This window comes from Coffea arabica, chromosome 7e, assembly GCF_036785885.1.
Source record: "Coffea arabica cultivar ET-39 chromosome 7e, Coffea Arabica ET-39 HiFi, whole genome shotgun sequence".
Lineage (NCBI taxonomy): Eukaryota > Viridiplantae > Streptophyta > Magnoliopsida > Gentianales > Rubiaceae > Coffea > Coffea arabica.
Window position 1 is genome coordinate 40260433 of NC_092323.1, and position 72089 is coordinate 40332521.

The following is a 72089-nucleotide window of genomic DNA, read 5'->3' on the forward strand; positions in this document are numbered from 1 at the left end:
TAACCCATACTTCCCAGGCAAAATGTTTCGAAGTTAGACTAATTTAGAAGCTTTTTTTTTTTTAATGGCGTGATGGTATCTGCTTATAAGAAATACAAAAAATAAAATTTAGTTTAGAAACCCTGCCTAGGAACTTGATGATAAGTATAAACTTTTCTCACTTCTTCAAACTAGAGACATCCTGCAATGTAGCAAATCCTTTTTTGGGGATGGTATTGGTATACTTTTTTATTTCATGATGTAAGCTTCTCAAGAATGGTCCAGTAGTGTTTATATCAATCCTCGTACAAAATAATGGAGATGGCTGGGGGAACTTGCACTAGCTAGTATAGGAAGCCAGTAGCAGTAGTGAGTGGAAGTCCTTTCTACATCCCGCAGATGCGCTCCTGATTGGATGTAACAGGTAACAGTTCTACAACATTCTTTGATCATGTGGGCTGGAATGCCTGGTGTCATCAATATAACTCAAAATTGAAAATTGAAGATTTATATTTGATGCTTGTATGCCTAAAAAATTTTCTTAAATCCTCTTCATTCCTAAATTCCAGCTCAGGTATCCTGCTCCTCGTGCTCCAGAATTGGCTAAGAGAGTGAAGGAACTGCTCAAAGACTGGTTTTAATCAAGAATATGAGAATAAGTGAAATTTAGACCATGGAGCATGGACTCCCCTCATGCTTATGTACCCAGAGACTGAGACACACGCCCAATCAAGCGGGGATAAGACTTACCCACTTATGACAGGGGAAGTGCATTGGCACCTCTGAAGGATGGGGGTTACCTCATAGTTTGTTCTGGATCTGCCACTCACAACTTAAGGTCTCTCCATGAATCTAGTTCTGTTGATTCTTGGGCTTTCCAATTTGACCAATGGCTCAAAGTAGCTTTCTCAGTGGAAGGAAAAGTATCTAAGTTACAAACTTACATTTTAAAACATGTCCGTTCACAGCTCTTCAGATAAAGTAACAAATAAGTTGGTTAGAAATTTATGTTCTTGGAATTATGCTAGGCATTTTGTGTTTGACTGTTTTTCTTGCTTCTTTTGGTTGCTTGAAACATGGTTAACAATTCATGGCTAGGTCTCTCATTGACTGGAGATGTGTACACTATTGGAATTCTGGTTGGTAGTTCTCATCATTATGAAAACTAGGTATAGATGCTCTATTCATTATGAAAGTAGACATTTTATGTCATATACAATTGAAACATAGTTTTACTCCATGAAGCTGCTTTCATGTTGTGGTGTAGAGTTTCTAGTTAATCTGAGGCTGTATACATTACACTTCTGAGGTCTCTCTGTCTTTTGATGTGTACTGGGAGAATTGGAAGCTTGTTTTCGCTATGTGATAACTAATACAGTTGCTTTTTCATCATGGGATTTTTTTCTTCCCAGTTTGACATGTGATTTTCTTGCAGACTAACTCATGATGACATTTCTAAGCAACATAACAGTAGCTATTACTCCTTTTAGGTGTGATGATATTAAGCACTGTGAACAGAAGGCCTGAACACTTATACCCATCACATTTAGCAAGGGGGTCTGTACTGTAGGTGAAAATCAAAAGCAGAACTTATACCTGATGGCTGGAGTCCTAGCTTTCTTGCAACCGACTAAGAAGTATGCTTAAACACTTCATACAAATCAAATTTTGCTTTCTTTTTTAATCCATATTTGAACAAATCAAATTTGCAGTCCACCTTTCGGTTCCCCAATATGTACAAAAACAAAGAACTTTCCTGCAACAAGAAATGCTGAAAGTACAATTACTTAATGATAAAGACCAAATACCCAAATGCTGAAAGTACTAAAATTCAGATGAAATTCCCACAGTTCTTGAACCATCTTAAAGACCTTTGGTGGCACCATAAACAGCTCCCATTAATCCAGAATTTTCTTGTTTACAAGTTTCCCCTTTGTAATAATATTCTTAGGCTTCCAAAGACGGCAACGCTTATCCAACCAGCATATAGCTGCTTCATCAGTCTCGGAAAGACCAGACAGTGTTTCAAGCTTCATTTCCTCCCTTTCAGGAGTAAACTCGCCAAGCTTCACCAGAATCCTTACAGGTTTATTCATTAACTTCCTTGTGATTTCCAAGGCCTCAGGGGGCATTGTAGCTAAGAATACACCAACCTGAATCTTGGGTGCCAAAAGCTGGAAAATATCATAAATCTGAAACAAAGAAACTAATGCCATCAGACAAATATAAGACAACAGAAATGAAAGCTTTTCACAATAAAGCAGGACATTGGTCCTCAATTATTATGTACGCATAACTTTGGCACGGGGTAAAAAGTAAGTAAAAGAGGTAAATTTTCCAATATAGATACAAGATAATAAATGTTTCAAAAGGACAAGTATGAACACGTCAAGTTTGCAGCAAAAGCAAACAAACTGCACCACTTTAAAATGAGAGAACCTTATTCTTGAAACCTCTGGAAATCATTTCATCAGCTTGATTCAGCACAACCGTTTTGACATAATCAGGCCTGAGTGACTGTCTCCTCAATAAGTTAAATACGCAGTCAGGAGTGCCAACAATAACGAGAACCCCATGGGAAAAATTGCCTTGATCCTCAGGAACACCGGCACATCCCTCGCAAGCATGAACCTTCACGCCAAGATAGTTACCTAGAGAATGCATAACCTTCTCAGTTTTCCTGGCAAGCTCAGGGCTGGGGACAAGAACAAGTGCCTGACAGTCAACCGCATTGTAGTCTAGCTGCTGGAGGATTCCTAAGCATACAGTTGCTGTCTTTCCAGATCCAGATTGTGCCTGCTGAATGACATCTAGTCCCTTGCAGAAGGGAACAAGTCCCCTTTGTTGAACAGGAGATGGCTTTTCAACACCTTTGGATTAGAAATCCCGCATTTTCAGTCAACATTTTGAGGAAAACTTTCAAATTAGCCAAAATAAAGAGCTCACACCTTGTAGGCTAAATAAAAGACATATATGCACACGATACCAAAAGCTGTTCACCATATCTCACTTAAGGTCAGCTTAGAATGGACAAAGTTGGAATATACATCTTAGCGCCCTAAGACATATTTGAGCACTGGAAAGCAGTGTGTAAACTTGTTGTAATGAATAAAAGGAAACAAGCATTGGCTTCAAACAGAAAAGAAAACACAGAAAGCGACTTGAGCTATCACCTAGTGTTCTTTGGAAATCAAGTAAACCCGTAGAGTAAATCATTGCACTAAGGGAGTTATTTAGAAGCTAACAGGACCAACAGAAGAATACAACTTTGACCAGAACCACTATATCCAGATATTAATAGTATTAATCAGGTATGTGGCTGATTAAATTCTAAACTATATTTATATCGGTTTAAAACTTTCTAAAGAACCTTATTGCTTTGTCTAGAGATTTCCGAGTTAACTTACGATATATTTATCAAGGCAGAACAAGGTACAGATCCAACCAAACCGCTCTAGAACTGACTATCCAGGTCAAACATAGACATGATTGATAGGCCAAACAGCAGGTCAGAACAACTACTTACCATAAGCATAAATGCCCCTGAGAAGGTTCTCTTGCAAACCCATGGACTCAAAACTGTCATAGACCTCATCATTCGAAGTTAAAAAATCCTCTCCATCAGCATTAGGCCTGTGCAGATGGAACAAAAAATCAACCACCACCACTAGACATCATTATTATGACACAGTTATTGGATAACTGAGGCTCAAATACCAAAAATTTGGTGGGATGCAGGACTGGAAAGTTGTGTATCATCCTAGAACATCCAAAAATAAAAACTAGGCAGGAACTCAAAATTTTTTATTTTGTTCTTGTTTGTAAAAGAGGAGAGGAATGCAGGAAATAACTTACAACTCAGTCATTTTGGCATCACATTCACGTGCATCAAGTTGGGATCCCACTGGTGCAATGCCAGCCATGCCTGCATAATTAACAAGATAAATACCACCACTTTAGTATGCAGCAATGGCATGAACTTTCTAATACTGTGAGAAATGCAATTCAACAAACAGCAAACAACATATCTAGTCCTTCATAGAAGAGCATCTGGCAACAAAACCACAAAAGAAAATGTGCAGGAAAAAATTCATATCTGCATCTATAAACATAAATCTAAACCAATGATCAATAATCATAGAAGAGGTAAAAATGAGTAACAGGCAAGAAATGAGATAATGTAGTTACTGTCGAATTAAGCACAAGTCCAGAATCTAGAATGATGTACACAACTCTGTAGACCTAACCACTGTAACCTGAATTTTTCACTGATGAACTCTTTCGCTTCAAGGGCTCGGTTATTTTAGCATTCCAAAGATTTGAACTTGCACTCCAATCTAAATGTAATATGATCTTTGATACTTTCTGCCAATGCAAATAATCTTGCTGACCGCACTTTTTTCCAGTCGTATCATAGAAATGAATTTCTGTCTTCTTCAAATAATGTTGCCAAAAGCTTAAAGTATGAGTCCAATTGCTGAACACCCGATTTCTTTGGTCGGTTATGAACTTCTTATAAAAGAAAATTTTGACGGGAAGATAGGCCAAAGGAGTCAACCAATGCAGGACAAAATGCTTAGGATGACAAGCCCAAAACAAACCATCAAGAAAAGTTAAATAACGTGGTAAATCTGCTCGAGATTCTGTCAAGTCCAAATGTTCAATATCAACAGGGTGAGCATCAAAAGTTGGAATGCCCTCGAAGCTAGCATGTTCAGAAAGAGGACTTGCACAACAAATGCGAAGTGAAATCTTTGATGGGTTGAGGTTTGATAGCAACTCATTTAATTTCATAAACCATGAGACATCAATAGACGACCAATAGCATGGTATAATACACAAATCAGACACACATTGCCGTGGGGGAGCCCCTTTAAAAGACACCTTTTGCATGGTTTCTGCTGAAACACTAATTTTCATGTCAATGATATTTGGGGCATCTAATTCGACCAATGACTCTGCAGTGAACGAAAACCGTATGTGCTTTAGTGAGTGGCTTCTTAAATTGATATTCTGGAAGCCATGGCAGTGATTGAGTCCCAAAATCTCAAGCCTTGGAAATATGCTCGTCCAGTCATTGAAGAATGTATTTGTAATATATGTGTTGAAAAGCATCAGTTCTCTCAAATTTTGAGATGCAGGCAGTTGAAGAACACTCCCTGTTCGACCAAAATATGATATACGCAGACTTTCAAGGCTTGGTGCATCAACAGCAAAAATTAGGCTCTTCCTTATTTCATGACGCATATCTAGTTCCTTGAGCCTTGGAAGATTGACCACCTTGATTCTGGTGAAACCCTCACATAATTTAACATCCAGATTATGAATTAATGGGCAAGCAGAGAGGAATAATTGAAACTTCTCGTCTTCAATGTAGACACAAGCAAGACTCAAGGACTTGATATTATTAAACACGAGAAATTTGCCTCCATTAAACAACTGGTTACAAGCAGGAAACCGGCAGCGCTTAATCTCTAAATCTGTCAACGATTGAGCCCGAAGAATGCTTATGGGTAGGACGTAGTAATATTCAGCGGAATCTTTTATACAATGGTATCTATGGATGAGAAGTTTGAGTTGTTTCACACCTTTTTCCATGGCTATTTCGAGCAATTTGTCTAGGGTGGCAGCAGAATCTTCATCACCTATATGGTATATGTCGAGTGTAAGTTCCTGTATATGTTCTCCTTTGTAATTTAGCAAAGTTCTCTTTACATGATCCTGGAATTTTAATCTACCCTGTCTGCAGTATTTCTCGCACTCCTCATCGCCCCTTCCAAGTGCTTGTTGAAACAGACATCTTAATGGCTGATCGGAAAACGTCGGAGCAGGGTACGTCTGCCATGCGTGGAGCCAGTCTTTCGATAGAACACAAACTCGGGCTTGGTCGGTGGCACCGAGAAAACGTAATATACGATGGATGATGCCTTCAGGCAAGTATCTTGATTGTTCCATGGTGTCTTAGACAACGAATTGAACCCACACAAGAACAGAAAATTGAGAAAAGATGACAAATAGAAGATGAATGCCGCAACTTGTACATACGCCAAATTATTTAGAGGCAGAAGTACTTCCAAAGCCCAACTTGTACTAGGATTCTGAATAGACTATGATTCCATACACCCAACTACCGAAACTAAATATTCAATCTCAAAACAGTAACCAACAAAATAAAATGATGGCAGCATATCTAAATCAGAACTGGACCTAATCATGAACTTGGGGGAAGAAGAAGCCTTAAAATAAAAATGGAATAGGTTAGGGTTGAGATGTTGCACTATGTACTTAAATTTCTGAATTAAAATTGCGTAATCAAATTTTCAGCATTTTCTTTTTTGGGCTATCTTTATCCTTTATGGCACAATTGCATAATTAAGTTTAGAATGTATTTTAGTTAAATGAATGTATTTTAGTTTAGAATGGCAGAATTACATGCTCAAGTGCTCAACTTTAAACTATTCAAAAAGTTGGAAATATTAATAACTAAAGAAAATTAGTAACCTATCAATACCATGAAAATGGCATTAAAACATCTGAGTGAGATGTAATAGGACCAAGTCACAATTGTATGTTTACAATTATGTTATTGATTATATTATTAAATATAAAGAGAATTAGATTATAACTAAATTATTATATTGTGTGCATATATATATGTACATCTATAAATTTATATATATATATATATATATATATATATATATATATATATTGCCACTCTTAGACAGAAGGAAGTATAAGTAAGAGGTACCGAGCCATTTACATTATGACAAAATAATTAAAAAGATAAGGCAAAATAAAACATAAGGTAATTGAGCAACCCCTCCTATTCTTGACCCAGGATCGTAAACAATTCAAACCATTAAGAAATAGTTCCAAAATTAGGGGTTAATTTGAATTAAAATTTAACAAACTTGAGCTTGAACTAAAATAAGAAATCAAATTTAGTTTAAGTTATCAATTCAAGTTCAAACTACAGTTCCAAAATTAGGGGATAATTTGAATTCAAAAGTTAACAAACTCGAGCTCAAACTAAAATAAGAAATCAAATTTAGTTTAAGTTATCAAATCAAGTTTGAACTAAGGGGTTAGCTTGAATTCAAAATTAACAAACTTCAGCTTGAACTAACATAAGAAATATGTATATATATATATATATATATATATATGAAAATAGCTATCTTAATCATAGTGTTTCTCACTCCTATGTGACATGTCTAATTGAAAAGAATTAACAGGTTATGGGTCATTCGGGTTTTATTCATACTGAATCCTATTTGGTTTATATCATGTGATTAAAAATTATCTCTAATTTTAAAATAACTTTAGAAAGCAACTAATTTTATCTTAATGTGCTTTCTATCAATATATTACAATGATTATATTATATGTTTAGAAATTATTTTTAATTTTAAAATAAATTTAAAAAATAACTAATCTTATCTTAATGATTCTTGCTTTCTACCAAATTATTACTTAGAAGTATAGTAAAACCTTTTTAAATCACAATCATTGAAATCTTACATATCCCATAAATTACTTCATTTCACAACCATATCATTTATTAGTATTCAAATTATTCATCATTTCTTCTCTTCATTTTAAATTAACTTAGTGTAAAAAAGAGAATTAACTGTTATATCAGTAGATTTACCAATTTTATTGAAAATTTAATATTTATGATGAATTGATGGATGTTTTTCTACTTAATTAAATATGAATAAATAGTCTAGGTTTATGATAATTATAAAAATTTAGATTACCTAAAAGAATATTTATAAAAAAAATATCTACCAAGTTTTTGGTATGTGGTACATTATTTGATAGATACTATCATATTATAGTGAAAGTACGTGAACAAATTTTTAAAAATTAGTATATAGTTGAACATTTAAAATACATTAATTTTTTAAAATTAATATAAATGACCATGTAGAACTATTGTTAATTTTTATATTTGAATTATTCATATATGTATAAATTCAGAATAAATAAAAAAAAAGACCTTGCTAAGGTACGGGCAAAATCCTAGCTAAATTTAGTTTAAGTAATCAAATCAAGGTCGAACTAATTTCCTTGACTTAATAAAGCTAGAATAGATTCATATATTTTTAATATGTACATATATATATATAAACCTTAGAGGAAGAGGAGGAGGAATGCCAATCCCAGTTTTTTAAATTAAAATAAAATAAAATACAATGAGGACAGGGGTACGAACCTTCTCTAGTGAAAGAAAAATTACAAAACTAAGAGTGCGTTTGATAAAACTGAAATTTGAAATTTGAATCTATTAAATTATTGAATTGATAAAGATTAAATCAAATACATTTGAGTGTATATCACATTTAGTGATAAGTGAATAGCTTATCACTTATTTTTGTGAACAAATTTTTTCTAGAAAATTTAGTAGCACTTAATTAATGCAGATGTTAAATTTTTTTGTTATCAAACACGTCTAAATATATTAAGACCTAAATATATTAAGTTTAAGTACTAATTGTGTTATCAAACAGGGCGCAAGTATTATTAATTACTTACTCTGTCCCATTAAAAGTGCCACACTTTCCATTTGGGATGTCCCAAGATGTTTGTCATCTTACTAATGTCAAAGTTACTTTTGATCTCTTTTTTCAATATTATCCCCCACCTTTATCTACATTTCATACTAAATTCAAATTTGAATTTTTGGGGTAATTTTGGAAATAAATCAACTAAAATCACTACCAATCTACTATTTTTAAAAGGTTGGAACCATGAAATGAGACAAACATATTGAGAGGGAGGAATTATTTATCACAAACCATATTTTATAAGACAATGTATGTTGCATTCACTAGAATGCATCACAAATTTGTATTATTAAAACACATACAGCAAATTTATATTTGCATTCTAATATTATTAAGTAAATAATGCATATTCTTTTGTGACATATTATTTTTTATGAAAATTAAAATTTACCCTTGATAATCAATAAACGGGTAAGTGGCCTGTGAAAAACCTAAAAGAAACTATTATGTCAAATTGCAAATCGTACATTTTTTTTGAGATTATTTAATGGTTGGTGAGGACCATCAAATTAGTATACATCACTAGCGAATAGGCTTCTCTACATTAGCCAGTAGCACTAGGGTTTATTAGAAATATAATTTAATATAATTTAACAATTTATTCACTACTTATAATGGAAGTTAGACAATTAAGGAAGCTCAAATGACTAAAAAATGATAAGAAGAAATAATCTTGTTACTTCTTGGGCAGCATCTAATTCTTGGATATTTATTTTGTGAATCAGCAATGAAAGAGATTTATAGTTCAAATGAGGCTGTGGAGTGGTATAAACTGGTGTGGGGTGCAGGTACAGTTCTTAAATTTGCTAATCTATTATGGTTATTGATTAATCATAAACTGATGACTAAGGTCCAACTCAGGGAGTGGGGTCTCCATCACATTGATCCAGCTATCTTTTGAAATCAAGAAAATAAACTATGGCTCATCTATTCACCTAGCGCTAACAATCAATATACTGTGGCAAATATGGAAAGCTAGGAATGAGAGACTGAGAGAGACTTCAATAAAAAAGAAAAGAACTGGCTGAAAACCATTCACAAAGCAAGTAGTGAGTGGCTAGCATATGATGATGTACAAACGAAAGGAAAAAACAAGAGTACAAGTGGTTGTCATTTTCAAGTGGCTTCCTTTGATGTGTTTCCCGTCGGCTTCCCCTTTCCCTAGACTAAACTAAAGTAGGTTATACAAATATTATCGTTGAGACAAAAAAAAAAAAAAAAAGGCAAGGCAGGAGCATGAGTAGTCAAAAACAACAAATACCTATTTAATGGTCAGAGTAGTAGTGGCACAAAAAACACACACACACCAATTGGGTGTAGGAATTGCAGTGTCTGATGATGGAAACCAATCACTAGAGGAATGGGCTGAGGTTGAAAGAATCTCGAGCAATAAACAGTAGGATGAATCTGAAGTAGTTAGACTGGCACAGACCAAGGCTTTGGAGAAGAGCTGGACAAGGATAAAGATTGCTGTCAAAGGAAAACAACTGATCTCTCTAATCCAAAGAGGTGCTGGCAAAAACATGAAGCTCTTGCTAAATTGTTTCATATGTGCTCTTTTTATCTAGATAATACTGAAATATGGATGTATGTACAAATCCTATTCATGATGCTTTAAGCATATTTTGTGACAAGGAGAGCATGATTCCAATCTCCTAGTGTGAAAAAGCACTTGGGGTAAAAAGATGGGTCTTTGTCCATATATTGTAAAGTTACAGTTGATTAGTAAAAACTATTAATGTTTCAGGAAAAAAAAAGTATATTAATAAAAGACTAATGAGTATTTTTGGATATATATATATATATATATATATATAGTATATTTTAAAATACTATAGTATTTTTTTTTATGTGATGTATATGAAATAGAAAAGTGGTTGAAAAATGTGTTGATCATGAAAACAAATAAATTTTGGCAAATAAAGCACTATTCAAACAAACCATCTTTGCTCAAAAAAATAATGAAGAAATAATTTATAGAACACAAGTATAAAATTGATTGGGAAGTAATCATCTAGATTAGTAAGAATTAGGGTTAATGTCATTTTACCCCCTAACATTTGATGTTACTATAAATTCCTCTTTCAGCATTATTTTTTAGTCACTTTATCCCCAAAATCAACCGTCAAATTTAATGGAGTTTATTTATTTAAGTGAAAAAACATGTTTAGACCTTATGATTTCTATCACTTTAACCCCATAAATTATAGAATTATTTTCAATTTACCCTAAAATTATTTTCTAACTGTCAAACTTAATGGAGTTTATTAATTTTAGTGAAAAGATATGTTTAGACCTTAAGATTTCTATCACTTTAACCCCATAAACTATAGCATTATTATCAATTTACACTAAAATTATTTTTTTCGACCTTTTACCCTACCATTAAACCAATTTAGCATATTGAAAATTTTTACATAAAAGTATCCTTTCTTGTACAATAAAAAAAAGTCAGAGTAGTTCTTCTCCTTTGTAATACCAAGGAAAAAAGTCAAAGTATTATGATCTTTTTTCTTGTCACTCTTATTAATATTAAAAAAAGAAAGATAGGGAAGAGAGAGAGAGAGAGAGAGAGAGAGAGAGAGAGAGAGAGAGCACTCAATTCTTTGAAAAAAATGGAAAGAATTCAATGGTTTCATTATTTTAAAATCACTATTTACTTTTTCATTTACCACTCATTTCCAATTCTAAAGTAATATGATAATATGAAAATTTTCCTTATATTTATTTTCTTTGCGAAATTGAGTTTGCTGTCTCGTTCTTTCCCATCTCTTTTTTTCCTTTAGTATTATTAAGTGCAAAAAAAGAAAGTTGAGAAAAATTTCTTTTATTTTTATGTTTTTAATACTCTTAGAGTGAAAAAAAGAGAGAGTAACCATTCCAAGTTTTTTATTTTTGTATTTCTATATAAGAGAAGAATAATTTTATTAAAAAATTTTCAACATGTGAGTTGAGTTAACAGCAGAATGAAATGCCTTGAAAATGCAGTTAAGGTGTAAACTGGCATAACGCTATAAGTTAAGGGGTAAAGTGATCCTAATAATATAGTAATGCTATAAAAAAAATGGGTACTTCTATCTAAAATTTGTGAATATGCTGAGTGGACTTAACGCTAGAAGTAAAGTGACTAAAAGGTAAACTGATAGTTTATGTGACATCCAATAATTTGGATTTTAATTAAGTTACACTATATTCCAGTTTAAATTTGACTTTGCACTGGTTCATTACTAATTCAAGTGAGTTCTGCCATGATTGACCATTTATATGTAGGTAGATTTTTAGAGCCTTCCCTTATTTCTCTTCATGCTCAATTGGACCCCCTACGATCAATTTGTTCAATTGACAAGGGTTCAAGATAACATTTCTTTCATTTTATTGGGCCTAAATACATAGTTTGAAACTTTGAGAGCTATAATTTAATTTAGGCCAAACTAAAAGTTGATGTTCAAAGTTCTCTAGGAGTCATTAGCAAATTTTCACTTTACGTGTATGAGGGGTGTCAACCAATCGAGCTACTCGCGAATAGTTCGCGAGCAGTTCGTTCAAATGCTCGATTCGAGTTCGATTAAATCGAGCTCGAGTCGAGCTCGAACTATTCGAATATTCCAACGAATCGAATTCGAGCCTAAAAATGTTATGCTCGATAAGCTCACGAGCTTTTCGAGCTTAAGGTATATTTAAATATATATAATTTTTATATTTATAAAATTACTTATATATATATAGTTGTAAGCTTAATTACATGTTTTATCTATTAAAATTCAAAATATAATAGGGGTATTCTTGTCTTTCCAGATAATTCTTAAAACAAAAAAAGAAATTCACAATTTAGATTCTAATTAGGTCAAGCACTTCCAATCTTGTCCGCCACTCCGCCGTCTTCTTTCTTTCAAGTTCAACTAATCGAGAGCTTTGCCTAACCAAACTTGTATCAAGACGGTGTCATCTAATGTGAAGTCTGCTGGTGTATCCGTTCGCTGAATCTATCGCCGGTGATTCGTCAGACGATCTCCACAAAGACCAGGTATGGATATTTTTTCTACTGGTGTATCCGTCGCTGGATCTAACACTGGCCCAATTGTTCTAACGTCAATCGCTCCAACCTCCAAGCTTCCGAGATTCCATTCTTGAAAATTGATGAATGAGAAAGGTCAAGGTCATAAGATGGAGTAAATTTTACCATTTCAACGGGTACTAAACTAAATGTGTCTTCTATTTTTTCTTTCCTCCTCCTTTGCTTATATGACAGAAAGGAGACAGAGAATGGTCCACTGGCCCGAGTCATCTCTTTTCTAACAAGCACTAGATTCAGATCTGGATCCAATTTTACCGAGATCATCTGTCCTTGCACCCTTGCTCATGTGAGTTTTGCTCCTTTTGCACTGAGGAGCTGTGTACAATTCCTACAAGGAGCAAGAAACCCGCCCCTGTAAAAATCTCGGATTGGTATTAGATTTTCTTGTGTTGTTTGGTTTCCATTGGATCTCAAAAATGGGATCCCATGAAGGTAACATTATCAATGGGAATGGAGTATTTGGAAGGGATATGGAAATGTCGGAGCTGCCTTTGGGCACTAAGAATAAGTACAAAAGAATGGATTCTCAATTGACTGATGGTGGTGATGATGATTTACATCATCAGGTGGAATTGGAGAATAGGAGAAAGACTACAAGGAAGTTTGTTTTTGTTTGTGCCGTTTTTGCATCTCTCAACAATGTCCTCCTTGGATATGGCAAGATTTCTGTTTTTTCCCGTTCATGTGTTTACTTTGTTCAATGATATGCCTTAGCACAATGTTTAATGGTTCGAGCCCGAACTCGAGCTCAAAGATCTCGAGCTCGAGCTCAAACGCAATTCGAGTAATTTCGAACACGAGCTCGAAACTCACGAATTTCTTACGAATCGAAACTCACGAATTTCTTACGAATCGAATTGGAGCATTAAAATTAAGATTCGTCGATCTAGAGCTCGATCTCGAGCCTTAAGCACTTTGTCGAACTCGAACTCGATCAAACTAGTATTCGAGCTCGATTCGATTCGTTGACACCCTGTGTATCTTCAAGCTGAGGAAGCCAGCATGTTCTTCCTCCAAATGACACCTCTTGCTACTTCGTCAACATCGCTCCTCTGCATTTCTTTCAAAAAATTTTTTTTGGAACAAGAAAAGAAAGACACAAGGATTTTGAGAGATAAAGAAGAAGAGGCCGCAGTGGTGCCTTGAAAGTGTATAGCCAATTCTCCATTCTTGAAAGTGCGGAATTTTATAATGTTTGGAATGGTAATTGAATTACATAAAGTTACTTGGACAAATAAACGATTGTCATTTGTTATACCTGAAATTTGATTGAAATAACAAAACAGTGGTTTTTCATTGAATATTGAAGTGTTTTTGCGGGAATTAAATGCGGAAGAACACCTAGTATAGGTGTTAATTTATGTATCTTGAGTGGGGCATTAATTTACATTACAAACTCTGTTTTATGTACATCTTTACATGAGGACTTTGGAATCATCTTGACTTGTGAACGGATCCTGGAGGTTCTGGACCTTGGAAGGATCTTTACGCTTCGATAGATTAATTCATTATGATGCTCAGGTCACCCAGTCGGCCTTAGAAATGCAAAGCTCAGAGTGGAAAATCTCCAGGAAGTGAAAATGGTCACTCATGAATTCTGCTTTGACATGTATGACAGTGTGGTAAATTAGAGACCAGTTCCGGGTGACTAATTCTGAGAAGTTTTTTCTACTAATCTGCTAGATAAAAAATTATATGTGAGTTCTTGATAAAAGTTATGGGAATTTTAAGTGAAACAGCTTTTTGAAATTCGTGAAAAAACTTTCGAATTCGGAACCGGTAACCACAGAGGTTGCAGTCAGCTTTGAGCAGTCTAAGAAAATAGATCGTAACATGGTGTAGAAATGCTGGAATCATTTGCCATTTATCTTCAATGCAACTAGAGTTATTGAGCTTTCTGCCAGTATAAATATTCCACACTAGTTCTATGTAGGGGCTCTAAATTTAGCCAAAGATTCAGCTCTGCGTTGAGAGCTTTGGGCCTAATGATGCAATGTTTTCTCACCCATATTTGACTAGGTATTGATAGAAATGTAGGAATGATTTCTTCCTGATATGTTTAGTATTGAGACTAGTTTTAACGTGTATGAGTTCATATTTATACCAGTTCTCTAACTTAAGTTGTCATGGTTAGACAAGATGATACTGATCAGCTTAACAGGGTTTGGACAGAAAGTTGTTTTGGATTTAGGTGCAATTTTCAGTAACTTATGTTTTGAATCACACCATAATCACTTCAAGAGAATTCTCGTACTCTGAATCTAGCTTCTGAATCTTCAAGAATCATGGTTACGAGAATTTTATGTCTCAACATATTGTGGTTTTAGCATGATTGCCCAACCTAAAAATTTGCAGGACAGTTTGTAGGTGTACTATAAACTCATGGTGGATTTTAGGTACCCTAGGATGATAACCTCATAATGTTTCCTCCACAAGATTTTTAGTATATTGAACCACATTTCCAACAGCATCAATTTCATAATTGATTATGCATCATTACAGTTTTTGCAGGGAACCAATAGCTGTAGGCTTTTCCTGTCAGAATTGCATGGTTGAAATAAAGACACTGTAACTTGACTGGAGAAACTCAAAATTAAGTGCCGTTTGTTATGTATGAAAATAGATTCATAGACATTTAACTTGTAAATTATTCCAGTTCCATTTATACTCAAATCACTTGATCCCAAAGATGACATAAAATCTGTCCTGAAAGAGAACGTTTATAGTGATCTTGTAAATTTGTTGGGAATTTTGAATAGGTAATGATTTGAATCTCCAAATGAATCCTTCCTTAGATATTTAGCACGTTAATTTTGATTTCACTTTCTCTATTGATCTGTCTTATATGTGTTATAGATCTCAAGTTATGGTTTCATGTAAGTCTACCTTTGTTGACTCTCTGAAACGTGTGATAGATCTGGAATTTCATAGTGATGGTTATGATGACACTATGAATTTATGATCAATTCTTGTAGACTCAGACCATGAATTCAGGAATATTTCCTTCATGTGAGTACTAATGTTCTAAATGGAATTTTTAATGAAATAAAGTTCTTAATTGTTTGATATATACATTTCAAGATATGATTACTTTGGTTAACAATACTAGTGCTGCAATTTTGCACTGGCACTTGAAAGGATTCATTAACTTTGAGGTCAATTTTAGGCAGACTGAGGTTCAATTCTAATGCCATGAACCTCATTAGAATACAATGAGTGTGTTTGCATAGGAGATTATGGATAAACTTTTGAGAAAAAAAAAAAAAATCCTGCCACATTTTTTGATGTGATGTATGCCAAATAAAAAAGTAATTAAAAGTGTATTGACAATACAAGGAAATCAATGTACGTAAATAAAGTGTAAATAATGTGCAATCCAAATGAAATACTTTTCTATCTAGTTTCTAACCATATTAAGCATATAACCCTGGGACTTGAATGTATCAACGTATGCTCAATGCAATTAGAACTACCGAACACTAAGCTTTACCCCTGAATTTTTGCCAGTTCGATAATAACTTTCAATGAGTTTACTAGAATGCTGGCATTCTAGTTTTGACTTGTCATTAACAAATATTAGTAATTTGATCTTTTATTTTCTAATTTTTTTTCTTCATTCTCAATGCATAATTTATTGAGGTGAAAGCTATGTGGATTATTGCCAATACTGAATTTGGTAGCACAATGTGTTGCTCATTTGGTTGTCTTAATTCACTTTTAAACTTATATATAAATGCTATTGGAGTCCGAGTTTACTTTACTACACGGGCCAATATTGCTCGAGATATTCATATTATTGAACTTGACATCATCATATTATGTTACTGTTGAAGTGTTGACAGTAATTGACATGTATTGAAAATTATTTGTGCGTGCTTGTAAACTCGGTTGTATATTTTATCACATTGGAGAGAACTGGGCTGTACCATGTGTAGATTGGATATATCGACCCGTAACAGAGTTGATCAAGATGGTCTCGCCACTGTGATTTCGCTATCCACTTATTAGTTGGGATGGCCAGTGAGTTGTGGGTGAGTGACGTGTGGCCACTTGGAGTTTGGATATGCAAATGACAAAGGTTTGGAGTCAGAGATTGTTATATTTGTAGGAGTTAGAACTGCATGTACTATTAACTACTGTGCAGGATTAAGTGCTATGTTCCAAAAACGACTAGAGCCACCTCTAGAGCTCATAAAAGTCATGAATATATACCTGAAATTAAATATTGAACAGGGCAACCTTTAAAACCCGTGTTAATACCTGTATTTTTCTCTCACGTGTTAAATTCTTTGTTTGACTCCTTTATGCAATTGTGATGATTTGGTGAAATTAACCGTGCATCAACTCAATAAACATTGTTGAACTTTCTGACCTTGATATAAGCTATTGAAAAGTGCATATGCAAATAAATTTTAGAGATTCAATTGTTTTGCAACCTAGAACCTCATTGGGCATAAGTTCATGTTATTTGTTTCCAATTTGTTTTTCCTTAGGTGAGAGAGAATGAAAGTCGGAGGAGTAGATGGCAAAGAAGGGCGCGGAAGTATTTATAATTTGGAAGACTAGGGGGAGGCCCGTGCTAAACGTGGGAATTTTAACTTGTGTTATGAAATATTTATTCAGATAAATTTATTAAAAAACATAGTAAAATTAGAACTGAATGGTAATAGGTTTAATTGAATCGGTCGAAGTGTATGGAATTATAAGTAAATTGGTCAAATCAACAAACTTATAATGGAAAACCAATTTATAAGCAAAAGAAATAGGATTATCGTAGATAATCACACCATACTATTATAAATAATAATCATAACAAAGACTTCATTGCCTTTATTACTATACCATTATAACACAATCATGGCCATATCCAATCAACAATTAACATGTAAACTATAAGGTCAGATTTAGATCCTACCTTGATCATGAAATTGTAGTCAAAAGATAATTTTTGCTCATAATTTGACCACCTACCGCCACAAACATCAAATTTTGGAAATATAGTTAGAAAATGTAGGAAAGTTCCTATTAATATTCATGGGTATTGATAAGTATGCATCATGTATTCCATAATGAAATTTTCATATTCATATAATACTAAAAAAAAATATTGCAGTAGAAAACTCACAGTTTCGATTGTATCAGCTAAACATCTAAAATTGCAGAAAGAGAGAAAGTAAATGAACATAAATGTCCAAACACCCACTACAAAATATGGAGCACAAGCACTTGAAGCAACATTTTTCAATATAAAAAGCCTATATTATTGTCAGGAAGTTGACGAGTACTGAATTATATTTGTAACGGATTGAAAATATGAACTAGAACCAATCATCTTCATTATTAGGAGCTTCCCAAACCAATCATCTTCAGCATTAACACCCTCTCTTATTATACCTATAAAAACTGCCCAACAATTATAGAAGAAGATGAAGAGCACTATAATTACTTATGAGTGATTTAAACTGCACTTCAAAACTTGATAATCATGTGGAAAACAAACCAATTGCATATGATTGGACACAATACTCAAACCGTATTGAATTAGATATTACAATGTTGTACATTTGGTTTAATCACTTGTATTTGATTTTTTTCTGCCTAAATTATCCCAAAAGATGACGGATGAAAATTTTTCAACAGTCACCTATAAACTCCTTTTTACATATGTATAGGATTCTAATTTGCTATATTAGAAGTTTTGAACGAAGTGTTAAATTGTAGTGTGTAATTCAATGTTTTGTTTTGACTACCAATTAAGGGGATAAAGTGAGAAAAATAAATTCATTAGGGATAAATTGTAAAACATACCAAACTTTAGAGGAAATTGTTGTAATTAACACTTAATTTAAAGTTAGAGAACTTTTAGCACGTTTTCAAAGCCAAAAGGTTCAAATGGTGGAAGGTTACTTGTGTAATGAAATGTGGCAATTTTCAAACCTTTTGTGTGATCACTCAATTACACTTTCACATTACCAATTAACTTTCACTTCAATTGTCTAAATACATATTGTCTGCATAATTGTCCATAAGCATTGTGACCACTAAAGTAATTAAAATTCTATTAAAAAAACTATTAAAAGATCAATAATGTTTACGTTTGTTTTTGTGTATGAAAATGAAAGTTTTACACTGAATTCTTCCATATAAAAAATTGTTCCTAAATTGCAATAATTGAATGTGAATTGCCCACAGCCCAAGCCCGGACATCATCAGATAAGAGTCTGCAACAGGTTATCAAGATTAAGGACTTAATTGTAAAATGTGGAAATTGTTAGACTTTGAGACAATTAGTGGAAAATAGCAACTTTCGGTTAGTTAGAAATTGGAACTGATTCTGAACTTTATTCCTATACGAACATCCAATTTGTAACAGAATAGGCGGTTGACGAATTACATAACTTCATTTTCTTTTCTCTCAATTTAATTTTCTTTCCAGATAGTTCTTGCTCTTCGAGGCCTCAACTCTTAATCAAGAAACCAGGTCCGGGTCCTTCTTTTTCCTCAAAATTTCCTACTTAGAACCCTAATTTCTCTCTTTTTCCTAAAAAGGAACTGTATAGGAAATAGATTGTCAGGAGGAAAAGGAACTGTATATGTAGCGTAGAAAATTCTCCGCGGCGGCGATTCGCTGCCTTTTGATGAACTCACGTCGCAATTCATGTCCGAAGTCCAGCCTTCTAACATCGTCGACTACTGTGGCAGCATCTCAACTAGGTTTTTCTTTGTTTCTAATCTCTCTCTCAATTAGGTTTATTCTTTTTATCTTTTTCTTGTTCGATAAGAGCCTGTAAAATCTGGTAAATGGCCCGTCCTTCCGTGTTATTGATTAGGTTTTCTGTAAGCAAATTAAGAGTGGCAGTGTAATAAGCTTTGTAGTTGGGATAAAGGAATTCAGTTTTAATGATTTTAATGAAGAGTTAGTCCGTAAGGATTTATTTAGAAAATTTTGTACTATTTTTTTTATTACCTCTTTGTATGCTCAGATGTCTTGTGGATTAGTAGAAAATTTCAGTTCTTTAGTATTTCTGTGTTTGATTGGCGCTGTCGATGCTCAAATATCTGGCGGATTGTGGATTGATTGACATTTGATTGCTAATTAGGATCTTATTCAGTAAGTAAATGGATGATTACATCTGGACTCGTTTTCTTTGGGTAGATTGTTGGAGTTCTGTTTGATCTTCTTCGCATGTTATTGTTTTCAGTTACGATTTATGTGAGGATGGATATTTTGTGAAATTAGGAGTTGACATTCTGATGAAAACTATTGTCTTGGAATGCATTCGTTTATACCATCTAGAAAGCTCATCGCTAATTTGCGTTTAATTCATGCAACATAGACAGTCAGGAGTCCGTTAGTGGAAGTTGTTGCCATCATGAAGGTAATCAAGTAATTGGTGATTGGATAAGCAGTTCAAAGTTTGGGGCAATGGAAGTTGACTTTGAGAATAAATTCAGTGGAATAGATAAAATGTCTTCTAACTCTTTGTTTGTTTACGTATGCCATGGTTGATGATTTTATAATTTAGCAATATATTTACTCTCAGTACTCTTTTTGGCTTGTGAATAAAAACGAAAATAAGAAGGTTAAATTTTTTTTCTCCTAGCATTTTTTATTCTCTTAATATTTGGAATTCTAATCATCAATGATTGCATGTTCTGTTATTGCAGAATATAGACCTTAGTCCAACAGAGCATCTGGTTGGATTTGCAATTCTCCACCAGGCATATTCTTCCCAGCAGACTAGTTTGCACCCACACATTTCTCTGCTTGTGGAAGTAAGTATGCACATGTCTTCTCCTCATTGTATTTTTTATTCTCAGGGATTTGTTTATGCTCTTTTAATGGCCAATTTTTAATAATCATGCGCTGTGTAAGATGGTTCAGCTGTGCAGTGTGCACATCAAATGCATTTTTTACTTTTTTATTCAGCGGTTGTAGAAAAGCTGACAGTAGTATTTTCAATTAACGTTTTTATGGAGTGCTAAGAGTCATTGGACTGTCTGTCGTATGAAACACTGATAGTCTGGTGAATTTACATAATCACATGAACCTGATGTGGATGCCTATTCATTACTGTGGGAAAGACTGCTTTTGAAAGCCTATATTTGCTTCTAGAATAAGAAATTGTTGACAAATTAATAGTAACAAATCCTCTCATATAGGCTATGTGATGTTGGCCTTTGTGAATTTCTGAGGCTTAAAATGACTTTTGTCATGTCGGCTTGTGATATCTCATCTTGCATAATCACATGAACCTGATGTGGATGCCTATTCATTACTGTGGGAAAGACTGCTTTTCAAAGCCTATTTTTGCTTCTAGAATAAGAAATTGTTGACAAATTAATAGTAACAAATCCTCTCATATAGGCTATGTGATGTTGGCCTTTGTGAATTTCTGAGGCTTAAAATGACTTTTACATGTCGGCTTGTGATATCACATCTTGCATTATCACATATGATTTATATACTAAGTTTAGTATAAAATGGATGTGTAGTTGCTGGACTAGTATCTGGCTCCCCCTTTCCACGTACACTGAAAGAAAAGCAAACAGAGAAGAGACAATAAATTGGAAATTTGCCTTAAGGGAGATGTTTATATTTTCTGATATGACATTTTTGTTATCCATTTAATGCTGCAGATTTGACTGTTGCAATAACTTTACTGTCTTGCTATGGAATGTTATTGGTGATGGTTGACTTTCATATTTCCTCCTGCTATTGTGGGTTTGTAGGCAGCATCCAATGAAGAAGCTGAAAAATTTGAAAGAGGTTTTATTCTTCAGTTGTTAGGCTACACCAGCTCTACAAATACATCAGAGGTATTGCTTAATGATCCAATTTGCGTGTCTAGCTTTATGGGGTTGAGAAGCTCTAATGATTCTGTCTTTGTCAGCTTCTAATCATTATTGCTCAAGTTGATCTAGGAAGGCATGTGCTAGTGGCTTTTCTGTCTTCTAATGCTTCTAATTCTAGGTTATTTTGGAAATTTTGGACTATGAATTGTCTGTTCCAGCGACATTTAGTGTGTATTTTTCATTTAAATCTAGGGTGTTGGCAAAAGTATATTTTAGGAAAATCTGCCTAAAACTTGTAGCATATTTGTTATTGTTGGACAGTCAGAAGCATAAGGTATTGATTAAGTACGTTGACCAGAAGCAGTTGAAGTACATTAAGAAAAAAAAAAGAACACATTACTGGCTGGTTTTTACGCGTACACTTTTTAGATGAGGCAGTTATTGAATTCTTACATTCCTGGATCTTGTGTCCTGCAAAATTTGCAGGATGATTTTGCAGGAAAAAAGTTTGTTGCACAGAATATTCTCAATAAATACTCATTGACTGCCTGTTTTCTCTAAAGTTTTTCTTGTTAAACAAACTTGCACAAGAAAGTGATTTCTCTTTACTTTCCTTCATTTTAGCTTCCCATAAATAGAGCCTTTAAGGAACTTTTTTGGACTCAGGATGATGATTTCAACAAACAAGTAGCACAGTGGATGTGTTTAGCGTGGATGATGATTTAGAATTGTTCATGTTTTTAGAGGGAATAAATAAGTGATACTCTGAACAATGACTCTCTCTCTCTCTCTCTCTCTCTCTCTCTTGCTGTTACCCACATAAGATAAAATTGGGAAGTGTTCCAATTGTATTTCTTCTCTCTTTTCTTGTTTTAGCTTATATTTTTTGTAATCTCTGGCGTTGTCCACGCCAACTTACAAGCTCATGTGATAAGAGACTAAAAGTCTTTGGCTACCCCTGTAGTGACAAATGGTTTATCGGCTGCACATATTTCAAGCACATCATATCAATTTTGTAGTTGTTCCTCCTACAAATGCTTTTTATTAAGTGATGCAAAGCAGAAAATTCCTCCTTTATGTTGAGAGAAATATCCCTTACAGTTTCTTTTGTTTTTTCCCTGCTTTTTTCTTTTTTCTTGGACAAATATTTCGTTCCTCTATTTGGATAATTGAAGATCTGTGCGTTGACTGTGCAACTGGAGCTAATCCATCTATAGAAATTTCATGATCCTCTAGTTATCCATGGAGTGTTTATTTTTTATTCTAGGCTCAAAATAATTTTTCTGTTGGCTTTTCTTGATGCAGTTCCTGAAATTGTCTGCTGCGGACTACATAAGAAACTTTGATCCTTCATTGCACGTGAGTCATGTATTTTATCATAACATCAGACTTTACATTTTCTCAACTAATATGTCCTGATATGAATTTGTCAGACTTTTCCTCCTAGAGAGCAGCTGCAGCAGCAGTATTGTAGTGAAGCTGGCCTAGTCATTTGAACCTACTAAAGTTTCAACTGTTGAGGATTTGATTGCTAAAGGTTTGAAGGGGCCTCTTGAACCTGTTGAAGAAGAGGTGTTTATACTGTCATATCAATTTATGTGGTGTTTAAAATTGAAACCTATTATATGCTGTGGAAAGTGATTGCTAAAATTTCATATCCAAACTGTTATCCAGCAAATCTTATTGGGGTTGACAGCAAAAGAGCTAAAAGACAAGCTGCCAAAAGGAGATCTGCCAGTATGTTGTTTTATGGGCCTATTAATGTCTTCTATGTTTTTTTTTTTTGATACCTAAGAGCTTTTGTATTTGGTCATCAGGAACTGGCGAAGAATAATCCTGACCTTGCTCTTCAAGTTCTCTTTAAGTTTCAAGATTTAGATGAAATTTCAGAGTATGTTCATGGTTTGTTTGAACTTTTAGAAAATTATTATTTTATAAGAATGGTAATGATGAATTTATTTTGGAATGCAGCTATTATGATGTTCTTTATGGTATGGATGTGAACTCTAACTTGATAGAAATGGTTAACAAGCTTCCTAAAGATGTTAAACCTACTAAACTTGGATTATTAAAGCCGTGGATAGAACGTGGTTCAACTTTCTGGAAAGGCAATAGAACGTGGTTCAACTTTCTGGAAAGGCATCAAGGTCCTTACTCAACTATCTACTGTATTTACACAATTTCCTCTATCCCTTTTATGTGTATAATTAACTCTTCACATCGTGTTTCTTATATAATCTGTTGCAGGATGGTGATCCTGAAACAGCATTTGACCTTCTCTTTCAGCTTGCAGAATTCCCTGGCATGGGAGAGTATGGTCTAAATTCATCTGATCATATGAAAATTAGAACCTGAAGTTATCTATGCTAATGTGACAAAATTGTCTAAATGTAGGGAATTGACCAGGCTTGTTAATTCAGATTTGATTGATAAACGTTTGAAAGGTTTTAAACCCCCACCTGAATTCATTCGGAATTTCATAAAAAGCTGTTTGCCATCCACAGCTGAACCCACGGTGATCATTTGCTTATTTACTGTGTCTATTTTTGTAAGCTCTTTTCCCTTCCTTTGAGAGTTGGTGAACTAGATAATGATTGAATTTATCTTTTTCAGGATACGTCTCATCAAGCAAGATTGGTACTGTACTTCTTGAATAAACTGATCGACAAAGACATTATCAAGGGTAACTATCCTTGCTTAAAGTTTTAACGTGTGAATCTTACTTATCCTAGAGCTAGGAGTTTGCAATTGAGATTCTAATTGAGTTCCATTGATTTGGTCCACTTATTTGTTTCCTGATTGGACTGATTATTTTGTGGTAGTAGTTGTGTTGGGAGTTGTGGGCTGCTCTAATTGAGTTAATTTTTGCATTTGTTCTTGGTGGTTGTTTTCTGAAGGTGATTATTTTACTGTTAGGTTGGGCTGCGTTTTTTATAGCTTCTGGCTTTTATTTTTTGGTATCCAAAGTAGCTCAGAATTGATTAATCATTTTCTTTTTTTTTTTAAAGTCTGAGATTTGGTGGTTCCCTGACTATTTGGGTTGGTTTTTGTCTTTTAATTTGTTATTTTGTTGTTGCATGTCTTGTTTGTAGATGGTTTCATATGTAAAACTTGCAGTTTTGGGTTTTATCTGATTAGAGCCCTTTGTTTTTCTGTGCTTGATTAAGAAGTCTAGGTTGAAGTATGTATTGTCTTTGTTAAATTTCATCAAGTAGAGTGTTGAGAAGGATGAATCTTGGTGCAATTGTTTTTTCTTCGGGCAGAGGTTTTATACATCAGAAGAGGGTTTGTTCAAATTAGAAATAAAGTTCTCAGGGTGTGGTTGAATTCAAAGCCATAATTTACAGATAGATAGTATGTGCAAGTCTTATGTGTTTCTAATATGCATAATTCTTCGGTCTTTGTGATCTTCATTGGTATTCTCAGGGTGTGGTTTTTGGGTGGGTTCTTAGAGAGTTAGTTATTTTGGACTGCCTGGAGATGACATAGGATTAGTTATTATTCAGTTGCCATTCTAACTTTTGCCCAACATGGGGAACTTGAATTTAATTGCTTGGACTCCTTGATCCTTTTGACATTTGTGGGTTTGCATTCCTGATTTGTTCATCTGATTGTCGAGATGGTTTGTAGAACATTTCTCTTTTCAAATAACAGTGCTGGATTTTGTGAAGTTAGATTAAGTTGCTTTAAAACCACTATTATCCATAACATGGAAAAGCATAGAGACCTTTGGGACTAGATGAGTGACACAATTTTGGATTGATAGACTATGCTTAAATCGTACAAATCAATCTACAAGCCTCATGTTTAATTAATCATATGAATTATTTTGTAATTCTCATTGTCTTTGAGCCGAAAACTTTCCAGTATTGCATGTTATCATTCTAGAGGCTAGAATATGTTAGTGACTTTAAGTGCGTATGGTGGTCTTCATTTTGTCTCTGTTAATTTATTGCAATGATGCTGTGCTTTTCCGTTTTGAATTTATTCAGTTATTTATTCAGTTGGAGGAAATATTTCCTTTCCTTTTTTCCTCCCTTAATTTATTTAGTAAGCTGACATATGCCTCCTTAATGTATTCAGGTGGAGAAAGCAATTTCTTCTTTTATTAATTTATGTCATTGTTTTTCAGGTTCTGTTTATCCAAGTCCAAGATAAGGATAGCGTTGAAAATCTGTGAATCAGTGGTCAATTTATGAAGAAATTCATCTTTTTTTCCTTCCCCTTCCCCTTCCCCTTCCCTTCCGTTTAAATACATTATTTACTTCTTACCTTTCTGTCTATATATTTTTCTGAATTAGTGTCGGAGGTAAGCGTTTCAATATCTTCAGATGAAGAAAAGAAGAAAACGAGATTCTATCACGACGTGCTTGGGAGAAAGTAATTAAATGCATTGGTTGTGTGCATATGGGCGGTCTTCATTTTTGTTTTTTTTGTTCCCCTTAGTTTATTGCAAAGGTGCTTAGCTTTTCATTCTTAATTTATTCAATTGGAGGTAATAGTTCCATTAATTAATTATTTCTTCCCTTAATTTATTTATATGAAACTCACATATGCCTCCTTAATTTATTCAGATGAAGTTCACATGTCTCCTTAATTTATTCAGGTGAGGGAGCTTCTTCCAAGCTTCTTTCATGAGGGTAATGGCTGGGTTTATTTGATCTAAAAAACCTGTAAATCAATGGTCCATTTATGAAGAATTTATCTTTTTCCTCTACCCTTTCCCTTTATATGTCTTACCTCTCTCTGTCTTTTATTTTTATTTTGAATTGGTATCAGGAGGTAAGCTTGTTCCTCTCCCTCATCCTTAGCATTGTTTAGCTAAATTTGATGTTTGGTTTAATTTTTTCTATGGAACCAGAGCCTCATGTTAGGGACTTCTCAACGCTCATTGAAAAAAAAAAAAATCATTTTGTTGTTTGAACTGGTAGAGTGGGCCAAAAGGTTCTGGCCGAAGATGGACATTTGACTAGAGTCGTTGAAACTGTTGTTTTCGACTGGTCGGACGTGGACATTTGACATGTACTTTTTGACCATATACATTCATCAGCATTCCTTCATAGAGTTTAGCTTAGCATGTTGTTAGCAAGTGTTCAAAACTGTGACGTATGATGAGGAGAGACGAGTAACTGTGACGTATTTTGCGATGCTTGCATTTTGATGAATTTGTTGTTTTTACATGACTTCTGATATTTTCTCGAGAAAATGTCAGTAAAAGGTTCCCAAATATTATGATTTGATTAACAAATTGGTAATATCTTGGATTCAATCATTACCAAGGGCACCATTCCCCCTTTTTCGTAGGATAATATTTTTTTCTGATTCCTTTTGGTCTTTTTAGTTTTTGACTGGTATAATAAATTCAGTCTACAAATGGTTGATCTATTGCCTTGTTTGACCGTAACATTGTCTCTTTGTTAATTCCAGAAGCAGAGGGAAAAATTATACATATATAGGAGAGAGCTATTGTACCAAATTCATCAAAATTATACATAATTTCAGAACCTTTTGGCTCACTCTACTAGTTCAAACAACAAGAGGGTTTTTCTTTTTTCAACGAACGTTGAGAAGTCCCTGACATGAGGCCTCGGTTCCATAGAAAAAAATAAACCAAATATCAAATTTAGCTAAACAATGCTAAGGATGAGGGAAAGGAACAAGCTTATCTCCTGATATCAATTCAGAATAAAGATAAAAGACAGAGAGAGGTAAGACATATAAAGGGGAAGGGTAGAGGAAAAAGATAAATTTTTGATAAATGGACCATTGATTTACAGGTTTTTTGGACCAAATAAACCTAGTCACTACCCTCATGAAAGAAATTTGGAAAAAGCTCCCTCCACTTGAATAAATTAAGGAGGCATATGTGAGCTTCATCTAAATAAATTAAGGGAGGAAATAATTAATTAATGGAACTATTACCTCCAAGTGAATAAATTAAGAATGAAAAGCTAAGCATCTTTGCAATAAACTAGGGGGAAAAAATAAAATAAAATGAAGACCACCCATATGCACACAATCAATGCATTTAATTATTTTTCCCAAGCATGTCGTGATAGAATCTCGTTCTCTTCTTTTCTTCGTCTGAAGATATTGAAAAACTTGCCTCTGACACCAACTCAGAAAAATATATAGACAGAAAGGTAAGAAGTAAATAATGTATTTATAGGGAAGGGAAGGAAAAGGTGGAAGAGGAAGGGAAAAAAGATGAATTTCTCTATAAATGGACCATTGATTCACAGATTTTCAACGTTATCCTTATCTTGGATTTGGATAAATAGAACTCTTGATAATGTCTTTGTCGATCAGCTTATTCAAGAAGTACAGTACCAATCTTGCTTGATGAGATGTATCCGTGAGTTCAGCTGTGGATGACAAACAACTTTTTATGAAATTTCAAATGAATTCAGGTGGGGGTTTAAAACCTTGCAAACGCTTATCAAACAAATCTGAATTAACAAGTCTGATCAATTCCTCTCCCATGCCAGTGAATTTTGCAAGTTGAAAGAGAAGGTCAAATGCTGTTTCAGGATCATTATAATGAAGCCTGCGTGTGAATCATTATAATAAATAACTTGGATAAAAAAAAAGTCTGCAAATTGATACTTGAAATTACATATGATTTTGGGTTTAAATTTCCCCCCTTCTTCCCAACTTCTTAATTTCTGCCCCCCTCATGCTAGGGTGGGGGACAAAAATAAAACTGGAAACTATATCTACTAGTCTCATGCTAGGACAAAAACCACCTTGAAACTACAGTTTCAAAAACTTTTTCAGTATATTTAAGTAGGTAAATTATTACTAAATAATTTTATTTTATGGCTTCCATTAATTCCATCTTTACACTTTATGGACGAAAAATCACCAAGATCAAAACAGTAATGCAATTTTCTTTGTTGACGTTGAGACCATTATTAGAACTAATTTCATTTCAGGTCTTCTAGCTTCTAGCTAATTCTCCATGTATGTCGTCAATTTTAACTTGGATGCATTGCATGCTAAACTTTTTACATCTTCCTTTTTTTTTTATTTGTTATCGTGGGGGAGGTCCAACTAGACTAAAAAATATTAGAGGGAGTGATTTCCACCTCTAAATCAAAAGGATACACTGTTGCACACCCTTCGATTTTTATATCTTTCTCATTTTGATCGAATTGTTAACAATATTAGGAAATTAAGGGAATGTTTAGCACGTGCATAGCACATCCCTAATAGATAGCAAGTCAAATTTTATTGTGGACCACTTGCCTATTACTCGTTTCCTTTGGCTATTCATTTTTAGATTTTGAGATTAAGACCCTAACTCTTGGTTTGTCGATAGTGTAAGCTTCAATATATTAGTTGATCTTTCTTTGAATCTGCAATTCAAGAGCAAAAAAAAAAAAAAAAATTCCTTCAATGTATTAGTCAATCTTTCTTTAAATTTGCAATTCAGGAGCTAAAAAAGAAAGAAAAATTTCCCCTTCAAAAGTTATGGTCAACCACAGGCTAAATCCTAAGAATATAAAAGGACGAGTAGGTCTTATGAACAGTACTGTGGTCCCCTATCAGCATCTTTGCTATGTGGATATTTATGAAATTTCAACTAAGCAAAAAGGGGGCAATTGTGGAGGTCGGAGGTCAAGGGTTCGATCTTTGTCTTCCACCAGTCACTATTTATGGCTTTCCCCTCTCCCTTCCCCTAGATTAGATTAGAATAGGTTATACAAATAGTTATCGTTACTGGCAAAAAAAAGGGGGTGGGGCAATCATGGGATTTTCGATCAATTGTGCCTTTATCATCTTACAAACTCTCTCTCACGGTGACAAATGTCGCAATTGCAAGCCATTGATTGAATCCCCCTTTCTCTTAGGGTCGTCTTTTGCCACAAGCTAAATGTATACATCAAGTCAAAGATGATTCAGAAGAAAAATTTTGCACGCATGCTATATCGACATGGCCACAGTTTCAAAACCATTGGCTCTAGTTTAAAAGTTGAGGGTTTTAATTCTTCTGAAAGGTGGAACTAGTACTAACCCTTATAATGACGATTATGGTTACGGTTCTTGAAACCTCCAGTTTGGGTCTAGTTATGGTTTTGATTTCTTTTGATTACGGTTCATTCTTTTAATTATGCTTAAATACTTGTTATTATGAAGTTGGTTCTAAGTAAATATGACAATGAATATTTTAAAAAAAAATATGAATTTTATTATATTATCATGTGACCAGGAAAAAGAAAATATGCATATTTTATGAAAAGAAATACCTTTTATATTGAATGTTTTAAATAAAATTTAAAAAAATACATAGTTCTCTCATTGTTGAAATAGAGAAAAGGAAAAAAATCTTAATTAATTAATCATCATCATAATGGCTAGTTGATAGGTATGGGGTGTGCATATAAAAATAATCTCGATCTCAAGTTTTAAATTTGTAATTTTCTAAATATCCACATGCAACTGCAAGTATACATGTCATGTTCGAATATAGAGTATTAAGGGTTGATCCCATAGGAAAGAGTAATCCATTATCGATGTTATTTGAACTTCTTTATTATTTAGACGCTTACTAATGCGAGAAAGTAAATGTAAACTACAAACATACAATAAAAAGGAAGTAAATCAATAATATAAAGCTCCTAAGGAATGGAATTTCTAACCACTCTTTGCTAGCAATATTACTTGGGTAATTGAACACTAGTACCTTGATTAGTTATGGTTTAATTTTCTTATGAATGTAAAATCTACTCTCGTAATGAATCAACTATACTTATAACAAATTCATTTCTAGTCTCATGGTTATGAAATTAGCTACAAGTTCATGACTTCTATGAAATTATTATAAAACAAGCCACAAAGTTGCATTTTCTACTCTCGTGAGTGTACTCCTTAAGTTTAGCACTTATTTGAACTAATATTGAATTACAACTTTCATTGATAATCCAATATTTTTAAATAATCACAACTAATAGCCAGTTAATCATAATTGTAAGAACAAAAGTGTTAAATAATTAACTCAAAGCAATAGCATCAACTTCCCAAGCAAATCTCACAAACAAATCATAGAAAGTTCATCCAATCCAAGGCATGAAACTTTAGTTAAACATAAAGCAAATGAAAATACAATCCAATCTTGTATTAAAACTACCAAAGGAATCAAATAAAAGAGTTAAAGTGTTAGAAAAGATCAAACCCTTGTCACAAGAGCTCAACTTTTCCATCTTCATTTCCCTTTGCTCCCTTGTTGAGCTAAGAAGCCTAAGGATTTCTAGATTTAGATCTACATTTTGATGGTGTTTTTCTTCCCCTTTTTTCTCTCCAAACTTTGTCCAAGAGGAGTCCCTGTTATAGGGAAAAGAAAAGGCTTAATTATTGTGCAAGTTGCACAAATTGCGCTTCTTTTCTGACTCAAATCCAGTTGACAATCCGTGAACAAAATTGTTGGCTGGTTTTCTCCCCTATTTCTGCTGAAAAATTGCAAAAAAACACTTCGAAAGTGGATCTGCAAGTGGATCCACGGACTTGAGGTCCGCGGATCCATCCGTGGATCCCTTATTTTCCTTTATTCTTCATTAGTCATCTGCTCTCTGCCTACAATCCGTCTAGGAATTTGGGCCCAGATTAATATGAACATTTCTCCATGGAGAAAGCTAAATTATCTCTTGTGCAAAACAAAAAGTTATAGTCCCTTGAGATACTTTCCAATGGCTCAAGAATCAAGTCATTTCGAGATCTGGGGACTAAGTTATGGCCAAAACACTAATGAATGATTAGAAAGCATTGTCGAAGAAAAGTGATTCAGTAATTTGGACTTTAGTCTATGAAAACGCGAGAACTAGATTTTGGTTCTTCATAAGAATTGTAGTCCTTCCTATTAGCTTTAACATGGTTTAAGAATCATCTCAATCCATGCTTTGTAGCTTAAGTTATAGCCAATGTACCAAAATTTATCATTATTGCCATTGCTTTTATTCGTGTTTCTTGCGTGCATTTCATCATTTGGTCTTTCCTGTCACATGATTTTCACTTCAAATCATCAACAATCATGCAAGTATCTTCTCACTTCCCTTCAATTGATGATTGAATTATCAAAACCCATAACAACATGAAATTTCCACACTTAAGTCCATAGAAATGCAAATTTTCTTACTTAACCACAGAATGCAAAACTTAACTAAAAACTTAGGGGCTGCTTGGTTAAAGGGTTTGAGAATCAAATAATGGAATGAACCCCTTATTTGTTGCTTGGATTAAGTCTATTGGAATGCAATTTCTGGAATCATTTCTAAAAAATTGGACTTTCACCATTCCTGAGTAAATTGAGAGGTTTTGGACAAAACTCTCAACTTATTCCCGAGCAAAAACATTTATGACGAACCTACCCTCTTTTTTTTTTCATTACACGCCGCACCTTCTGTTCTTCTTCTTCATCAGATTTTCTACCTCTTCTACTTCACCGATTGGACAATCATAAAGATCAGTGGATTTCGACTCTCCTTGGATAACAAATTCTAGAGTTGAAGAGTCTTCTACTAGGGTGAATTCCTTGATCCCAGGTCAGTGGATTACAAACTCCCTTGCCTCTGCAATTTTCTTTTCGTATGCAAGCTTTTCTCTTTCTTCTTCTCTGTTTTTTCAGGCTACTCACTGGGTAGCTAAAAATAAAGAAGAAAAGAAGGGAATCTGATACAATAACACTAACTGGACCAAAATGCTATGCTCTGGACCCATCACATTCTCACTTTTATTCCACTCACGCTACACAATCTGTCAGTTTTGCAAAAAAGTCTTCCTTCCATGAATTCATATTCTTTTGTCACAAAATCCAATAAGAAATTAATTAAGAAGATTGCTTAGTACTTTACAGATTATTGCCGCAACAAATACACTATTATTGGTGAGAATAATACATGTTTTTAATCCATGTATTTTGTTGTAATACATGTATTTTAATTCACGTACTTCAACAGATGCATTATTTTGTTCTTTTTTTTGGTGAGATAAATGTTAACGTCACTAGATTTGTCATTTTTATGTTTTTAATGTGTTTTCTTGGATTACGCATTCAATGGAGGCCAATCAATTCTTGATCTTTTGGTTATTTGATCCGTGAATACTGGTATAGTTTGGGTGGGTTTCTACATGCCCTGTACCTGTTTGTAAAATTGTCTGCTTGAATAGCTTTCAGTTTCATAGTTATTCGTACATTAGGATTTCAAGTTTCAACCATCAATTTCGTTTGTTTATGCTTATTTATATCTACACATCATTGTGTTTACGGATGTATGATGCATGTCTAGGCCCTTTTAATAAGATCAATTGATGTTTAATGCATTTGAAGATTTTGATGCCGTAATCTAGTTTGGTGAATACTTACGTTTGGTTGTCATATTGTTATGTAGACAAAGATGCCACGTTTGCCTATTGAAAACTGAAGACGCAAAAAATATCGAGGGCAAAGCCAGATTTTATCAGGAATGATAATGGTTGTTATTGCACTGTTTATGATGTGGTACCAGTTAATATTCATTCATCTCAAAAGTAGAAGACGCCAAATAAAATCAAAAGAAGAAAAAGTCACTGAGCGCTTGCAACACTTATTCAATTTGACTAGGGAGAGTGATGCTTATTGTATTAGCGAACTTCGTATGGATAGACGAACATTTGGGATATTATGTGAAATGATTAGAGACACTGGAGGCTTGAAAGCTACAAGAAACATGTCAATAGAAGAAATTGTTGTCATGTTTGTATATGTTTTGGCTCACCACAAGAAAAGTAGAACAATTTGTGGTCTATTTTGGAGAAGTAGAGAAACGGTGAGTCGTCAATTTAATCTTTGCCTCCTAGCAGTTTTGAAATTGCATACTATATTACTTAAGAAGCCTGAGCCTATTACCGAAGATTGCACAGATGAGAGATGGAAATGTTTTAAGGTAATTCAAACATTAAAATACAATCATTTAATAAAATGTATATTTTCATCTAAACTATCCAATATAGACATTTTAACTCATTTATATTTTTTATTTTTGTTAAAATAGAATTGTTTAGGTGCCTTAGATGGGACATTAATAGATGTGACACCACCCACCGAACAAAAATCAAGATACCGAACGAGAAAAGGAAGTATTGCAACAAATGTATTAGGGGTTTGTTCTCCTAATATGCAATTTATCTATGTCTTGCCTAGTTGGGAAGGTTCGGCACATGATGGTCGTGTGCTTCGAAATGCTATCTCTAGACCAAATGGTCTTAGAGTCCCACAAGGTAAACATATATTGCAGTATTCAATACCATTCAATCAATTTTTTTTCGAAAATAAGGTAGTCTAGTATTAATTTGTGCATGATTGAATTTTGAAGGTTGTTATTACTTGGTGGATGCTGGATATTGTAATGCTGATGGATTTCTTGCCCCTTATCGAGGGCAAAGATATCACCTTAATGAATTCAATGGTTATCGACCACAAAGACCAGAGGAATATTTCAACATGAAACATTCTAAAGCTAGAAATATCATAGAAAGATGTTTTGGATTGCTAAAAGGAAGGTGGAAGATTCTAGCATCCCCTTCATTTTTTCCAATTCAAACACAAGTGCGAATAATTATGGCATGTTGTCTGCTGCACAACTTGATAAGGAAGTTCATGACTTTTGATCCACAAGAATTACTACAAAGTGAAGAAAATGAAAGTGAAGATGAAGACAGTAATGAAGAAGTGGAGTACATATCCACTATTTTGCCAAGTGATCAATGGACAAATTTTAGAAATAATTTAGCACATGAAATGTTTGACAATTGGAGGGCTGGACTTAGTATTTAGCTATGAATGGATGTTTTGCTCTTAGACTCATTAAATTTGGATTGACATTTGATATACTCTTGTAGTGGATTTGTGAATTAGATTGACACTTGATGTATGTTCTTTTAAATTTGGATTGACTTTTAATTATATGTTCTTTTATGTGTTTTGTTATATTATAAATTTCAGTTATATGCTATTGTGTATCAAAATTAATTGATATATATGGGTTGACTTCTAAATGATAGTATGGAGAATGATGAAATTGTACGTGGAAGAGGGAAAAATAAATGTTTCTGGACTGGTGAAGAGGTAAACGTGCTCATAAAAGCATTGCAAGAGTTGGCTTGTGATCCAATGTGGAAATCAGATAGAGGATTTAAAAATAATTATATGATCGAATTGCTTAAAATTATCTTGCATAAGTAACATACTTTTACCAAACAAGTCAGCCCACATATTGAATCAAAAGTTAAGTGGCTGAAAAATAGGTTCCATGCAATTGTTGAAATGTGCAAAGAAAGTGGTTGTAGTTGGAATGATGCTGAGAAAAAGATTTCTTGTGAAAAACAGTGGTATGATGATTGGTGCAAGGTAAGAAATTGATTACTTTTTACATTCTGATATGTTCTTTTTCAACCTTTTATTAAGATTATCATTTATCTTTCTATTCTATCTCTAGACTCATAAGGATGCGAAGGGCCTTTGGGATGTCAAATTTTCATATTTAGGAGATCTTGAAATTGTATATGGAAGAGACAGAGCCACTAGAAATGTTGCTGAAGATTTTGCACAAGCTGTCAAGATATGGAAGATGTCCAAAATTTGGAGGAAGGAGATGAAGGGCTTGATGCTATGTCAAACTCGGATAATGATAAGGTAGAAGAAGATAAAGTAAATTCCATGGAGCAATTAACTCAACCAAGCTCAACAAGCACAAGAAATTCCAAGAAACAAAAGAAACAATCACCTCCCATTGCAAATGTGTCAAAAAAAATGAAATCTGCATCAACAACAAGGGGTGATCTTGATGCATCATTGCAACTTCTCACCAGCAAATTTGGAGATTTCGTGGAGGGAATTCAAGCTAATTTAACAACTATGGCAGCAGCCATGTCAAATGAGGATAAACGTGAGCAATTGGTCTCTGATAGAAGAGATCAAGTTGTTGCTGAGTTAATGAAACTTGCTTTATCGAGTGGAGATGTAATGAATGCAGCCGACATATTTTCGGAGCAGATTTCCAAGCTTCATGTGTTCTACAATCTTCCTGCAGAAATGAAACGACAATATGTAATTAACCTCCTTTATCCTCCATCTACTCGCTGAAGTAAAATTATTGTTAGCTGGAAAGTGATGATTTGATGGCAATTTCTTTTTGTTATGGTGATTGTTAGATGGTTATATGATTAGTCTTTTGGAGATTGTGGACATTGAGTGGCACTCTCGACTGGATTAGACAATTGATTTGTATTTGGTATGGCTAGCTTTTGTGATTTGAGTCTCCTTCTTTTGTTCATACATGTAAGGAGAGATCTATTTCATATCATTATCTAATGTAGGAACCACAAACGACTTGTTAATGGAGTAAATTTCCAAAAAGAAAGAGTTTTTAAACTAACTTCCTAAAGGGTGGCAATTTTTGAGTCTCTTCCCAAAGAGTGAAAAACACATTCAAGAAATGCGTTCTTCCAAATAAAAATGTAACTTTCAAATACGTTATTTTAATTTTCGTAAATTTGTTTAAATATAAAAAATTGGTTAAATAGCGTATTAAATACAAAACCTGCTAATTTTCCATAAAGAGCTGGTATCTTATGGGCAATTTCTTTTTTTTTTTTTTTTTTTAACTTTCACATATTTAATTTATGTTAAATACAAAACATACTACTATTCTTTTGGACGCTATTTAACCAATTTTCTCCATAAAGAGCTGGTATGTTTCCCATAAAGAGTTGCTACAAAACATACTACAAAACCTGCCAATTTCCCTTAAAGAACTGGTATCTTATGGGCAATTTCTTTTTTTTTTTTTTTTTAACTTTCACATATTTAATTTATGTTAAATACAAAACATACTAGTTTCCTTTGGGCACTATTTAATCAATTTTTTCCATAAATAACTGGTATGTTTACCATAAAGCTGGTACAAAATATATTACAAAACCTGCTAGTTTCCCATAAAGAGCTGGTATCTTATGGGCTATTTAACCAATTTTTCATATTTAAACAAATTTCTAAAACATAAAATAACGTATTTGAAAGTTGCGTTTTTATTTGGAAAAACACATTCCTTGGATGCATTTTTCACCATTTGGAAAGAGACTAAAAAATCGTCACCTTTTGGGTGATTGTTTAAAAACTCCTTTTTTTGGGAATTTACTCCTTGTTAATGCAACCACTATATTTATTTTCTGGTATTAATTTTTTTATTATTTATGATTTTCTTATATTTTATCAAAAAGTTAATAACTATTGTAGTTACAATTATGAAGATGTTAATTTGTCGTATGTGTAATAACTATTGTTTTAGAAGAATTGTTATATCAGGGGTAAATTTGGAATTTAATTGCATTTAATTCCGAAAAACTCATCAAACCAAGCATCAGGAATTGGAATAATGCTAATTCCAATGTGTAAACCAAGCTAGATATTGAAATGAAAAGTTTTAATTCCAAAACCAGAGTCTATGATTCCATTTCCATTTCCGATTTCAATCTGTGAAACAAGCAACCCCTTAGTTATTAGACTCAAATTTAAATGAAAACACACTAAAACACACATTAACAACCATACACAAATATGTAAAATGAGCACTTATCACTAGTCAAACTCAAAGTGTCATCAAGTTCTAGTTTAATACTTAGACTGCTTTGACTTTAACATTTTGGTTAGATTGGACTTGGACATAAATTACTTATTTTGTCTAGATTTACTACTAAGGTGACATAATAGGTTGTTGGACTAGAACTCTGGTTGATGGTACTGGGTGGTGGCTATTGACATTAAACTCTAGATTGAGCCAAATAGGCCCAAGATATAAATGTATTTTTAGACGGATTGAATAGGCTTTGAATCTCTAGTTCTGGTTCAAGTTTTTTGTGAATCTAAACCTAAACCTTTAGTCATGTTTATGGTTCCATTCCAATTTCTCAAATCCAGTTCTAGTTTCGGTTCAATAAACCGTCGAGCCAATTCCAGTTCCAATTTGAACAATGGCCACCGCTAATGCTACGTAGTGATAGCTTTTGTTCGTGTATATATAAACTTGACTTCTATTAAGTGAGATTCTAAGTTTTCTCATGTAACTTGTTTACATAGAGAAAAAATTGTAGGAATCTATGACTATTGAGAAGGATATTTTTCTTTTACAAGTTATTTTATTCCTCTATGAGCTTGTCAATGAATTTTATTAGAGGTTTCCTCTAAGCTTTTCAATTTCAAATTTCAAGTAATTAAGTTCATATTATCTATTTTTAATTTTTTTGTAGTCCATGTATCTAGTGTTATAGTGTTCCCTTTTTCCTCTCATCTCTTCTGAAATCCAATCCTTCTTTTAAAAAAATTGTCACATAGTTCATTTACTATCGCATGAAATTAGTTACATGCAGTAATTGCACATAGTAATGCCTCATATTCTCACTTTGCTTTGGATCTTTGGTTATCATATCTTAACTAGTTTCTCACTTTGCTTTGGATCTTTGGTTATCATATCTTAACTAGTTTCTATGCATGGGAACTTTTTTATGTTCTAAAATTAAAAAATTAAATAAATAATCAAGAAAGACTCGGAATGTCAATGGTTCAGGATGAATCAGACTTGATAAACTAGGATTTCTTAGTTTTTCGTGCAAGAGCTTGTTGAATGTCAATGTTTTTCAGGAACCTTTGTACTTTCATGATGATAAATAACAAAACAAGTTTTGGTTAAAAAAATAATCAAGAAAGAATAATCGATATAAATGTATATAAAGTAGCAATAGATTGAAATTTACACAAATAAAGAAGTATAGAATGATAAAAAACTAACAGTTTGTCCATTTTGTGGTAAGGGTAATAATAATCAATGTAACCGTATATAAAGTAGGGAATTAATAAATTGAAATATACTATAAAAAAGGAAGTATAAAATAATAGGAAAAAAATGAAAGCTTTTCCAAATTTCATTAATGATAATAAATTATCAATCTAATAATAGGAATAGAGAATGTGATTGTTGAGAATTAAAATAGGAAAACTATTGACCAAAAAATTAAGGCATAACTTATAAAAATGTATGTAAAATAGGTAATTAATAGGTTTGTGATGACCCCACCTCCCCCGGGGCGTACCCAAGGGTTTGATGGACCGCCGCCCAACTCTTGCCAAAATTCACTCACGCACTACGAAATTTACAAAACAATAACCTCAATAATAATAGCAATAACAATAACAACCTTAGATATACACAATCGTAGACATCAAATACCCATACAATCTCTAATTACAGCCAAGCAGTCAACCTTACAAAATAAAACCAAACAAGCTCGCTAGAGAGCTAAGGAGTGTTCACACGAGCAACTAATAAAACATAGACAAATGCCATGCCTTCTCCAACTCCCATTCTCACGTTCTCAACCCTGTACGGAAAACAAATTAATGGGATGTGTTTTCGTCCAGTGAGGTTCCAGGAAAACATGCAAGTAAACTAGCATACGTGATACGATTCATAGAATATCAAGAAGCAGGTCATATCCAGATAGATCATGACATAATATTCTATAAAGCAGGTAGTCAGATAGATCAGGTAATAATGTACAACAAATAACACATCATATCCAAGGATATAGTCTGCTCTTAGGAGCAGGTTCCACAACAGCTTGTCCAGGGTCCGTTGACACTACGTCAACCATGGAATTATAATGTTTATAGATCACCACTAAATGCCAATCTCCATCCACCGATCATTCTCCTATCGGGCCCGAATGCCAATCAAGTATCCAGGATTCGTCAATCTCCTCGACCAAACTCTTGCCGGATCGATTCAACCAACTAGCCATGGGTTGGGCTTATAGCCCCAAGTATCCAAGTATTCATAATTTGGGGTTAAAATTCCAAGTATTCAAGTATTCACAAGTGGAGTCGTTGGCTGTCATCCAATGCTCACGTAAGTAATGATTGGAGCCATTAGCTATCACCTAACGCTCCGTATCAATCATATCACAAGTTCAAGCCATGAGTTCAAGTCAAGAGTAAACAGGTTAGGAAATTCTTCCTTTACCTAAGGCTGTACAGCTTACCTGACCGCTCTAAGGCTGGTCACAAGTAAGAGTTCCAACGAAGAGCCCAGTTAAGTTGTTACCAACTTACATTCACGCATACGCATGAGTAACTCAAGGCTGTCTAGCTTCCCCGATGTCTTGGATAAGGGTACTAGCAAAAAGCCTACTTCAGCCGCTATAAGGAGACATACAGCCGGCCTACAATCACGCACATGTATATGCAAGTCCGCATGCAGGATCATGTGATTCATTTTACAAAGTTCAAGTGCGATAAAGTACATACTCGCTTGTGAAATAACAATTTGGAATCCCTAGCAATTTCTAGCAACAAGTCACATTTGATCAAGTAACATGGAATATGCAGTTAGAACACTCACCACTTGACCTCACCAATTGGTCACCCTGGTTCTTCTTCTAAAACATTCTCAAGTCCTATGATCATGTAATCCACCAAGAGTCTAGCCACTTAAAACCAAGATGATTTAAAAATATAGGATTCAAAACTTCACTTAGCAACCACAAAAACTACAGGTTTAACCCTAATATTAGAAGACCAAAACGGCCACGGTTTCTTGTTTAAATCAAATTCTTATCAAAATCAAATCAAGTGAAATGTTTCATATATGTTAAGGTTAACACATCACTAAGTTTTTTAAATCAAAATATAAGGATTTAACCAAAGAAAATTAGGTTTAAAACCCAGAAAAGTTTTTCCAAAGTTTCCAAGTCCCACTCAATCCATTTGATAAAATTTCCAACTTTGGTGACATTCTTTGAAAAGATATAACTTGAGTTCTGTAGATCGAAAAATCACAAAACTTATACTTTTGGGAAATAGATTCGAAGTACTAATAAGATTTGGAAGACATCTTCATGAAATTCAGCTCATAGATTAGTCAAATTTCAGTTTAAAAATCACTGCCATCACAAGTGAAGAAACAGAACAATCATGATTTTGAAGAAATTTTGTAGATTTACTGGTCTTTATAGAAATTGAATCAAACCATAAATTTTATATCTTTGGAAGCTCTATGAGTCTACTTTCAAACGCAACAAACAGAACTCAATTCTAACTTTCCTATACGAAGTTATAACCAATTTCCCAAAGTTGCGCAGAGCTTCCTGCAGAAATTTCTAGATTTCTAATAACATGAGAAAATGAAACTTTTTTTAAACAAAATCTCACTCCCTTGGCTCAAATTCAACATACATGCGAAGATTAAGGTTTACAAAGTATCTCAAGCAAAAACCTTGCCAAAATCACAATAAATTTTTGGAAATCAAAGCTGGAAAATGGCCCTTTTCTAGTTGGAAAACTCTAATAGAAATTACAGCAAGTTTTCCCCAAAATTTCCAACAAAACTTCCAATTTTCAACTTTATTTTCTTGGTGAAACTGCTATCAATCAAGATATCATGTCATGACATATACGAACCATCTTGTTAGGAAGCAAACCTATCAAAATTTCACATATTAAAAACTCTAAACTAAACTAACCAGATTATGCACCAAAGCTGGAAATTGCAACATAACCTTGACAAACCATGAAATCTTCCATAAAAGTCATGCCTTTTACCTTATAGAGTATCATCCATCAAGTAGATGCAAAGACAAGTGGAGAAAGATAAGGTTACTATCAAGTTTACCTCTTGAATCCCACAAAACAAAGCTAGAAATTCACAACATGATCTGAAAATAATGAAATCCACCATACAGGTCATTCCTTTAGTTTCTATAACATCATATATCAAATAAACTCAAAGATAAGAGAACATTTCTAACAAAGTTTACGTCTTTACCTCCAAAACCTTAGATGGACAACCAAGCAAGAAGTACTCAAGGGTTTCTTCCTCCAAAACTTCTCCAATAGCTTTCTCCCAAGCTTGATTCAAGTTTTGATGGAGTTTCAAGATTTGATAGAGTAGATTTAGGTTTCTCTCTTATTTTCTCACTAAATAGGCAAGGAATCAAGGCTAGGAATGGATTTGTTTGCTCCCTCTTTTCTCCCCAGAATTTGTCCGGCCTAGGCACAAGAAAAAGAAATGTTTGTTTTGTGAAATAGAAGCTTAGTTATAAGAGAATTGGTCTTGGTCTTAGTCGACCCTAGTTAGATGATTGACAAGTGGAAAGAAACCAATTGATATCTATCTAATTGCCTCCAAATATCTCTCTTTCTCCTAATTATCTATTAACACCTCTATTCCAACAATTTCACTTGCACAAAACTCCGTCTAATCCTCCAAATTTATCGTACACACCTTACTAGTCGATCACACTAGTATAATACACTATGAAATTTAACATGCACCAAATTAAACATGCACCAAGTTAAGTAAGGTAATAGTATTAAAAATACACCTCAATCATCAAGGTAACCACAAATTCAAGGCAAGGAAGGAAAAACAAGATAAAAGATAAGAACCTAATTTGTAGGACTTCACACTCTCTCCTCCTTAAAAAAGTTTCGTTCTCGAAATTCTAACCTTAACCTGCAAAAACTCAATTCTACAGGGTTTTCCTTGATTTTCAAGTGACTTCCCCTTACTCGTGGTGCTAGCACAAACTTGTTTAGAGGGAAAATCTTATTGATGTAATAGCTAAGTTAACATACTAAGGAAGGTCAATGAAGGTGTCAAAAGGTGCAAGATACTATAAATTTAGAACTCGATACCGTAGCTATGAAACCTAACGACTCCTACTAGATCTTGAAATCATACTCTATACATTGACAAAGAATTCACAATATACAGCTCCTCTCGTGTCTACAATTAAATTACTAGCCTAATCAAAATTCCTTCCTTACTAATCACAAATGAAGAATCCTTGTTTAAATCTGAGACTAAAGTGCAGCAATTGACTCATGGATAGGGAGTTGACGCCAACTAAACCCAGACATTTAATATTACTAATGCAATCATCAAGATTCAAGTTCAAGATTTATAGCTAGAATCCAACTTACTACGTACAACTTTTGCCACACATAGTCCAACAGATACAACTCTTCTAGGTAAACATCATGAAGGGCTAACTTCGACTAGGACAGCAAATTTCCCCACAGTTTAAGTCTTTTTTTTTAGCAGTCTCGCACTTGATGTCCAAAGTTGCTGCATCTACAAGGCAACAATTTTCAACTCACACATTCTAGCATAAAGTTTGTTACAATGTTCACTCTTAACAGCTGCAAAGTTCTTCTTGTTCTTTCTTTATGTCTTTCCGTTTTCTTTCTTCCTTCGTCTTTCATAGCAAGTTCATCTTCACTATGCTTTTTGCGTTTTCTTTCAGTATCACTCTTGGTTCTATCATCTTTCCAATATTCACCCACTTCCTTCTAGACCTATACCTTATTCTGGAGAATCTTTATTTTCTCATATATATCTTCCCAATGCGTCATCTCTTGGATTCGCTTAATCTCAAATGATAGTTTGCCAAACAAATTAAACTATCCAATGAGTAACTAATCACACAACCATATACCTCGTAAGTTCATTCGATTCCAAGCCATCCATGATCAACTAATCTTTATCTCTCAAATTAGCTAAACGAGAAATCTAACATAAGTAGGTATCTCGAGATACTATGACACATATTCTTGTCATAACTTTCGATGACTGCACTAACTTTGGATACCACAATGCCAGTTGAAGTACTCCAGGAAGAAGGTGCCTGCAAGGTTGATAATGATCCAAAATTAGAATCTACCAATGCCAAAAGTTTTAATGATAGTGATTATCACCTTAACAAAGACGAAGATGACGTGATTTTTCAGAAATCTGTTGCTAGGGCTAAAAAGGAGCTAGAAACTGATCAAAAAAATGGGAGAAACTCTATCTGGTGGAAGGACTTGAGGTAGTAGAAATGATGCCACAAAACCAGCAACAACATCAGCATGCAAGTAAGAAAGTGCCAAAATGAAAGATGGGATCGATGATGACTTGAATCTATATGATGGAGATTCCATTCTAGTGCATGAAGAATCAGCCTCAATCAACACTGAGGAGCTACATAGCAACTATGAGTCCTCGAATGAAGATAATTTAAAGGAGAGAAAGCCAAAATATATTAGGTTTAGCCTTGAAATTGACATGGAAGATCCAAAATTTTTTTTGTTGGCTTGTTGTTCAATGATAAACAGATCTTCAAGAGAGCTATTGATTACTATGGTGTGAAATGGGGAAAAGTACTTCAATGGAAAAAGAATGATATTAGCAGAGTGAGGGCCAATTGCAAGGGATCAAATCGTGATTGGTTAATTTAAGCTTCCAAAGAGGCTGATAGTGATGCCTTTGTCATACGAACCATAGGACCATCTTGTCATTTTGGTAGGATATTTTATCATAAACAGGTCAATTCAGGTTTCTTAAGTAGACATTACTTGGAATTCATTAGACTGAACAAGAGGGTGATTATTGCACAATTCAAGCAAAAAGTTCACATGGAACTCAATGTCAACATCAGTAAGGATTAGGCAAGCAAGACTTTCACGAATGGTGAAGCTGTGCCCAAACACATACCATAAATTTCGTCCCTAAATTTGATGGAAGCTGTGCCCATTCTTCAGGTAAATTAACACATGTAGATGATCCAAAGGGCCGACTGAAAAAGAATCTTTCAAGTCCAAGGTAGAGAAAAACTTATGAATATCCTCTATCACAGGACAACCCTTCAAAAATTTCCCTACTAGTAAGAGCTGAAATGGTGAAGCATTTGTGACATATCAATAGGAGAAACGACAACTGCAAGCTCTCCCCTCCTAGTTGTCTTGTCAACATGTAATTCCATTTGCAGTTGATCTTTTGAGGAAAACAATGAAGAGAAGGATTTGTTTTGAAATGATGGATGAGTCGTGGAAGATGGTTGCTCACCAGCCTGGGGTTGAAGAGCAGCCGAAGCAGCCATGAGAGCACAAGAGAAAACCCTAACAAGGAAAACTAGAGAGAGAGAGAGAGAGAGAGAGATCAATCACTGAAAACACAAGGGCAGCTGGAATGGTATTCATTGGCAAGTGCTGAAATTATTTTGTACTCAAGTTGTTACTTGGAAAAAGTTCACCTACTACATATTTGGTTGTTGGTTATGATTGTTAAAAATTAGAGCAAAGCACTATTGAATTTTTTTGTGAGCAGCTTATTGCATTGAAATGACATATTTGATATCTAGTTGTGGTTAATTTTGCTGCTGTATCACTATCCAGTTTGGTTTCAAGGATGGGATTGTTAAAATTTAAAGCGAAACTCTACTAAAATTTTTTTTAAACATAGGAAATGTTATTCTTGATTTTGATGATCACAAAGCACTTTGAAATGTTTATCTAATTCTCTTCAAATATAAGGGTTTTACTTTTAAGAGAATCCGGTACAAAGGTGTCAAGGAAAGAAAATCAACCAAAAGAAGAAGTAAAAACAGGGCACTCATGTCGGACGTCCTAAAGGAAGCTGTCGGACGTCCGAAAGAATGAAGAACATCAAGAAGGAAACTCTGTCGGACGCTCGTAAGGAAGCATCAGACGTCCGGGAGGATCGGACGCACGCTTCGGACGCACATCGATCGCATCGGACGTCCGAGAAATTCTGCAAAGTTTTGATGACTCTCTGACGACATTCGGACGCAGATGCTGTCGGACGATAATATCCCATCGGACGTTCGAACGACAACTTGGCTGATTTTCGGACAATGGGATCGGACGGTGATTCATCTGTCGGACGTCCGACGGCCCCAACGGCTAGCTGACTCTTCATCTGCCTACTATCCGTTGGAAGCATTATTGAAGCCCATTTTTGGTCCCCTTTAAATACAAACGTTTCTGAACCAGTGAGAGACTTTTGCACACTTTGTTTACAAGATCTCAAGAGATATTTTAGTTAGAAAATAGTCTCCCAAGCTAGATTTGTTCTCCAAGTGGTGTGAATTTCTTGTAAGCACTTCTCTTGTGTTTGAAATTTTCAATAGTGTAGTTTTGTTGAGGGTTATCTGAGTGATAGTAAGACTTCCTAGCTTGACTAAGTGAGACTTGGGGTAAGGAGGAAGTGATCCCTCCATTGTACATTGAGTTGATTATTGTTCATCAAAGAGAAGGTGCTCATCCTTGTGATTGGTCTTCAAGTTTGAGGAAAGCTTGGTAGACAATCGGTTTGATACTCTATCTTATTCTTTTTGTTCAATAAAATTCTCATTGCTTATATACTCTCTTATTTCTGATCAACATTGTTCTCTTCTTTAAATTTACTTGGTTGATCACTACTAGAAAAGAAGGTACATTTTTATTAAAGAAAAAGTGCATAAACTCAATCAAGTAATTTTAATCAACCTAATTCACCCCCCTCTTAGGTTGTCTTTGGGCCTTACAATTGGTATCAGAGTTTGGTCTCCTTGAGGCTAAGCTCAATCGGCTTGGAGTAAAGATGACAACCAATCATGCCATGTTTGTTGAGGGGCAATCTGTCACTAGGCCTCCCATGTTTACTGGTTCCAATTATGTTAGTTGGAAAGAAAGAATGATTATCTTTTTACAATCCATTGATATTGAGCTATGATTTATTGTGAATGAAGGACCGCATGATACTAACATTCTTGATACAGATACAGGTTTGTTTCGGCCAAAAACAAGAGTTGAGTTGAATGCTCAAGATAAAACCAATCTCACATTGAATGCCAAAGTCATGAATGTTCTTTATAGTTCCTTAGACTCAAATGAATCCATTAGAGTAAAAGGATGTAAATCTGCCAAAGAAATGTGGGATAAGCTAAGAGAAATTCATGAGGGTAGTGACAACGTGAGAGAACAGAAAAAGTCTATCTTGGTCACAAAGTATGAATCATTTAAAATAGAACCCCTTGAGAATATTGACAAAATGTATTACAGGTTCAATGACTTGATGAAAGATCTCGAGGTGTTGGGCAAAGAATACACCTTGAGAGAGAAAAACAGGAAAATTCTCAATGCATTGGGCAAAGAATGGGAAAGTAAAGTGACTGCAATAGAGGAGGCTAAGGATTTGAATTCTGTGCCTATTGAATCTCTCATTAACTCACTAACCTCCTATGAGTTGAAGTTGAAAACTAAAATGCAGGAGGAAGAGAACGCGAGAGCAAAGAGAAATATAGCTCTAAAGGCAGCCCAAGGTGATGATGATCCAGCTCTGTTGGATGATGAAGACTCGGATGGTGATGACAACGATCTTGCTCTCATCACAAAAAGCTTCAAAAGAATCTTGAATAAAAGGAAGTTTAGAAGGGGAGGACCTAGCAATCAATTCCAGAATCAGTCTTCAAACGCAAGGAACAAGGGAAAACAAGAATTCAACAAGAAACAATTGGATAAATGCTACGAGTGTGGACAGCCTGGACACTACGCAAACGAATGCTCTCTAAAGAAAAAGAAAGATGGAAAAGCTGATCGAAAACCAAGGTTCAACAACTTCCAGATTACATGGAATGAATGCAACTCCGAAGGCGAAGTTGAAGAAGAAGAAGAATCAGCTCAAATGGCCTTCATGGCTATTGGAGATAATGAGGTAACTTCCATACACTCTCAATCTGATAGTGATGATGAAGATGATGATGATCTTGAATCCTTTGTTGAAAAATTGTATAATGCCTTGAAGGAATCTTATGATAAAAACAAGCAGCTAAAACAAAAAATTGCTTTTCTCATTCAAGAAAATGCAAGACTTTTTCACCAAAATAAACAACTACAGATTGACAATGAGTGTCTTGTAAGAGCCGGATGTGATGTTCAAAATGAACTTGATAGAAAGACAAGTGTTTGTGAAAAGCGAAAGGAAAGACATGGTGATTTGAAGAAAAGGATGGACTATTTGGATGAGACCTTAAAAGCTAGAAAACAAGATTATCTCAAAAAGAACATGTCAACCACCTCTCTTATTGCTCATAAAAGAACATTAGTATTCAACAAAAATGCACATAGTTTCACAACATATAAAAGGAGTGGATTGCGATTTATCAAATCATTACATACTAAAGACTCTTCCATTGTGTGTAGTTTTTGTTGTCAAAGAGGGCATTTGAAAGGAGATTGTTATGTGAAAAGAAATCTGAACAAAGGAGGGAAATGCATGTGGGTAGTTAGACACAATGCTAACTATTGAGAACCCAAAAATATCAATGATGCTTTAAAGGATGAAAACTGGATTTTGGCAATGCAAGAAGAACTTAATCAATTTGAGAGAAATAAGGTTTGGACACTTGTTGATAGACCTCAAAATCAACCTATCATTGGAACGAAGTGGATATTTTAGAAATAAGTTGGATGATAAAGGTGTAGTTGTAAGAAATAAAGTCAGATTAGTTGCTAAAGGATATGCACAAGAAGAAGGAATTGATTTTGATGAAACATTTGCTCCCGTAGCTAGATTAGAATCGATTAGAATGCTTCTTGCTTTTGCTTGCTTCAAAGGTTTCAAATTGTTTCAAATGGATGTTAAAAGTACCTTCTTAAATGGTTTTATTGATCAAGAAGTATATGTGGATCAACCCCCCGGTTTTGAAAATACAAAATTTTCAAGTCATGTGTGTAAGTCCCAACGACAACCAAGAGGGGGGGGGGGTGAATTGGGTTGATTAAAATCTTAACCAATTTTAAGCACTTTTTCTTTAATAAGAATTTACCTTCTTTTCTAGTAATGATCAACCAAATTGATTAGAAGACAATAGCAATATTGATCAGAAAAATAAGTATAGATAAGCAATGAGAATTTTATTAAACAAAAAGTAAAATAGGAAATCAAACCAATTGTCTACCAAGCTTTCCTCAAACTTGAAGACCAATCACAAGGTTGAGCAACTTCTCTTTGATGAAAGATGATCAACTAGATGTACAATGGAGGGAGCACTTCCTCCTTGCCCTAAGCCTCACTTAGTCAAGCTGAGAAGTTTTACAAACACTCAGATAACCCTCAACAAAGCTACACTAATGAAACTTTCAACCACAAGAGAAAAGCTCACAAGAAGTTCACACCACTTTAAGAACAAATCTAACTTTGGAGACTATTTTCTAACTAAAATATCTCTTGAGATCTTGTAGACCAAGTGTGCAAAAGTCCCTATCTGACTCAGAGTCGTTTGTATTTGAAGGGAACCAAAAATGGGCTTCATTAACACTTCCAACGGATAGAAGGCATATGAAGAGTCAGCTAGCCGTTGGGCTGTCGGACGTCCGATGGCGTATTCATCGTCCGAACCCATCGTCCGAAAAACAGTCAAGTTGTTGTTCGGACGTCCGATGGAATTTTATCGTCCGAGCTTCAGTGTCTGAACGTCGTCCAGAGAGTTATCAAATCTTCGAGGAATTTTTAGGACGTCCGATGATATTGATGTTCGTCCGAAGCATGCGTCCGATCCTTCAGGGCGTCCGATGCTTCCTTGCGAGCGTCCGACAGAGTCTTGGCAGAGAGTCATCAAAACTTTGTGGAATTTTTAGGACGTCCGACACGATCGATGTGCGTCCGACAGAAACTCCTTCCTGATGTTCTTCATCCCTTCGGACGTCCGACAGTTTCCTTTCGGACGTCCGACAGTTTCCTTTCGGACGTCCGACAGTTTCCTTTCGGACGTCCGACATGAGTGTCCTGTTTTTGCTTCTTCTTTTGGTTGATTTGCATTTCATGACATTTTAGTACCTGATTCTTTGATAGGCAAACACACTTATATTTGAAGAAGGTTAGATAGACATTTCAAAGAACTTTTGTGATCATCAAAACCAAGAATAACATTCTCCCCATTTTTGATGATGACAAAACAAAAGTTTGAAATGATATCTGATGATTGCAATAAAAACTCCCCCTTTCTCAATAGACAAGAACTTCCCCTTACTTAATGAATCATAAAAAGATTTGAAAAGCTCCCCCTCACTTGGCTGCCCAACCGAATTAAACAATTATCCAAAATGTGACAATTTAAGCAGCCAACATCTAATATTCTACCAATTCAATCCATCAGGCACATCAGGCAATCAATCCAATATCATCAATCATCAATAAATCCAAATCCAGTCCTCTCCCCCTTTTTGTCATCACAAAAGGGCAATCAATCACATCCATCTCATCCACACACTTCATCAATGCAAATAAAAATTTGCACAATCATCATTCAACCAAATCCACACAATCATCATTCAACCAAAATATTTAAACATCGATCATAACCAAAAGAAACATTGTTGAACAGTACTAAACAGAATATTTAAACAGTACCAGAAGAAACATAAACAGAATCATAACCAAATGTCGAATTCATCTACATAGCCATTGTTGAACACGACAAACATATGAAATAGACCAACAAAATGCAAATGTCCTAAATAGTGAACTATGTGGATCCAGGAGTTCTTCGAGAGAGCTGATATTGTTGAACAGTACTAAACAGAATATTTAAACAGTACCAGAAGAAACATAAACAGAATCATAACCAAATGTCGAATTCATCTACATAGCCATTGTTGAACACGACAAACATATGAAATAGACCAACAAAATGCAAATGTCCTAAATAGTGAACTATGTGGATCCAGGAGTTCTTCGAGAGAGCTGATATTGGGAGAGGTCCTCCTTTTCAGTTTCTTCATCAGCTTCAGCATCCTCTTCAACTGGTGCCTTGCCTTTATCTGCTGTGGAAGGGCCATGAGGAGTCACAGGAGTTGATGAACCAGGGTCTGGAATTGATGAGCTGGGATCAGTGGGGTGTGGCTCTTTGTCATGGGACACTTTCTCAACCACAGGTGGGGGAAAAAGAAGGTTCTTTTTGTCTATGAAGGCTGTTTGTTGCTCAGAGGACATGGTGAGCATTATACCATGTTCTAGAAGAAGAACATGTTGTTTGAGTTCACGAAGGAGCTCAATCACTTCATCATTGGAGGAGGAAGATGCCTTAGTTGCAGACTTCCTGGGATGAATGGGAGTGAGTGAAACAGATGAAGGATCATGTGCAGTCTTAGACCTCTGTTCACTAGATGATGCCCCCTTATAAGCCCACAGATTATCTTTAAAAACAAGATTTTTCCTTTCAAAATATCCTTTGGTAAAGGCATAAGAAGATGTTTCTTTGGGACAAACACCTAGAATTGGGACTTTGTAAAACTCAAAAATCTTTTGAAGAAACTATCCATAAGATAATTTTCTACGAGAATCAGTGGCATAGCGAAGTAAAAACTTGCACATGACAAAATCAAAATCAATACGAATTTTTTCTCGAAAACAGTAAAAGAGATACAACTCCATTTTGTTTGCATCAGTTCTATGACCATCAGTGGGTACAAGCAGGTTTGAAATGATTGAAAAGGCAATTAGATTCACAGGAGTAAGATCATTCAGTTTAGCATCAGCAGGGGAGGAAAAACTTCTTTTAAAATAAGTCAACATTTTAGCCCCATCAAAATGATTATCAGCAGTAGGGTGCTCCTCATAGGAAAAGAAGTTTGCAATTTTATCCTTGTATCCAGGTTCAATAGTAGTTTTTAAAATGGAATTCACAATTTCAGAATCAAAGATTAAGTCTACCCCATTAACCCTGGACATGATCTCAGTTTGGTCAGTGCCTTTCCTAAGATTGGCAAAAAATTGATGCAGCATTTCAGGATAATAGACTTTGGGCATAGAAACGAGATGTGACCATTTCTGGAAAGCAAATAGACTCAGAATAGATTCTAAACCTATGTGGCGAAATTCAGAAGAGTTTACAGTTCGTTGAGGGATGACACCTTTCTGGGATATCCAGGAGTGTTTGTCTTTTGCAGCATCATCAAAAAATGTAGGGAGTGGGGCTGATTTTGGAGGCGGTTGAGAAGATGTCCCCTGTCCAGATTCAGGCTGAGAGGAGGGTTGTGGTGTAGGCCGTGACATTTGACCCTTGATAGCTCCCCTTTTGAAGCGTTTGGATGTCCGTTTGACAGTAGGAAAACCCTCATCCTCATCCCTGAGTGGATGCTTGCGTCCGGCAGTAACTTTTCCTCCCCTTAGATTCACCATTGTGCAAAATGTGTGGAATGAAGGATGCAAATGATGTACACAGCAGTAGGGAAGTGAATCGCACAGAAATTTTGGGACACAAAGTCCTTGAACAAGATTTGACAGAGCGGTTATGAGAAAGTAGGGTTTTGAGGGAAATTTGGGAATTTGCGAAATGTTTTGCGATTCGATGAAATAATCAGGAGAAATGAATCGCAATCAATCAGGAAAAGTTTTGTTTGAGTCAATTTGGGAATGAAGGCTTCAGAATGGTATGAATTTGAGAGTGAGAAATGAGAGGGTTTTCGTCCGAGAGGAAATAGAAGAGAAGAGTTTGAAGCAAATGAGGGACAAAGTTAATTTAAAAAGTGAGCCGTTGCACTGTCGGACGGCCGAACGAAGTCGTGTGTCCGACAGCTTCGTCCGAACAGATGTTTTCTGGAAAAAATATCTGAAGAACATTATCGGACGTCCGTTCATCTTCTTTCGGACGTCCGAAGACTTTGAGAAATTTTAGGATGATTTTTCGATTATTCCTAATTTTGATCTTAGATGAATGAACTGATCTAATGGTAGAGCTTTGGTAAAAATATCAGCAAATTGATCTTTAGAACAAACATAATTTACACATATTTCACCTTTTTGAACAAGATCACGAATAAAGTGATGTTTTATATCTATGTGCTTTGTCCTAGAATGATGAATAGGATTTTTGGTCAAATTTATAGCACTAGTATTATCACAGAATACAGGCATGCAGTCATACAACAATCCAAAATCATTCAAAGTGTGCTTCATCCATAAAAGTTGAGCACAACATGCACTAGCGGCAATATATTCCGCTTCGGTTGTAGACAAAGAGATTGCACATTGTTTCTTGCTAAACCAAGAGACTAAACAATTTCCAAGAAAATGACAAGTTCCACTAGTACTCTTTCTATCCACACGACAACCTCCAAAATCAGCATCCGAATAACCATATAGTGCAAACTCATTAGATCTAGCATACCAAAGACCATAGTCTAATGTACCTTTCAAATACCTAAAAATCCTTTTTACAGCATTCAAATGTGATTCTTTTGGACAAGATTGAAATCTAGCACACAAGCAAACAGCAAACATAATATCAGGTCTACTTGCGGTTAAATAGAGTAGGCTTCCGATCATACCTCTATAATGCTTTTCATCCACATGATTACCTTCTTCATCTTTGTCAAGCTTTGTAGAAGTGCACATTGGAGTTCCAACTTGCTTTGAGTCCTCCATGCCAAACCTTTTCAGCAATTCCTTGGTATATTTTGCTTGATTTATGAAAATTCCCTCAAGAGCTTGATGTATTTGAAGTCCAAGGAAGAAATTTAATTCTCCCATCATACTAATTTCAAATTCACTTTGCATAGTGGTGGAAAACTCCTTACATAGATACTCATTAGTAGCACCAAAAATAATATCATCAACATATATTTGCACAATAAGAAAGTCATTCAACACTTGCTTAGTAAAAAGTGTGGTGTCCACAACACCCCTTTTGAAACCATTTTCGATCAAAAAACCACTTAGTCTTTCATACCAAGCTCTTGGAGCCTGTTTTAGACCATATAAAGCTTTAGATAGTTTAAACACATGACTTGGAAATTTTGTATTTTCAAAATCGGGGGGTTGATCCACATATACTTCTTGATCAATAAAACCATTTAAAAAATCACTTTTAACATCCATTTGAAACAATTTGAAGCCTTTAAAGCATGCAAAGGCAAGAAGCATTCTAATAGATTCTAATCTTGCTACGGGAGCAAATGTTTCATCAAAATCAATTCCTTCTTCTTGTGCATATCCTTTAGCAACTAATCTGGCTTTATTTCTTACAACAACACCTTTATCATCTAACTTATTTCTAAAAATCCACTTTGTGCCAATGATAGGTTGATTTTGAGGTCTATTAACAAGTGTCCAAACTTCATTTCTCTCAAATTGATTAAGTTCCTCTTGCATTGCCAAAATCCAGTTTTCATCCTTTAAAGTATCATTGATATTTTTGGGTTCAAAAAGAGAAACTAAAGCAAAATTGTCAATCAATTTTCTGGATGAGGAACGAGTGTTTACCTTCTCGGATGGATCACCAATTATAAGCTCTTTTGGATGATTTTGGCTGAATTTCCAAGCCTTGGGAAGATCTTTGAGTGGATCATCATTTTTGTCTTCATCTTCCTCTTCTTGATCATTATGAACTTCATTTTCCATTTCAGTTGCTGCTGGTTTAGAGCTTCCTTCATTTCCAATTGATAGCTTTTCCATTCCTTCTCGAACACCTACATCATCATTCTCACACGAACTTTTGGAATTATCATCATTGGTTTCATCAAATGTTATATGTATAGCTTCTTCAATCACAAGAGTCCTTCTATTAAAAACTCTTTATCCTCTTTTATTCTCACAATACCCCAAAAATATTCCTTCATCAGATTTTTTATCAAACTTACCAAGATGATCCTTTAGATTCAAAATAAAGCATTTACAACCAAATACTTTGAAATAACCAACCGTAGGTTTCTTATCAAAAATCAGCTCATAAGGAGTTTTCTTTAAAATAGGTCTCAAAAGTATTCTATTCATCACATAACATGCAGTGTTTACCGCTTCAGCCCAAAGGTATTTAGGCAAACTACATTCACTTAACATAGTTCTAGCAGCCTCTTGTAGTGTCCTGTTTTTCCTTTCTACAACACCATTTTGTTGTGGAGTTCTTGCAATTGAAAACTCATGTGTAATACCATTATGATCACAGAAATCTGGAAAACCACAATACTTGAATTCCGTTCCATTATCACTTCTAATCCTAACAATTTTTAAGCCAAGCAGATTTTGCACTTTAGCAAACAATGAAGTAAAATTCTTGAAGGCATCATCTTTATGAGCAAGAAATATCACCCAAGTGTATCTAGAATAATCATCAACAATTACAAAACAATATCTTTTACCTCCCAAGCTAGTAATTTGAGTGGGACCAAATAAATCAAGATGCAAGAGTTCCAAAGGTTTAGAAGTAGATTCACACATCTTAGATTTAAAGGAATTTTTTGTTTGCTTCCCAAATTGACATGCATCACATATTTTGTCCTTATCAAAACTGATTTTTGGCAAGCCTCTAACCAACTCCTTTTTCGAAATTTCCTTTAGTAAATCCATGTTAAAATGACAAAGTCTTCTATGCCACAACCAAGGATCTTCATTTAAAGCTTTAAGACATTTCAAGCTAGATGAATCAATTTTATCAAGAACCACAATATATATGTCGTTGAACCTCTTACCTTTGAACACAATATTATATTTGGAATCAAGCACAATGCATTCATATTTTTTAAACAACACATTCAAGTCTTTATCACACAATTGACTAACACTAAGCAAGTTATAACTTAAGTTATCAACTAAGAGCACATTATGGACAAAAGTTTCACCATCCTTACCAACATCACCTATTCCAATTGTCTTAGCTTTCACATCATCACCGAATGTCACCTTTCCACTTGATTTTGATTTTAGCTTTATGAACAAGGAGGGATCACCGGTCATATGCCTTGAGCAGCCGCTATCAATAAACCATTTGGACTTGTTTGAGCCTTTTTCCTGAAAATAGAAAGTATTTGGTACCCTTTTTAATTTTTGGGTCCGCAATAGTTAGCATTGTATCTAACTAACCACATGCATTTCATCCCTTTGTTCAGATTTCTTTTCACATAGCAATCACCTTTCAAATGCCCTCTTTGACAACAAAAACCACACATAATGGAAGAGTCCTTAACATGTACTGGTTTGACATATCTCAATCCACCTCTTCTATATGTTGTGAAACCATGTGCATTTTTGTTGTGTGCAGATGTTCTTTGAAAAGTAGTAGGATGTGTAGATGACATGTTCCTATTGATGATCTCCTGCTTTCTTGTTTTCAAAGTCTCATCCAAGTTGTCCATTCTTCTCTTCAACTCACCATGTCTTTCCTTCAGTATTTTACAAATATTTGTCTTTCTATCAAGCTCATTCTGAACATCAAATCCGGCTCTTACAAGACATTCATTGTCAGTTTTTAGTTGTTTATTTTGTTGAAGAAGACATGCATTTTCATGAATGAGAAAAGCAATTTTCTGTTTTAGCTGCTTGTTCTTATCATAAGATTCCTTCAAGGCATCATGCAGTTTTTCAACAAAGGATTCAAGATCATCATCTTCTTCATCATCACTTTCAGATTGAGAGTGTATGGAAGTTACCTCATAATCTCCAATAGCCATGAAGGCCATTTGAGCTGATTCTTCCTCTTCTTCAACTTCCCCTTCAGAGTTGCATTCATTCCAAGTAATCTGGAAGTTGTTGAATCTTGGCTTTCGATCAGCTTTTCCATCTTTCATTTTCTTCATGGGGCATTCGTTTGCATAGTGTCCAAGCTGTCCACATTCGAAGCATTTGTCCAACTGTTTCTTGTTGAAATCTTGTTTTCCTTTGTACTTTGCGATAGATGGCTGATTCTGGAATTGATTGCTAGGTCCTCCCCTTCTAAACTTTCTTTTATTCAAGATTCTCTTGAAGCCTCTGGTGATGAGAGCAAGATCATTATCATCACCATCCGAGTCTTCATCATCCAAGTGAGCTGTATCATCTTCACCTTGAGTAATCTTTAGAGCAATGTTTCTCTTTGCTCTAGCATCCTCTTCCTCCTGCACTTTAGATTTCAGTTTCAACTCATAAGAGGTTAGTGAGTTAATGATAGATTCAATAGGCACAGAACTTAAATCCTTAGCCTCCTCTATTGCAGTCACTTTATTTTCCCATTCTTTGCCCAATGCATTGAGAATTTTTCTGTTCTTCTCTCCCAAGGTGTACTCTTTGCCCAACACCTCGAGATCTTTGATCAAGTCAGTGAACCTGCAATACATTTTGTCAATATCCTCAAGAGGTTCAATCTTGAATGATTCATACTTTGTGACCAAGATGGCCTTTTTCTGTTCTCTCACATTGTCACCACCCTCATGGATTTTTCTTAACTTATCCCACATTTCTTTGGCTGATTTACAGCCTTTCACTCTAATTGATTCATTTGAATCTAAGGCACTATAAAGAACATTCATGGTCTTGGCATTCAATGTGAGGTTAGTCCTATCTTGAGCATTCATTTCAGCTCTCATTTTTGGCCGAAGCAGCCCTGTATCTGCATCAAGAAGGTTAGCTTCATGCGGTCCTTCACTCACAATAAACCATAGCTCAATATCAATAGATTGCAAAAAGATAATCATCCTTTCTTTCCAGCTAACATAATTGGAGCCACTGAACATGGGAGGCCTAGTAACAGATTGCCCCTCAACAAACATAGCATGACTGGTTGTCATCTTTACTCCAAGCCGTTAGAGCTTAATCTCAAGGAGACCAAGCTCTGATACCAATTGTAAGTCCCAACGACAACCAAGAGGGGGGGGTGAATTGGGTTGATTAAAATCTTAACCAATTTTAAGCACTTTTTCTTTAATAAGAATTTACCTTCTTTTCTAGTAATGATCAACCAAGTTGATTAGAAGACAATAGCAATATTGATCAGAAAAACAAGTATAGATAAGCAATGAGAATTTTATTAAACAAAAAGTAAAATAGGAAATCAAACCAATTGTCTACCAAGCTTTCCTCAAACTTGAAGACTAATCACAAGGTTGAGTAACTTCTCTTTGATGAAAGATGATCAACTAGATGTACAATGGAGGGAGCACTTCCTCCTTGCCCTAAGCCTCACTTAGTCAAGCTGAGAAGTTTTACAAACACTCAGATAACCCTCAACAAAGCTACACTAATGAAACTTTCAACCACAAGAGAAAAGCTCACAAGAAGTTCACACCACTTTAAGAACAAATCTAACTTTGGAGACTATTTTCTAGCTAAAATATCTCTTGAGATCTTGTAGACCAAGTGTGCAAAAGTCCCTATCTGACTCAGAGTCGTTTGTATTTGAAGGGAACAAAAAATGGGCTTCATTAACACTTCCAACGGATAGAAGGCATATGAAGAGTCAGCTAGCCGTTGGGGCTGTCGGACGTCCGATGGCGTATTCATCGTCCGAACCCATCGTCCGAAAAACAGTCAAGTTGTTGTTCGGACGTCCGATGGAATTTTATCGTCCGAGCTTCAGTGTTCGAACGTCGTCCAGAGAGTTATCAAATCTTCGAGGAATTTTTAGGATGTCCGATGATATTGATGTTCGTCCGAAGCATGCGTCCGATCCTTCAGGACGTCCGATGCTTCCTTGCGAGCGTTCGACAGAGTCTTGGCAGAGAATCATCAAAACTTTGTGGAATTTTTAGGACGTCCGACACGATCGATGTGCGTCCGACAGAAACTCCTTCCTGATGTTCTTCATCCCTTCGGACGTCCGACAGTTTCCTTTCGGACGTCCGACATGAGTGTCCTGTTTTTACTTCTTCTTTTGGTTGATTTGCATTTCATGACATTTTAGTACCTGATTCTTTGATAGGCAAACACACTTATATTTGAAGAAGGTTAGATAGACATTTCAAAGAACTTTTGTGATCATCAAAACCAAGAATAACATTCTCCCCATTTTTGATGATGACAAAACAAAAGTTTGAAATGAGATCTGATGATTGCAATAAAAACTCCCCCTTTCTCAATAGACAAGAACTTCCCCTTACTTAATGAATCATAAAAAGATTTGAAAAGCTCCCCCTCACTTGGCTGCCCAACCGAATTAAACAATTATCCAAAATGTGACAATTTAAGCAGCCAACATCTAATATTCTACCAATTCAATTTTCGGATCTTACGAATGATGCACACAGTTCAATTTTCGGATCTTTTCACCAAATCTCATCACATTTCGAAAGATCCCAAATTTCCCTCAAAACCCTACTTTCTCATAACTGCTCTGCTCAATCATCTTCAAAGCTTCTTTAACCCAAAATTCTTGTGTGAGTCACTCCCATACCACTGTGTGCATCATTCGCATCATACTTCTCACACATTTCACACAATGGTGAATCTAATAGGAGGAAAAGTCCCTGCCGGACGCAAGCACACACTCAGGGATGAAGATGTGGATTCTCCTAGGGTCATAAGATCATCCAAACGCTTCAAAAGGGGAGCAGTAAAGACTCAAACTTCCCGGCCTTCCGCTCAGCCTGAATCCGTACAAGGAACTTCATCTCAACAGCCTTCCCAATCAACCACCGTCTCCCCATTTTTTGATGCTGCTGCCAAAGAAAAACATTCCTTGATAACCCAGAAATGTTTCATTCCTCAACGAACCATAAATCTTTCTGAATTCCGCAAGATTGGTTTAGAGTCAATTCTTAATCTCTTTGAATTCCAGAAATGGTCACATATCATTTCCATGCCTAACGTTTATTACCCTGAAATGCTATATCAATTCTTTGTCAATCTTAGGAAAGACACTGATCATACTGAAATTATGTCCAGGGTAAATGGGGTTGACTTAGTATTTGATCCTGAAACTGTGAATGCCATTTTAAATACTGTTATTGAACCAGGATGCAAAAGTAAAATTGTCAATTTCTTTTCTTATGAAGAGCATCCTACTGCTGATAATCACTTTGATAATGCTAAAATGCTAACCTATTTTCGAAAGAAATTTTCTGCCCCTGCTGATGCAAAAGTAAATGATCTTGCCCCTGTGAATCTTATTGCTTTCTCAATCATTTCAAATCTGCTTGTGCCTACTGACGGTCATAGAACAGATGCAAATAAAATGGAGCTGTATCTGTTTTATTGTTTTCGAGAAAAAATTCGCATTGACTTTGGCTTTGTCATGTGTAAGTTTTTACTTCGCTATACCACTGATTCTCGTAGAAAACTGTCCTATGAAAAATTCCTTCAAAAGATTTTTGAATTTTACAAAGTACCTATCCTTGGTGTTTGTCCCAAAGAAACATTTTCTTCTGCCTTCATTAAGGCTTATTTTGAGCGCAAAAATCTTGTCTTTAGGGATAATTTGTGGGCGTATAAGGGGGACACTTCTAATGAAGCTAGAGCGTTCCTGGGCAGCAATATAAAGAAGTAATGACTTCCCATAAATAGGTGCAGACAAAACAGGTGCTTTCATAAGATATGATTTAATGCTTCTAAATACACTACTACATGCCTTATCTCATTAAAATGACACATCTTTCTTCATAAGGCGACTAAATGGTTGATACCTCTCCGCTAAATTTGAGATAAATCTCCACAGATAAGCTAACCGCTCCTTAAGACTTTTCAATTCATGAATGTCACGAGATTCATGCATTCTCAATATAGCATCAATTTTGGCTCGATCAATTTCAATACCTCGATGGCGAACCACAAAGCCAATAAATTTTCTTAATGTGACTCCAAATGAACATTTGAGACGATTTATTTTGCATTGATACCTTCTCAACCGATCAAAAACTTGTCTCAAATTCTCCAAGTGATTACTTCTTTTCTTTGATTTAACAACTAAATCGTCCACATAACACTCAATATTTTTGTGCAGCATGTCGTCAAAGATATTTTGCATTGTTCTTTGATAGGTGGTTCCAACATTTTTGAGATCAAAGGGCATACTTTATAGCAACAAATACCCTTAGGAGTACGAAATGCAGTGAACTCCTTATCCCCAGGCGCCAGTCGAATTTGATTATATCTAGAAGAGCCATCCATAAATGACAGAGCTTCATACCCAATAGTTGCATTAATCATGAATTTAGTGATTGGTAAAGAAAAGTCATCTTTGAGACAAGCATTGTTAAGATTCCTGAAATTGACGCAAATGCGAATTTGCCCATTCTTCTTTCGCACAAGTACAATACTCGAAATCCATGTTGGATATTTAACTTCACGAATAAACCCAACTTCTATGAGTTTATTGATTTCAATTTCGATCAACGGAATGAAATCAGGTCTAAATCGCCGTTGTGCTTGCTTTACAGGTCGAACTCTCTTTTTAACAGCCAAATGGTGGACGGCCATTTTTGGGTCTAAACCCGGCATTTCTTTATAAATCCATGGAAAAATATGTTGATACTCCCGCAAGAGTTCAATATATGTCTTCTTTTCGTCAGGACTCAATAAAACACTTATGTATATTGGACGTGGGTCCTCTGAAGTACCAAAATTGATTTTTTTTTAGATTATCTACAGTAGTCATAACACTTTCTTTTAATTCAGGCGGAGCGTCTTTAGTATCTCCTTCCTCTCCAGGAGAGTCACCGTCAAATATAGTTATATGATTGCATGAAACAACACTCTTTTCATCATCCTCTTTTGATCTTGTGTACACCACGGTATGCTCTCTGACCTTCAACTCAGTCCCACACTTTATTATAAGGTCTGTGCATCTTCTCATTCTAGAAAGAATGATGCTACCAAATTTATGAGGACAATCAGAAGATTCTTCAAGATTTTGCAATGATTTTGCCATTTTTCCTTTACTCTTATGAGAGTTTTGAGACTTTTGTCTTTTTTGTGGTCCTAACCTCTTAAAAACAGATACCCGTAGAGCTTTATTTTCCTTTCCATGAAAAGTTTGAAATTTACCGGCTATTTGAGAAGATTCATTCTCCACAGCAATATATTGGCTACTAACTCTATTGATCTTGATGCGGATTGGTGTAGGAGAGGAATAGCCAATACCAAATTTGAGATTTTCAACGGCATATCTTTTTTTCTTTAACATCTTTTACGTAAGATTCAACCCATGAATCATGTCACTAGTAGATTGAGAGGATGGAACATTTAACACCGCAAATTCTTTGAAATCGTATCCAGTTTTAGCGAGAACCTTATAAGCAATAGGATCAAAACCTTTTTTGATTCTTGACTTTGGTATAGTGTCTTGTTCGACTTCAAATTCTCTGCTTAAAAGGTTAGACCTTTTAAGTAGAGGAGATGACGCTTTCTTTGTATCAAGATGAGCTACTGGAAGAGTCAAACCTTCTAGAGATTCATGCTGAATTGCAAGTGACTGTCCCTGTTCCATTCTTGACTTGGGAGGGCAACGAAAGACAACTGATTCATTGTTTGACAATGAAACATTAGTTTCTTCATGACCTTCCTCTTTTGATTTCGAAATTATCGCTTTCTCCCCTTCTGCACTTGGAGATTCGGGGTTATGGATTTCAACCATAGATAGAGGTTGCTCATACTTATCCTTCGCATTGTGTCTTTTGATGTAAAATTTGGCATCAGCGATATATGCTTCCACCTCAGTGAAAGGATTATCATCAGTTTTTACACTTCTTGCCACCCCATTTCAGCAGTACTTGAAACATTGATGAAAAATTGAAGGTACAACTCCATTTTCATGAATCCAGGGCCTTCTCAATAGTACATTGTATGTTGTTTTAATATGTATCACGTACAACAGTGCTCTGGACGAGATGTCATCAATGACTATCTCCAATGTTAGTGATCCAAGAGCTCTTTATCCTCCTTGATTAAAGTCTTGAATCATCAGTCGGCTATTGGAGAGTTTATCAACTGGGATGCCAAGCTCCTTCAGAGTTTTTAAAGGAAGAATATTGATTGCGGAACCTCCATTTATCAAAATTCTATTCACTTTTTACTCCTTTGCATAACCAGTCACAAACAAAGGATGGCTATACGGTGTTGACCCTAGTGACAAGTCTTCACTAGTGAAAGTAATACTTGTGATATTTATCTCTTCATTACCGGTAGGCGTACGGGCTATTTCACTGGGAGACTCGTGAGTATTATTCTTTTGTTCTTCAATATGATCTGCTTGCGTTGTGTGACTTGTAACTACAGCAATATCAAAGAATTCTTTAGACATGAATTCCTTTAAGGTGACAGGAGTTCGCGACTTTTGCTTGAAGACTCGATCTCCTTGAAGATTACAACAGTCATTGTTTTTCTTTACGTCTTTCTCTTTCCCCTTCCAGATCACTATACTTCTTGTTAAGGCCTTGTTTGCCTTACTAGATGGACAAGATTTTCATCTCTTTTTTCGCATGACTAGAGTCCATCCTTCATCATCTATATCAGGCTGTAACGCCTTTTCATTTTTGTATGCATGTTTTTGAAGAATTAAAGGAGCACCTTCTTGTTTGATTTCTATGGGATCAAGTGATCCAAATTGAATTGTTGGCAATGCAGGTACCATGACCCTTTTAACCTCCATGGACTGCAGGGAATCAATAGACGTTTGATTCACACTTGCCTTATCTTCATCAAGGAGAATTTTTCCTTGTCTCGCCAACTGCATTACTTTGTCTTTGAAGGCAAAGCATTTCTGAATGGGATGCCCAATCAATTGGTGATACTTACAATAATTTGGATCTTCAGTGTTCCTGGCCTCATCAGGTCGCTTCATCTCAGGAAGCGTGATCAAGTTTATACTTAACAGATCGTCAAACATACCAGGAACATCAGAATCGAGGAAAGGGAACTCCTTGTCTTATATCTCCTTGAGAGTCGGTTTCCTCTTTCCTTACTCTTAATGTGCATTGATCTTCCTATCTTCTCTCCTGGCAGTTTTGGGAACAATCTTGAAAGGTGTTATACTTGTAGCCATAGACTCCTTCTTTTCATTTTTTATTGGTGGCTTGCCCCCTCTTCTCACTTCTTGTTTCTCCTTAGTCCTGTGAGGGTCAGGAACTGGTGGTTCTTGTCCATCAAGATTAATTTTCAACTTGTGGGTTTTTGTGGACAATTCATCAAACATTTCTGGTTGTACACCTTGCAAGATGTATCTGATTCCTCAGTGCATACCTTGAATACACATCTCGACGCAAAAGATTCAGGAATTCGATCTTTGCAATTTAAGCTTAGATTCCTCCAACGGTCGATAAAATCAATGACAGGTTCATTCTTCCATTGACATGTATTAAAGAGTTCAGTCATCTTGATAGTTCTCTTTGTGCTATAGAAGCAACTAAGAAATTCATGTTCTAACTGCTCCCAATTGTTAATGGTTCTAGACTTCAGATCTGTATACTAATCAAAGGCATTACCCTTCAACGAGCGAACAAATTACTTAACGAGCAAATCACCATCAGTGCTAGCATTGTTACAGGTTTCCACGAAGTGTGCAACATGTTGTTTAGGGTTGCCCTTGCTATCAAATTGTTGAAATTTTGGAGGTTAATATTCCACAGGCATTTTTAAACTTTCCACTCTAGCGGTGTAAAGTTTGGTGTAACCATTATATGACTTAGCACTTCCATCAATCTTGTCCTTGATTGTGCTTTTCGATGAACTCCTTCAGATTATCAACATGAATGGTGCCATCAGGGGAGATTGAAAATTCCTTCGTGGCTTGTGACTTTGCATCCTCTTTCTCCTTCTCCCTTGATGATGAGTCACCTTCGTCTTGCACTTTGGATTTCTGTTTGGTCATACTAAGGCTATTTTCGCCTATATTTTCGACCATAACCATTAATTTGATTATCTTGGCATCTTGACCTTGCGCATGCACTACTAGCCCTTCGACAATTTTGGTTAGATTCGAAATTTGATCTTCCACAGTTATGGTATTGGTCATCATGACGGGTATCACTACAGAGGCAGCCGAATCACTTGGCCTATCAATGGATTCATTATGAGCTCCTTTCTTATTGGGAAGCATCTCAAGGTTTGTTTCTTCAATCACAACATTCGCCTTAGCCTTCTCTGCTAACTTCTTAGCCCTGCTTCTTGTCAAAGGTGTCGTATACTGCATCTCTTGAGTTGTTGAGGCATCGGTAACTAAACCTTCAAGAGAAAAGTTCACCTTCTTGAACTCCATTGAATTTTCAAACCGGTGAGTTATTGGAAGAAAAGAGATGAGAAGCAGAGATAGTCCCACCGAGCGTGCTAGAAATTTGTATGCACAACTTTTGTTGCCTAAAATAAAAGACAAAAAAACTTGCACAAGTATCAAATTTATTAAATCGAATAATAAGTGGGTTACAATCTCTGAAAATTGTTGAATCAAAGAAATTAATCTCCTGATTCTTCTCTTCGAATGGCTTCAATCGAAGGGCTCAAGAAGCTTATTCCCCGATCGAAAGAATATTTCTTACAATTTCGATGTAGAAAACGATTGATTTGATGATGGCATCAAATACTTGAAACTTCAAGTCATCAACACCGATAGCAGGAGGATTTGTTTGGCTTGATTTCAACTTGGATTTGAAGAAAAAAGCTCTTGAGAGAATTTGATAGAATTTCTTCCAAAATTAAGGATTTTTCTTCTATATTTGTCTTGAGGAAAGACCTTTTATTTATAGTCAAAATATGTAGGCTAAGTCTTTAAGAAAAAATCCTTAGAACCTCCTTGCTGTAACTCAAGAAACCCATTTAACTTGGGTTTAAAAATAGTGGGCCAACCCAAATGGTCCATGGTGAATTAATAAGTCAATTAATTCACTTCAATTTAAATGGACATTACAAATTTAATTTGATTTAATAGCTCATATAATATTGGCCCAATTTGTCAATCCAAAACATGATGGACTTCTATAATTTAATTTAATTTAATCAAGATCAATTTAATTTGAATAAATCTTGACTAAATAAATTAAATAAAATTTTTGTATCTACAAATGCCCCCACTTCAAGGTTCAATTGGGACTTGCTTGTCAAGGATGGTAATTGAGACTTGAAGTACTTGATTTTTTTTTTTTTATAAAAGAAAAGCCAATTCCTTTGCCAATTTAGTGGCGAGCAATTAGAGTCTAGATTAATATGTGTGATCCAAGATCAAAAGAAGTCTACACCATTCACGTATTACATGCGATCTACGGCAAAGTGCAATGCACAGGATTATTCCCCATGTTATCACAATGAAATTGCTGCAATTAGTCTCGAACCTCAGTGAATTAATAAATCAATTAATTCACTCCAATTTAAATGGACATTACAAATTTAATTTGATTTAATAGTCCATATAATATTGGCCCAATTTGTCAATCCAAAACATGATGGACTTCTATAATTTAATTTAATTTAATCAAGATCAATTTAATTTGAATAAATCTTGACTAAATAAATTAAATAAAATTTCTTTATCTACAAATGCCCCCACTTCAAGGTTCAATTGGGACTTGCTTGTCAAGAATGGTAATTGAGACTTGAAGTACTTGATTTTTTTTTATAAAAGAAAAGCCAATTCCTTTGCCAATTTGGTGGCGAGCAATTAGAGTCTAGATTAATATGTGTGATCCAAGATCATAAGAAGTCTACACCATTCACGTATTACATGCGATCTACGGCAAAGTGCAATGCACAGGATTATTCCCCATGTCATGACAATGAAATTGCTGCAATTAGTCTCGAACCTTAGTGGTTTGGCAATTGCCAAAACCAATTGCATTGCCCAAAAGATGGCCCATTGAATTTTATATTTCCAAAGGCTGCGTGAAACTGGCCATCAAGTTTATAGAAAATTGCTCAATTGCCAAATGTGAGGACCCGTACTTTTCTTAATTGCACGTTTTCTGCATTTTCTTTATTAGAAATTTTTTTAGATCAATTTTATGAGTAAATATAGTTTTTAAATGATTTTTCTAGTATCGGTTAGTTTTTGAGAAATTAAGAGCGTATATCGGACGTGGGACTCGTTAGTGCGAAAAATTCGAAAAATTTCGGTCAGTTAGGTTAAGTTTTGGATATTGGGTTTAATTTATCGGGTGTTATGAGATATTTAGAGGTACCAAGTGGATATGTGTGAGAAAGACAAAAAAAGTTAGGCATGACATTAATGAGAGGGACAAGTGTCATGAAACCATTGGATGGAGACTTTGACTAACTTTCCTTAACTTTACTAAACATCCATTTTGACCAAATGTTTCTTCATTTTTCACCTTGTTGGCTGAAATTTTGAGGAGAGAAAAGAGAGGAAATTCTTCATCTTGTACTTCAATCCCTTGCTCCAATCTTGATTTCTAACCATTAAAAGTGAAGATTACTCCATCAAAGTTACTTATTAATGAGGATTAAAGCTTCTAGTGGAGTTGTTTTGGAAGAAAAATTCCTAAGTCATCACCTTTCTTGATATTTGAAGGTATCATGTCTAGCCATCCTTCCTTTGTTCTTGATTATGTTAAATTAATGACTTGTGATAGCTAAAGAGATGTTTTAGTGGAAAATTTCTGACTTGAATGCAAAAATTTCCAGTTAAGGTTTCATTTCCTCAATTCTGCCCGTTTCTGTTTGATCAGGTTAGAGGCCGAATTGGCCTTAGCACAAAACATGAAAGTTGTAGAAAATGATGTTTTCTAGTTACCTGTAAATTTTCAGCTCAATCTGAGCTCGGTATCCTGTGAAAAGACCGAAATACCCCTGCTACCCTGTTTCTATCCGAGAATAATAATCAGCTTTGGTAATTGGGTAGTTTGACTGGGAATACTACCGATTTGGTTGTTGATGTCTTCTTAAGAATCATAGCCTTGTATCGTAGCTTTCAAATGGCTTTGGAATCACTGGAATTGGAGTTGTATATGCTGAGATAATTCGGAAATACCCAGACTGGTCTAGGTAGGAGTTCAGCGAACAGGGTTGTCTTTTCACCCAATCCGACCGTGACTTTTCACCATGATCCTTACCGAATTAGATTTTGGCCAAAACATGAAAGTTGTAACCAATGGTATAATATAGTAGCCTGTAAAATTTCAGCTTGATCCGACCACTGTAGCATGTGAAATGACCGAAATACCATTGACTGTCCATGAAACCTGTTTCGCGCCCAGAATTCTGTTTTTGTGTAGTTTTCCATTTTTGATCATGAAAATGCAGGATTTGGCCATGGAGGTCTTCATAAGAAATGTAGGGTTGTGTCTTAGCTTCGAAAAACCATAAGATACACTTCAATCGGACTTCGGTAGCCTGAATTATTGCTGTTTAACAATTGTGCGGTTAGCGAACCTGTTTGTGAGTTTCTGGTTTCATATATGTCAATTTTGACCTAGTTTCACTACAAACTGGACTGAGTGGCTTTCTTCAACATTTTAGCCCTATTTGTTAGCTTCGAAACGGTGTGTCTTGCACTTTCATCCGATAATCGTAGCGCCAATGGTGCCAAAACCGCAAAATGGTGTCAAAAACTGTTTTTATCCGGAAATGTTTCTAGCTTGATTTTTGTATTTATTTTTATATTTACATGACTTTAAGCCTAGTGAATGGCTTTTGGACATGAGATTATTCTATATGAGATGTTGGGACTGTTTTGAGGAACATAATGAAGCCATTAATGGCTAGAAAATAGGTAAACACAAAGGACATGCCGTCCGTTTATCTTCTTGTAATGTGAGCAAGTTAAAGTAATTTGGCGAATGTATTTTGTGACGAATTGGACGTATTTACTGAAAATGTTACCGGCTCTTTCAAAAGGTGGCCGAGGGCTAAATTTCTATTTGAACCTGTATATTTTCGCTTGGCAAATAAAATGATCATTTTACTATTCGAAAACCTAATACCTCTTTGGGTTGAAATTCCAAATGTTTACTTACTGTTTACCAAAATATAGAGGTTGACCTAGGGTTCTCTCGGCCACAAGTGAATAACTTTTAAGTGAAGTTTTAAGAGTGAAAGGGAGATAGTTTTGCCACTTTTCATGATTTTCATCAAGGCATAGAGTCTATTGATTTTGAGCTACATAAACGATTCCGGAAACAATACTTCTTAGCTTACCTTATTGGATTTTGATTTGTCGTTGGTTAAAGTGTTTTCTGCCGGAAATTTCATAACCTTTTTGAGTTTGGTTTCGCGGTTGGTTTATGAACCCTAGTAATTTCCGTCCACGGATCCATATGCTCTTTTGACACTTTAAAAGTCATTTTATACATTTACTCGCGAGTAGTCGGGTAATCCTTGATTTCATCTAAACCATGCTAGATGGATTATAATGTGTTCTTTGTTTACTTTTAGGTTTCATTGGTGATTGAGAAGTGGACGTTATTTTGCGTGTATAGGTGAGTGTTCCTTGTTTGTTATGTTTCATGACTATATGGCTGGTATGAATGTTTGATAATATGTTAAATGCTTTCAATGATTGTTAAAACGAGTCTTCTAGGCAAGTGTGTACTTTATCGCACTCGGCCTAGATGATTGTGAAAATTTCAATGATTCAATGATTGAAATGTTATTTGTGCATGAATGTAAGCCTTTTGGCTGAACTGGCCACTGCCCCTTGTTACCGGTCGTCTCGAGCCAGAAACAGACTCGGTCGGGCGATTAGGGACCTGAGTGAACGTTTTGGTATACTCGAGTATTACCTTGTAGGTTGGTGGAGGTTGGTGGAGGTTGGTGGAGCCTGGTGAATGAATGAATGAATGAATGAATGAATGAATGAGGGTTTTACTTATATACAAATGCATTTTCAAATGATTGAAGGTATAAGGGAACGAAGGGAGAATGAATGTACGAATGAATGAACGAATGGCTCCTTGTGAGCACGTATCCTTTTAATGAAGGTGTTTATCGCTTTCTTTTGTATTTGAATTATTAGTAATGTGTAATGAATGCATTGAACTTCTTGTTGCTTATGTGTTCGGAACCTCACTGAGCTTATAGCTCACCCCTTTAGTTTGTTTTCCTTAACAGGGGAAAGCGAGCAAGGATGAGAGCCTGTATAGACTAGCTGGGTCTAGCTCTTGGTTTTCTTTTGTAACGGTTCTCGCTCTAGTGCTTAGCACGGGCTGGTTGTATGGTGAATTGAGAACCTCTGTTTATTGACGGTTGTACTTCCTTCTAAGATATCTATGTATATAAGTTTTGTTTTAAATTTTGGATCCTCGTTTTGTTTTTTTTTCTTGTGGTTCTATTTCTGATTTGTGTGAGTGAACGACTGAGTCCCGGCGAGAGCTGGGCAGGTGGTCTGCCGAACCCTTTGGTTCGCCTTAGGGGGAGGTGGGGCTGTCACACCAAACCTATATTTTGTCAGAAAATTGTTTGCAGAAGCAAATCAATATTATTTTTATTTTCTTCCTGCTGTCATGCACGATTTTTGGAGTTTTAGTAGAGTCGCTATGTTTTTGAGTATAATAAATTTCATTCTAGTTGTCTAGCCGTTATTTAATGTATTTTTCTCTAACTTGACCCACCACATGATACATTGACCAGTTACCATACATTGTCGTGGGAAAGAACTTCAGCCCACTCATTCTTGAAACCTTCTTGTGGCTATACAGATGGAATTGATGGAATAATAAACTTGCTTCTATTAAAAATTATTTTGTTTAGACAGATGGTGGAACCGCTGAGAAAGATGAACTTCTTAATGGTTTAGATGTCACATTAATCTAATAATGTGTGTGAAATGATTATATGAAGTAAGATGAATTACACTTTCTACCAGTCTAAATTTTGTAATTCTAGCCATTGATACACTACTCGTTTGTCATCTCAATCGTGAATGAAAGCTTTTCTTGTTTTCAAGAGAGATGTGTAAGTTGCGGTGTAGTTTATATATATATACCCTATTATCAGTCACAAAACCAACTACTAATATGTACGCAGGGAGTGTCTGGGCCTTCGGCCCAACTACTCTCCTTGTGGCCCGAGAGGAGAGACCCATTTCTCTCGAACACGATCTCCCCGAGACTCGAACCGTGGTCGCTATACCCTAAAGAGGGGCAACAAAACCACTCGAGCTATCCCGAGTTGGGCAACTACTAATATGTAAGTTCTACATAGTCTCAGGTGCATCAGTAGAAACGCCAAATTTATTGTCACAACTTCTTATCTCTGGTATACAAAGGGTTCTCTTTCAGTGGCAGTACGGATTAGGCAAAAATTCACATGGTGTCAGAGAGCGTCTTGGTTATTTTCTTTTCACAATTGTCTTTTGTCCCTTTTTGGCATCAAAATTAATTTATTAGTTTTTCAGAACCAGCCCATTGGTGATATCTTTTTTCCCATTAATGATTTCTCTCCTGATTCCTTGAGATTCCTTGGTACTTGTTTACCTGTTTTTCTACAGCTTCCACTACTTGTTTGAAAGGACTTTCTTTGATTGTGCATAGCATTTGAGAGGTACTTTTGTTGGACCACATCGCTTCCATAGGAACTTTGACTAGTTTGGGAAGATGTTAGGCTAATCCACACAGAATCAATTTTGAGCCAGATGCATTAGTTTTGTTTCGTGGTAGCATAGCAGTAAGCATCTTGGTGTATTCTATCTTTACTGCAACCAGTTGTAAAGTGCAAAAGAATTGAGCTTGCTGTAAAGAGTGTAGCCCTTTTGTATTTTCAGTTTTTGCATTTGGCTTGGTTATTGAAGAAATTACCTTCTTTTCAAGAATCAGGGATTTAAACTTTTATGGTTCACACGTACATGCAAGCTTCAAAAACCTAAACATGATTACCAAGTTATTTGAGTAAGTTTCTCGAAGAATAAGTCATGTATCCTAGATGATGTAATTACTTGGACTTCCAGTCGGAGTACCACACTTGTTCTACTTTGTCAAAATGTTAACCTAGAAATTTGATAGGAAATTGACAGAAACTGCAGTTTCTTTGCGTGTTGGTTTATATAATGATGATATGATGTCTCTGAGCCAAAATCAGGAAGTTTACAAGAGAAAAGAAAACAAAAAGGAGCCCATTGACTGCACATCTTAAGCTGAATTTTCTAATGTCTGACATTTCTGTAAATTTTTCTAAGTGCATCTCTTTTCCATTGACAAACCTCAGAATCTGCATGTGCTTCCTGACTATAGCACAAAATCATGGAGTTGATACTTGCGATAACCGTATAGTCTGCAAAAATTGATGAGGCTCTTTCATAACTTTTTTGTTCCTTCATTGGTATACACAGAAATAGCAATTTTTTGGTCTTTGTCTGAGATTCAAATGCATTATAGTGGAAAACTGATTCAGCAAAAAAGTAATGTAAGAATCATTCATCATGATTTGCCATAACTCTCATTTCTAGTTGTTTTTTCAGATTTAATGCCCCTAAACAAGCTCGTGCCAATCTGTGATTACGATTATCTGCAATTGATCTAGTACTAGAGGAGGTGAAGCACATGTCTAGTTATCTGATAATTCAAATTTCCCTTGACCGTAGGAAAGGCATTGCTTTAGTTCACTCTTGGAATGCAAGCAGTTTTTTTTTTTTTTTATTCTCTGGTGTCCCCTCAATCACAATTTGTGCAGCTAATGACTTTTGGCCAAATTTTTTTATGTTTAATAAAGATTTATGAACGTTAAAGAGTGCATGGGGAAACACATTCCAACTTGGTGCATTTTTTGGATTTGCTTATGCTGAAGAGTACACGGGGAAATTTTATTACGTTGGCAAAACAAACATACATATTGTGATGACCTCAAAGCTGGAATGAGAGATAATATGCTTGCTGTAGACTATTTTTAAGTTTATAATCCCTATGAATTTCTGGGTACTTTTTCATGAGAACAGACCACCTTTGAACAGTTGCACCGCCTCACAAGTTGAAAAGAATACTCAACAGCTTACCTCTGACCCATACTTCCCAGGCAAAATGTTTCGAAGTTAGACTAATTTAGAAGCTTTTTTTTTTTAATGGCGTGATGGTATCTGCTTATAAGAAATACAAAAAATAAAATTTAGTTTAGAAACCCTGCCTAGGAACTAGATGATAAGTATAAACTTTTCTCACTTCTTCAAGCTAGAGACATCCTGCAATGTAGCAAATCTTTTTTGGGGATGGC

General features: G+C 35.1%; 3 protein-coding genes and 1 long non-coding RNA gene across 7 annotated transcripts; 3 read left to right on the forward strand and 1 right to left on the reverse strand.

The window, feature by feature from the left end:
- Window positions 1–1619: 1619 nt before the first annotated feature.
- On the reverse strand, window positions 1620–6221 carry LOC113700843 (eukaryotic initiation factor 4A-13-like). Of its 2 annotated transcripts, none has more exons than XM_072058648.1 (5): window positions 5568–6221; window positions 3835–3904; window positions 3506–3612; window positions 2419–2849; window positions 1620–2171 (listed from the first exon to the last, which is right to left on the reverse strand). In XM_072058648.1, exons 1-5 carry the CDS (start codon window positions 5932–5934, stop codon window positions 1878–1880), a joined length of 1269 nt encoding a protein of 422 aa, XP_071914749.1. In that variant the 5' UTR covers window positions 5935–6221; the 3' UTR covers window positions 1620–1877. The 2 variants fall into 2 exon arrangements, with proteins under 2 accessions (XP_071914749.1, XP_027077078.2); XM_027221277.2 differs by having other exon boundaries at window positions 4236–6221.
- A 6173-nt stretch (window positions 6222–12394) lies between these two features.
- On the forward strand, window positions 12395–13304 carry LOC113701121 (uncharacterized). The gene is made up of 2 exons (XR_003450828.2): window positions 12395–12576; window positions 12802–13304. It is a non-coding gene; the product is annotated as an uncharacterized lncRNA (long non-coding RNA).
- A 5632-nt stretch (window positions 13305–18936) lies between these two features.
- LOC113700845 (uncharacterized) lies at window positions 18937–35581 on the forward strand. 3 transcript variants are annotated; one of them, XR_011818297.1, is made up of 13 exons: window positions 18937–19341; window positions 20296–20403; window positions 21361–21447; window positions 22729–22782; window positions 22857–22995; window positions 23098–23160; window positions 23241–23314; window positions 23395–23570; window positions 23671–23735; window positions 23818–23938; window positions 24037–24106; window positions 25556–31961; window positions 34893–35581. XR_011818297.1 is itself a non-coding variant. In XM_072058991.1 (12 exons), exons 9-12 carry the CDS (start codon window positions 23728–23730, stop codon window positions 25533–25535), a joined length of 228 nt encoding a protein of 75 aa, XP_071915092.1. In that variant the 5' UTR covers window positions 18966–19341; window positions 20296–20403; window positions 21361–21447; window positions 22729–22782; window positions 22857–22995; window positions 23098–23160; window positions 23241–23314; window positions 23395–23570; window positions 23671–23727; the 3' UTR covers window positions 25536–25829. The 3 variants fall into 3 exon arrangements, 2 of the variants coding, with proteins under 2 accessions (XP_071915092.1, XP_071915093.1); XM_072058991.1 differs by lacking the exon at window positions 34893–35581 and having other exon boundaries at window positions 18966–19341; window positions 25507–25829; XM_072058992.1 differs by lacking the exon at window positions 34893–35581 and having other exon boundaries at window positions 18967–19341; window positions 25556–25829.
- On the forward strand, window positions 31955–34994 carry LOC113701118 (protein ALP1-like). The gene is made up of 3 exons (XM_027221631.2): window positions 31955–33341; window positions 33450–33675; window positions 33771–34994. Exons 1-3 carry the CDS (start codon window positions 32883–32885, stop codon window positions 34229–34231), a joined length of 1146 nt encoding a protein of 381 aa, XP_027077432.2. The 5' UTR covers window positions 31955–32882; the 3' UTR covers window positions 34232–34994.
- Window positions 35582–72089: the final 36508 nt, after the last annotated feature.

What these genes read in the sequence shown, in the direction of transcription:
- LOC113700843 (XM_027221277.2), bottom strand. Translation starts at nt 5,934, where the DNA reads ATGGAACAATCAAGATACTTGCCTGAAGGCATCATCCATCGTATATTA. An exon ending in TTCATCAGTGAAAAATTCAG is followed by an intron (nt 3,905 to 4,235) that starts GTTACAGTGGTT and finishes TTAATTATGCAG; the next exon opens with GCATGGCTGGCATTGCACCA. An exon ending in CCAGAGGTTTCAAGAATAAG is followed by an intron (nt 2,172 to 2,418) that starts GTTCTCTCATTT and finishes TCTTTGTTTCAG; the next exon opens with ATTTATGATATTTTCCAGCT.
- LOC113700845 (XM_072058991.1), top strand. An exon ending in CATCCACAGCTGAACCCACG is followed by an intron (nt 23,939 to 24,036) that starts GTGATCATTTGC and finishes TATCTTTTTCAG; the next exon opens with GATACGTCTCATCAAGCAAG. An exon ending in CGACAAAGACATTATCAAGG is followed by an intron (nt 24,107 to 25,506) that starts GTAACTATCCTT and finishes TAATGTATTCAG; the next exon opens with GTGGAGAAAGCAATTTCTTC.
- LOC113701118 (XM_027221631.2), top strand. Translation starts at nt 32,883, where the DNA reads ATGATAATGGTTGTTATTGCACTGTTTATGATGTGGTACCAGTTAATA. An exon ending in AGAGATGGAAATGTTTTAAG is followed by an intron (nt 33,342 to 33,449) that starts GTAATTCAAACA and finishes TTGTTAAAATAG; the next exon opens with AATTGTTTAGGTGCCTTAGA. An exon ending in TGGTCTTAGAGTCCCACAAG is followed by an intron (nt 33,676 to 33,770) that starts GTAAACATATAT and finishes TGAATTTTGAAG; the next exon opens with GTTGTTATTACTTGGTGGAT.